Source organism: Crocuta crocuta, unplaced genomic scaffold (genome assembly GCF_008692635.1).
Source record: "Crocuta crocuta isolate KB4526 unplaced genomic scaffold, BGI_CrCroc_1.0 scaffold352, whole genome shotgun sequence".
NCBI classification, from domain to species: Eukaryota; Metazoa; Chordata; class Mammalia; order Carnivora; family Hyaenidae; genus Crocuta; species Crocuta crocuta.
The window spans coordinates 2,088,067-2,150,180 of NW_027532169.1; the positions used below are offsets into that span (position 1 = coordinate 2,088,067).

A 62,114-nucleotide genomic window follows, 5' to 3' on the forward strand; every position below is an offset into this window, starting at 1 on the left:
GCCGCTCCCTTGGCTCTTCGTGGTGTCTCGCATTTCCCCCTATCGCTTTCTCTACCCACCCCCTCACCCAGTGGCCCACTTGTCGATCCGCCCTGGCTTCCGTGGGCGTCCCAGACCGTCAGGCGGGCACTGTCCGCTGGGCTCAGCGGCGCGGGCAGCTTAAACACAGCCTCTGGCTTTTGCTGACCCCGTTCATTCCTTTTTTTCTTTGTGAAGAGAGGAAACTGGGGAGGGGGCATGGGGGACAGCCATCTCTCACAGGCCCTGCTGTCTGTGCGCTGGCCCCGTCTCTACCTCCCCTGTAGAGAGAGTCGATCTCCACGCCTTACCATCCACAGCACACCCAGATGAATTGGATGGGTTACCTGGGAGGCGGAGGGAGGCGTGTGGGGACAGGGCCACTTCTCTGCAGCGTGCAGGAGAGACACACGGTCGGTGTCCTACCTCTGTCCCTTTTTGCCAGTTCCCAGAACGCATGCATAACACGCAGCCCAGCCCTTCAGGGGAAATAGCATATCCAACCATCCGGCCATCCTGGCTTGTTTTTGCCTCATGTCTGCCCGACTCCAAGCTCTTGGCTCTACCTCCCCAGCCCTGGCCCTTTGGCCTAGGGGGCTCGATCCAGTCTTCCTGGCATTTGGCTCTGGGACTTCCCGGATGGGCATTGAGTGGCTCATATGGTGGGACGCCCCGTTTCTGCACAGCTGTGATAGGAGCTGGGCTCCGGTCCTGCCAGCCCCGGATGTCCACACCAGAGGCTCCTGGCCTCTGCCCTGGGGAAGCCAGCCTGGACAACCCAGGGGAAGGTCTTCGAGGGACCTGCAGAGGGACAGAAAGGGAACCGCTGTGGCTCCAGGGTGGGTCATGCCATGGAGCCTGCAGTCAAGACCTTCCTTCGGCCATCAGACTTCAACGACTTGAGTCCGTGGATGGCCCACCCACCCCTCTGTATTGTAGTCCGTCTTTTTACTCGTCAGCTCGCCCACCAGGCTGTGGGCTTTAGAGCGGGCTTATGTCTGATTGGCCACTGGGTCCTCACTACCTGGTGCCGATCCTGGCTCTGCGACCAAGTCTCTGTTGAACCAAGAGACGGATGAATGAAGGATCTCTTCCTCCTTTATTCCCAGTGGTGGTTGGTGCCAACCTATTTACATAAGGCCCAAGGGAGAGGCTTTAGGGCCATCAAGTCCAACTGATCTACTTCTTAAAATACACCTCCAACCAATGCCTTCTTTGGGGGCCTGAGCATTCCCTGGCCCATTAATTCCAACCAGGAATTGGCTCACTGGTTCCTGGCTTCCTTTTTTGACTCTCTCTGCTCCCCCATTGCTCATAGGTATAACACACATCGAATCACGCCACTCCTTTGTTTAAAATACCTCTCCATTCCTCACAAAATAAGGTACAATTCCTTTAGATCCCCTGTGATTGGGCCCAACCTACTATTCAGCCCATTTCTTGCTGTGTTCCCCTGGGACCCCGTAAGCCAGTCCCCGGGAATTTTCACTGTTTTTCAAGCAAGTCACTCTTCCTCCACTCCACGCTGAATCGCCTGTCCCTTCTGTAAATGCCATCTCCTCGGCCAACCCCACCCTCCCTGATCTACTGACCTCATGCTAGTCCTTCAAGAGCCAGGCTGAAGTGTCACCTTCTCCGTGACTCCTCTGACGTCATCAGTGAGCCATCAAGCATCCATTTCTGATGTGTCTTTTCATCTTGCACATGACCCTAGCACAGGGGAAGACCGGAGTATTGGAGCGTTTGCTCTGTGTTTCTACTGCATGAGCCCCTGAGATCCTTGGGGGCAGGACCTGTGTCATACTCCCCTCCATGGACTCAAAGCTGGCAGAGAGCCTTGTGCCTGGGAGAAGAGGCAGTATCTGATAGGCTGTGTGGCCTTGGGCAAATTACTTACCCTCTCTGTCTCTCAGTTTATTCATTTGTAAAACTGTCTTAATAGCTCCTGCCTGAGGGAACCCTCGACAATGAGGATTAACTGAATTACTACTTGTAAAGCATGTGACCAGTGCTTGTCACATATTAAGCCCTCAATGAATGTTAGCTACTGTTATTAACTGGGATTATTGGGCCCTCTGTACGTGTTTTTTGAATGAATGAGTGAATGGTAGCCTACAGAGTCCAGCAAGCCACTTAAGCCACTTTCTGGCAATTTGTTGCCAGAAACAACATTCAGAACATTCAGTATTAGAGTCCTTCTGTTAAGATCTTCAAGACAGGTCAAGGTACTAAGTATGTCACCCGGATTGGCAGTATCCATATCTTTTTTGTGAGGAACAATGTACCATTTCTTCAGGTTGAGCAGAAAATGTTTGGTGAAGGAAGGATGACTGGAGAAGGCTTGTACTATGAGATGGAGGACAGGAAAGAACAGGACCTTTGCAACTTGGTGACAGGAGTGAAAAGTCAGCAGGAGACCAGCACCAGGGCCATCCAGCCAGCCATCCACAATTTATTCACAAATTCTCTGATTACGTTTTTTTTAAGTCTTTTTTTTTTTTTTTTTGAGAGAAAGAGAGAGCATGTATGAGTAGGAGTGGGGCAGAGGGAGATGAAGAGAGAGAAACTTAAGCAGGCTCCATGCCCAGCGCAAAGCCCGACACGGGGCTCTATCCCATGACCCTGGGATCATGACCCTGAGCTGCAATCAAGTCGGATGCCTAACCAACTGAGCCACCCCGGTGCCCCTTCCCTGCTTACCTTTGAGAAAGGATGTGAACCCACGATTCCTCTGCTGCTAAACTACAGGCAGCCTGATGGGGAAGCAAATTTCTGCATCCAAAAAACCTTAAAGACAATCAAATCCCAATCATGTCTTCAGAGAATGGTCACCCTTTTGAGCTCGGTTCAAATTCTTATGGATTATTTACTACTTATGAAATGCTGATATGTCCCTGAATCTTGCAGACCTGCAACATGGAAATCATTCCTATCTCATGTGGTGGTTATGAGGTTGAAATGAAATCAAAGGAGAGAATTTACATAAAATAAAGCATGTGATCATAGGTGTGTATGAACTTAGTGTCGGAATCAAATCTGCAACATACGCTCTATCTCGGTCTGATCAAAATGCTCACCTCGTCAACAAGACTAACATTGGGCAGATACAGGTCTAGTTCTCATTCTTACATTCTAGACTGAAAAAAATTCTTTTGAACTGAGTATGAACTGTGCGCCAGACATTTTGTTAGTGGCTTAGAAAAACAGAGTTAAATCTACGGCCATCCCACCCTGAATGCGCCCCATCTCGTCTGATCTCGGAAGCTAAGCAGGGTCGGGCCTGGTTAGTACTTGGGTGGGAGAAAAACAGAGTTACAAAACCAAAACCAAAACCAAACCAAAACCAAAACCAAAAGCAAAACCAAGCAACCAGGGTCCTTGTCCGCCTGCAGCTCATAGTCTGGACAAGACAGCAAGTTTCTAGTCAAAAGACAAGTTCTACAGGTACCATGATGTACCCACAAAGAGGAGGCACTAAGCTGAGATGGGACAAGATTGGACACGAGGTAATTAAGGAAGGCTTAGTTGAAGGAAGAGTGTAAGTCACCCAGACAAAAGAAGCGGGGAAGGAAAGTCATTCCAGGAAGAGGGAACAGTATTTAAGAGGATCCTGGGGCACAGGGAGAAGCCCCATTCTAGGAAGAGCCCCTTGCCTGACAAGGATAGAGGAGGTATACGCTTCATACGGAAGCAAGTGAAGAGACAGGAAGGCCAGGCAGCCTCATGTCACGAAGAGCTGGTGGCGCCGGCCTGAGAAGTCTCGAGTCTATCCCGAAAGCAATGGACGGCCATTGAAGACTGCAAGCAGAGGAATGAACTGGTGGCATTAGTGTCCTGTGCTGCTCACTCTGGAGGTGGGGGAGGGGTTCCAGAAATGCAGGCAAGACATTGTCACCTGGAGCTACACTGAGGCCATGAGGGAGGCTGGCTTCACAATCTAGATCCAGAGAGAAGCTAACAAATATATCCCGTCTCATAGTAGATCCTCATTAAGAAATGGTATCTGTATACTTCCAATATACCAGGCTGGTGGGGGGAACCCATCGGTGGTGCCCCAGAAGGAAAGGAAGGGCATGGAGGTAAACTTTGGAATGTGGGGAGGCAGGTCCAAGAGGAAATACCCCCAAAATGTTTATAGAGACTATTTCTGGGCAGTAGGATCATGGGTGACTTGTATTCCTTTTCCTACAACAAACATGAGTTATTTTTATTTATTAATTTTTTATTTTATTTTATTTTTTTAAGTAAGGTCCAGGCCCAATGAGGGGCTCGAACTCATCACCCTGAGATCAAGCATCACCTGCTCTACTGACTGAGCCAACCAGGTGCCCAGACATGAGTTATTTATATATTTTTCTGAAGAATTAAACAAATAGGGGCACCTGGGTGGCTCAGTCAGTGGAGCGTCCAACCGCAGCTCAGGTCATGATCTCACAGTTAGTGAGTTGGAGCCCCACACTGGGTGCTCTGCTGTCAGCACAGAGCCTGCTTTGGATCCTTTGTCCCCTTCTCTTTCTGCCTCTGTCCTGCTCTCTGTCTCTCTCAAAAATAAATTAAAAAAAAAAATTAAACAAAGGAATTAAATAAAATTAACCCAAGAACTTAAAAAAAATATTTTTTGATGTTTATTACTGAGACAGAGAGAAACAGAGCATGAGTAGGGGAGGGGCAGAGAGAGAGGTAGACACAAGATCTGAAGCAGGCTTCAGGCTCCGAGCTGTCAGCACAAAGCCCAGAGCCCGATGCGGGGCTGGAACCCACAAACCGTGAGATCATGACCTAAGCCGCAGTCGGACGCTTAAGCGACTGAGCCACCCAGGAACCCCTAACTCAAGAACTTCGCATGAAAGAGAATTGGAAGATCAGGGTGCTCGTTAGGCACCGGAAGATGGCTAACTCAGAGGTCCAGATCCGGTTTGGAACAGTGATGATGGGAGGATTTAGGGGGAGACCAAAATCTGCCCACAGGAGACACTGACAGGAGAATAAGTGCCTCAGTTTTGGGGGGGAGGATTCTGGTGAGCAGAGTCAAGACTCCATCAAGGTCAAGCAGAGCGAATCCATCAAGGTCAGGGGACGACGCACCAGTTGGGCATTGGCGGAGGGATGGCGAGCAAGCAAGCGTTGAGACAGATTTTCAGTAGGTGGCCGAAAGACACTGGGGAAGATTGCGTAACTGGGTTGTGGGGAGGGAGGATAGGGGCCCATTGTTGGAGACCGATAAACACATTCAGAGCGTTCATCTTGGGGGCGTGGGCCTGAAATAAGGTCCAAGATCGCTTAATTATCCATTGCGGTCCGCTCCTAGGATGAGTCACTGGAAAACTGCATGAACCCAGTTCAGCCTTCCTTGCCCCAGCGGCCGCAAGAAAGCAACGGAGCTACCCAGCTGAGCGGCTCTCACCCGGAGGCCTCAGCCTGCACCAAAGGGGAGACAAAACCAGTCAGTCATCCCTGGGCAGGCCACTCCTCCCCTCTCCCTCTTCACTTCTCACGTTCAAGATTTGCATCATCAGGCCCCTGATGCAGGCGAGCTGCCGTGCTCTGCAGTGCTCTCAACACAGGGCGTAGGTGCACAGCGGCTCAGTGGGTCCCCGTCTGCTCTGAGACCCAGCGCGTCGTTAAGAGGAGCCTGAGTTTTGCAGGCGTGGATGGATGAAGCTGGAAACCTGGGAACCACAGCCCACGCAAGTCACATCAGGAATGGAAATAAGAAGCTACTGGAAGAAATGGAGGAGCGGGCAGGGGCTCCGGGCTTCCGTTCTGAGTCCACCTGTGATATTGAGCGTATCATTCAACCCCTCATAGGCTTCCTTTCCTTGACTGTTAAATGGTGGTAACATACACGTTCCCTTACCTCAGAGTCTAATAACAGCGTACCCTTATGAAGAGCTTATTGTGGGTGACAGGCTCTGTTCTAAGGTCTATGCATATATTATATTATATTATATTATATTATATTATATTATATTCTCTACAATCCGCAACAACTCTACATGAGGTAGGCATTACAATATGGTTATTATCACCCTTTTAAAGATGAGACAACAAAAACACAGGGAAATTAAGAAACTTGCCCAATGTCAGGGCGCCTGGGTGGCTCAGTCGATTAAGTATCTAATCTTGGTCTTGGCTCATGGTTTGTGAATAGAGCCTCACATGGGGCTTTGTGCTGACAATGCAGAGCCTGCATGGGATTCTCTCTCTCCTTCTCTCTCTCAAAATAAATAAATAAACTTAAAAAAAGAAAGAAAGCAACCTGCCCAAAGTCACGCACTATCACAGAGTCCGGATTGAAACCTGGGCAACTAGACTTCAGACTCCATGCTTCAAAAACCAGCATTCAAAAAAACAAAAACAAAACCCCCCAAAACCAGCATTCACCTCCTCTATCAGCTGCAGAATGCTTTCCAAATAGATGCAGGTTTGGAGCGCCTGGGTGGTTCAGTCTGTTAAGTGTCCTACTTTGGCTCAGTTCATGATCTCACGGTTCGTGGATTCGAACCCCGCATCGGGCTCTGTGCTGACAGCTCAGAGCCTGGAGCCTGCTTCAGATTCTGTGTCTCCCTCTCTCTCTGACCCTCCCCTGCTCACACTGTCTCTCTCTATATATCAGAAATAAATTTTAAAAAACATTAAAAAAATCAAAAACAACAAAAAAAATAGATGCAGGTTTGTTTTTCTCAGTTGAGACTGACATTCTCAGAGTGCTGAATTAAATACCGTGGGCCCTACTCACAGCATGGTGTGGTCACCAGGATTTCATCTCAGGAAAAGATGGGGTGAGGGGAGACCACCGTGTTTGCCGAGTGTTGGTCCTTATAAAACTGTGGAAGGCACGGGAATGGAGACTCAGAGAGCTGGCAACTTCCCATCGTCATAGGGCTCAGAAGCCGAGGAGGCTCCTATGATTCCAAGCTTTCCAGGGCAGGGCTTCTCAGACCTTTTGGGAAAGCCAAGCGATGTGGTAGCTCAGGGCTAGGCCTCTAGAACCTGGGTTCGAAGCCCATTTCTGCCACTCCCCTGCTGTGTGACCTTGAGCAAGTGACTTTACCTCTTCGGGCTTTGGTTTGCTTATCTGTAAAATGAAAAGCCAGTAAAACCTGTCCATGCTCCCAAGGGTTATCTGAGCAACAGCTCCAGGCCTGGGGCAAGAGCATGGTATTTTTTGTTTGTTTGTTTATTTATTAATTTTTGAGAGGGAGGAGGGGTCAGAGAGAGAGGGAGACAGAGGATCCAAAACAGGCTCGAAGCGGGGACAGCAGAAAGCCTGATGCAGGGCTCAAACTCATGTACCGTGAGATCATGACGTGAGCCAAAGTTAGACGCTTAACTGACTGAGCCACCGAGGCGCCCCAAGAGTATAGTGTTTGACTCAAGGTTTGCTTTGCTTAGAGGAGGCAGGATAAGGGCTGTTCCCAGAAACCAGAAGATTCACACAGTGGGGGGGGGGNCTGGGAGAGTAGAATGAGGGTCAGGGAGGGTCAAAGGTAGGTAAGTGAGGAAGGGGCTAGTTGGACTGGTGGTTATTTTGGGGACCCAGAGCTAGGAAGCTGGGTTCTCTCCTTCCAGAGCTTGTGCTCAGTATTCAGAGGGTCTGCCAGAGAGTCTAGGGGGACTCCCAGCCAGGCCGACTCCCAGTAGAAGAGTCCAGTGAGGATTTGGCTGCAAGGAGTGGAGACACAGCCACTGGATAGGAAGTTTGAGGTAGAAGTCTACTTTCTAAGTGATTGGGGGTTAGGGAGGTTTTAAGACACGTGTAGGAGGGAAGCCATCAGAGCTGGGGTTCACTTGACCCTGGGAAACACCAAATCCAGATATTAGGCAGATATGGGGGGACCAGGAGGTCACACCACGGGGAGAAGGTAATTAGCATATGCAAAATTTAGGGTAGTGCGTGGCTCAAAGTGTCTGCTGTGCATGCGTTGGTGACGATGACGATGATATTTTGGCAGCCAGGATCTGTGGTTGAGGGATTTCAGTTCCTTAGAGAAGTAACTGGACTGGAATTTGATGTCTTAGTATTTCCCTCCATCAATATGAGGACCCAATATTGCCAGCTTTTTAACTTAGCCAAGTGAGACCGTTTAAACAGCCAAAAAATGCATCACCGATCATCACCATGATTCCATAAAAGAGCCCTCTTATCACCAAAAGGAAGACAGACATAATCTCGGAACAGACATTTAAAGGATTTGTTTTTAATTTTTATTTTTTTAATGTTTATTCATGAGAGAGAGAGAGAGAGAGAGAGAGCTTGAATGGGAGACGGGCAGAGAGAGAGGGAGATGCAGAATCCGAAGCAGGCTCCAGGCTCTGAGCTGTCAGCACAGAGCCCAACCTGGGGCTTGAACTTACGAACTATGAGATCACGACTTGAGCCAAAGTCAGATGCTCAACTAACTGAGCCACCCAGACGCCCCTAAAGGATATTTTTTAAAAAACATTTACTTATTTTGAGAGGGAAGAGGCAGAAAGAGAGAGAATCCCAAGCAGGCTCCACACTGTCAGTGCAAAGCCAGACTGGGAGCTTCATCTCACAAAACCTGAGATCAGGACCTGAGCCAAAATCAAGAGTTGGACACTTAACCAACTGAGCCACCCAGGCGCCCCAGAATAGACAGTCATTTACATTGGAAATGGAAATTAACTTTACAAAAGGCTCACTTACATTGTCTTTTTGTCAGTGTGCAGCTGACTGAGGACCACTTTGTCCTGGAGCAGGGCTGATGGGCAGAGCAGAGCCTGGGACACATTCATGCCCAGGGTTCCCCTTCCTGGGGCCTGGGCTACCTTGTGGCCTTGGTTAGAACACAAGAAAGGCTCTGTGGCCACATACAAGGTGTCTGTCCTGCCCCTGAGCTTTCGCACTCACAGCCGGCCCCTCTACAGTCCTGTGCAGACACTCCAGGCCATCACTTCTGGCCTAGGCTGACCCCATTCCATCCCATGGCCACCTGGGTCCTCTTCCTCTTACAGCCCTCCACTGGCCCTTTGGACAGGACCTCTGAACTTGCTTTCTCCTGTTCAACCTTTGGCACTCTTTAAAGGCCCTGGCTGGAACCTGCCTTCTGCCCCTCCTGCTTCTCTGTCCCATCCCCACCCCTGGACCTCGGCCCTTGTCCCTGAATGCTGAGGACCTACACGAAATGTTAGAGCTTCGATCAGCCCTCACGGTCACCGCGATTCGGACCCTATGCTTCTGCCATCTGTGCACTCCTGTTCTGAGCCCTGAACCACAGAAGGACAAGACCGAGTCTCAAGTTTGGTCACAACCTATAGAAATCAAGAGGGCCCGGGGGCCAGAGCTAAGCGGGTAATTAACCCACATCTGCGTCAGAGTTTGTTTCTTGGATGTATCTGTGAGCTCATTGAGGTGGGGGATATATCCCGATCCCCTGTTATTTAATCTTTTATCTCCTACCCGTTCCCAATTCTCTGTGGCCGCCCCTCCCCCGAAACCAACTAGGAAAGTCCATCTGACCTATGTATTCATTTGTTGCCTTGAATCTGATTCCTTCACTCCATACACATTTACAGATCGCTTGCCAAGAATGCGCTACCAGCAAAGGGGCCCGGAGAGAAACTAAGACAAAGGAGGTAAGGACGCTGCCCTGGAGGAGCCTTCGGCCTCACAGGGGAAGACAAGGCCACCCAACTGGAAGTGAAATCGAAAATACAGGATATTTCCAAACAAGCCTGAAGGCTGGGCTGAACCGGTTTCGCCTCCAAGGGCTTGGGTGGTTTGGCCCGTATGGGTCAGCTCAGCCGAGAAAAGAGATCTCGCCACTGGGGCTCCAAACACGTCCCATTCAGCCTTGAACGCAGCTCTGAGCCAAGGGCGAGTCAGTATCACAATCATGCAACTACCTCACTTCGTGTTCAAAGAGGTTCTTCTTTTCTTTTGTTTCCTTTCTTCTCTTTTTCTTTTTCTTTTTCTTTTTTGTCTTTCTCTGCTGGGGCTCATTCTCCCTGAGCCCTCTCCTACCCTCATCCTAAACAAGACAAGCAAGACCTTTCCTTGAAAACAAATGTCTCCCCGTTGCAAGATAAGGGTACTTACTCTTTGTGTGCTGTTTTCATTAATTTCTTGACGCTTGTTTTCATACTGAATTTGGTTGGCCTTGGACTTGCTTTATTGAAGCAAGTTTTTTTTTTTTTGCTTTATTGAAGTCCTTTGTTTTAGCAAAAGGACCCAAGAATGGGGAAAACAACTCAAGGAACGCTAAACTCTTAAAACCAAAAAAACCCCAAAATACCACCACCAACAACAAAAATAATTTTCAATCAACCGATTTAGAACCGGTGAAGTTTCCCAAGAGGAGAGTCCAAAAGCAAATTGGGTGGGAAGACCCTTGAGGCCAACAGTAGTGGTGGCTCAGACTTCCTATGGGGGCCCAGGGGTGTGTCCCCAAGGGATTTGGCACGGCCTTCCCGTGGCCTTGAAGGGCCTGGAAGCGACTCCCAGCAGGCTGCCTTCCGGCCTTTGTCCAGTTTCCCAAGGTAAGGTTCTCCAAACTTCCATGAGCTTTTGGTGGCAGAAGGATCACTTTCTTCCCAATTTGTGGCTTATGGAGTAGGAGCAGCCTGAAGGTTGTGGGGGAGCATTCTGAATCAGAAGTCAGGAGACCTGGGTCCTTGTCTGGGCTGCGCCCCTGACGGGGCAAATTCCCTGTCTTATCTGCCTCAGACAGCCCATAATGTTTATTGAGTCTATATCTGCTTCTTTAGCCTTAATTATGTAATTATAAACTGCATGCATGTTCACTGTAAGAAACTGACAATGGTACTGAAATATATCAAGACAGGTCCCTCACCCCCACCCACCATCAGCTCCAGAAATAACCGCCACTATCTGTTAGGTGAGCACCCTTTCAGAGATGGTCTATGCCCACACAAAGATATCACTGGGTGTGTTTAGACCCTGCCTAGTTTCCAGGGTTGCCTTGGCCTGTCTAATGGCTGTGACTCCCCATCTTCCTGAATAAGACTCTGTCCCCTTAACTCATTTTATTCTTTCAGCACCAAGAAGGGCTTGGCTTTTTTCTTTTTCTTTTTAAATCTGTATTTGCTTTTTCTTTTTAAAAAATTTTTAAATGTTTTCTTTCTTTCTTTTTCTTTCTTTTTTAAAATATTTTATTTATTTCTGAGAGAGAGACACACACAGCATGAGCCGCAGAGGGTCAGAGAGAGAGGGAGACACAGAATCTGAAGCAGGCCCCAGGCTCTGAGCTAGCTGTCAGCACAGAGCCAGATGGGGGGCTCGAACCCACGAACCGTGAGATCATGACCTGAGCCAAAGTCGGATGTCCAACCGACTGAGCCACCCAGGCGCCCCATGTATTCACTTTTTCTAGAAAATTCGGAGATAAGGAAAAGAGGTGGCCCTGGCTTATAAAGGGCCAAAACTCAATTACGCATATCAATTCCAACCCCCTCATTCAGTGATGTCGCAGTCGGCAGTGGGAAGGGTATTCACCCCACAGAAACTGGCTAACGCTACAAATCAAGACCCTGCTCCCACCCCAGTCTAGTTTACCAGCACATCACTGGGCCTGGTGAGGAACAACTCAAGAGGGTCTGCCAAATGGTGCTCTGTAGTCTGACGCGGGCTCTGGAGCTGATAGCCTACTGGATCCGTAGGCTGTGCTATGCTGGCAAAAGATAACAGAACCCTTTTTCCCTTTTCGGGATCCCGGAAATAGATGCTGGCAAAGAAGAGGGACTAACACCTCTTCTATCCTGCTGTCCTGAGGCAAACACCTGATCCGTTCTATCTTTTAGACCTCCAGGGTAGATTGTTAGAGCAATGGCCCCAATGAATGGCACCTCCTTGTGTCTATACCCCTTTGCTATGTGATGCTGTCCCTCCCCCACAGTGAGCAGTACAGTGTATTTTACCACCTCCTTGAATGTGGACGGGCCTCATGCCCTTTTTGACCAGCAGAAGATGGCAGAAATAACATGCAAATTCCGGAGCTTAGGCCTAAGGCAGTCTTCCAGCTTCTACCATCACCCTCTCATAACCTTGAGAGCGCCATCCCCTGATGAAGTTCAGAGCCCGCTGGAGGATGAGGCCGCTCAGAGAACAGACGAGCTGCACCAAGGGCCTGACACGTGAATGAGGCCACGCTGGGCACCCCAGCCCAAGTCAGGCGACCGTAGCCACGTGGGTGACTGCAGATGAGACTAAAAGGACCACCACCCACAGCGTTGTGAGAAACAAACCACTGTGCTTTGTTACACGGCAATAGCTGACTGAAACAATCTCAAAATCTAGAGAGATCAGCAGGGCCTGGAAAGACGGCTGCCCCCTGCCCCCCCATTATAAATGAATCGCCACCATAGTTGATAAGTGGTCAGGATTTAGTGAAGCTCCATTCGTCCCATGGGCTCACGCAGCTTCGAAAGGAATAACCTTTTTTTTTTTTTTTTTTTTTTTAAGGAATAACCTTTTAACAGCAGGACTGCAGGCCCTTATCAAGGACACGTTTATGACCCAGGAACACATCTAACCTTCTGTAGCCAAAAACAAAACAAGGCAAGCCCACCCCCTTCCCCCAGAAAAGAATGCTGGAGGAAAAAAAATATACAAGGATTGCAAAGACGACAGAATATGGGGTCAAGCATAAAGGCCACGCCCTGTGCATGGTAGTTACATAAACCTAGTAAAAAGTCGGGTGGATTAAACTAGAGTTTCACATTGTTCTGAATGTGGTTTCCCTCACTAGACTGTAAGCCTCTTGGAAGCAAGGATCATGAATCACCCATCTTTATGACTAAGAGCCTAGCACGGGGCTTTGCACAGAACAGACACCCAGTGAATGCTGTTGAATCGAAGTGCAAGGGCAGGCCCAAACAGCAGGGTGGGGAGCACAGAAGCCAGAAGTTTCCATGGTTTTGAGATTTTGAGATGTGTGAAATGTCTGCAGAGGAGCCAGGGGAGCAGAGGTCTGAGCCCACGGACACGGCGGCAGGCCTGGCCTCGCAGGCTCCCCTGCCCCGACCCCACCCGCAGCAGGAGTCTGCACCCTCCCCTGGAACACCGGCAATGTCAAGGTGAGGCTGCAAATCCTCAGACCTCGGTGCCTCCCTGAGCCCCCTTACTCAGCAACCTTGTCCAGAGAGATGTGAGTGCACCTGGCTTGGGGCGAGGGGGGAGCTGTTTGTGCCCTAGAGCTGGAGCCACCCTTCAACTGTCCTGAGTCAAAGCCCCTGGAGCGGGGCAGACCCTCAGGGACGTCCCCACGCACTTGTCAGTGGCTTTGTCAAGTTGTCATTCTCACTGATGAGTCTCTGCCTGACCTAACTCCTCCCTCTAGCCTCTGCCCTTAGGGCTCAGGGCTCTGGGTGCTTTGGGGGCTCTCAGGAACCTCTCTGGGTGAAGGCGGTGGCCCTGGAGAGCATCTCTGCCTCTTTCTACTCTGCTAGCTCTGCTTCCTACGTTTGGGGTCGGGGCCAGGGAAAGGGGTCCATTGAGCGCCGGCCCTTCCAAATGCCTTGCTGCTTCCTTCCCGACCAAGAGCACGCTATCCGGCACTTAGAGACATTGTCCCCAGTCTGCGGAAGGAAGGGAAGCGAGGAAATGGGGATGGGAAAGGGAAGAGAGTGGGGAGGGACCCTCTACCAACCCTCCCGGGTTTCCCCCATTATCTACAGAAGAAAGTTTAAATCCTTTTTCGGTGTGCAGAACTCTCTCGCCAGGCTGGCCGGGCTGGGGAGTCTTGTCTCTGCCTCTCCTCGCGCTGACCTGACAGCCGCAGGGTCTACACCAGCCTGCGGCAGCTCCCGAGTCCCAAATGGCCTTTCCCCTCCCGCCTGTGATGAGTTGCCCACCCTTCAAGGCCTCCTTCTGTTCTGAGAGATGCCTCGCTCCTCTCCCAGCTTCTGCTGACTCAGCACATTCTGTCCGGAGCTACAGCACACCACTCCTGCCCTCCCTTCTTTCTTCCTCTCTCCCTCTTTCCCTTTCCTTCCTTCCTTCCTTCCTTCCTTCCTTCCTTCCTTCCTTCCTTCCTTCCTCCCTCCCTCCCTCCCTCCCTTCCCTCCAAAAGTGCTCACTGAGCACCTGTGTGAACCAGGCTGTGTTTGGCTCCGAGGATACCACGCGAAACAAAACAGACACCATTCCTACCATTATGGACCTTATAGACAGCCTTGCGGACAGCGACTGAGTTATGGGGGTAAAGAGCTCTAGCAGTAAGGGTTGGGAGTTATTTCAGGCCCACGCCCCCAAGATGAACGCTCTGAGCGTGTCTGTCGGTCTCCAACGGTGAAGAAGTGAAATAGCAGCTGAAAGCTAAGTAGCGGTTAATGAGGCCAGAGTGGGGTGCGGGGCCCCAAGGCGGGAGGGAAGCTGATATGCTTGAGGAAGTAAAAGAAAGCGGAGGAAGGTTGTGTCAACTCTGGGCTGTGGGCCTTGTAGACCGCAGTGAGGAGTCTGGTCCTGCTCCTGTGCGGGATGGGAGGCGCAGATGGGTTTAGCCTGGTGGGGGTGGAGGGATGGGGACATGTCTGCACGTGGGGTGCAGGTAATGGGGGGGCAGGAGTGAAGGCCCGAGAGGCCCCAGGAGGCTGCTGTCGTGGTCCAGGAAACACGTGCTTGTGTCGTGGACAGTGGTGGATGGACCGAATCAACAGGTAGGAAGTCAGACTGAGGGGCTCAGTGGCAGGTGAGCAAAAGGTGGTGTCCAAGATGGCTCCCTGGGCTCTGCCTTGGGGACTGTCCAAGCCCCCCACTAGCCTGGGACTTCCTCAATCTTATAGCCTCTGCACCCAGCATAGCATCTTACTAAGAGCCCGTGCAAGGGAAATCCAGACACCAGGGAACGAAAAGGGAACATCTCTCTCTTAGGGAATATCTCAGGTGTTAAGTTCAAGCCATTGTAGCCAGACTCTACAGAATTCTTGTAACAAGCAGGTACTCGAGAATGCACAAAAATCAGATCCCTTCCAAAGTGATAAATCAATGCTTTTGGAATGTGGGCAGCTAGGTGGGGCATAAGTGTTCTGTTCTCATTTTTGCAAGATAATAGTTCGAACTAGTAGTATTTCTCTGGGGAAAAACCACTGTATAAACAAAGAAGTAAGCTCCGATGCAAAGATATTTTGAATGTAAAAATTAGGGGTGCCTGGGTGGCTCAGTCCAACTTCGTCTCAGGTCACGATCTCACAGTAGGTGAGTTCGAGCCCAGTGTGTGGCTCTGAGCTGACAGCACAGAGCCTGGAGCCTGCTTCGGATTCTGTGTCTCCCTCTCTCTCTGCCCCTCTCCCACTTGTGCACGAGCACACACACACGCTCTCTCTCTCTCTCAAAAATAAAAAAATAAACATTTAAAAAAGAATATATAAACAATTCTTTTTACTTTTTATTTGTTTTTGAGAGACAGAGAGAGACAGAGTGTGAGCAAGTTGGGGAGAGGAGCACAGAGAGAGAGAGGGAGACACAGAATCCGAAGCAGGCTCCAGGCTCTGAGCTGGCCGTCAGCACAGAGCGTGACGCGGGGTTCGGACTCACGAACTGCGAGGTCATGACCTGAGCCGAAGCCAGACGCTTAACCGACTGAGCCACCCAGGCGCCCCACCTCATTTTTAATTCTTATAACCTTTGTTATATGTTTGATATATAACAGGACAGACTCCTCACATTATTCTTCTCTTTCAAAATATTCTTGGCTATTCTCGTATGTTTACTCTTATAGATTGAGTTCAGAATCAGCATATCCTAGAATGTCAATAGGAACTAAGTTGGAGGAGAATTAATATCTTTTCAATATTGAGTTTTAACAATCATTTTCAGAAGATAAGCTGTTTCTCCATATATTCAATATTCACATATCTTTAATAAAGGTTTATAGCTTTTTAATTTTTTAAGACAATTTTATTTTACTTTATTTTTTCTTTAACATTTATTCATTTTTGAGAGACAGAGACAGAGCATGAGCAGGGGAGGAGCAGAGGGAGAGGGAGACACAGAATCAGAAGCAGGTTCCAGGCTTTGGCTGTCGGCAGAGAGCCCAAGGCAGGGCTTGAACTCATGAACTGCAGGATGACCTGAGCTGAAGTCGGACGCCCAACCGACTGAGCCACTCAGGCACCCCTATAGCTTTTTTTCATAATAAGTCCTGTAGAGTTTTCAATAATTTGTTCTGAGTGCTTTATAGTTTTTCTTATTAATATGATTTATAACCTTTTCTGATCATACTTGCTAATTTATTACTGCTGATAAATAGGAAAGCTATTGGCTTTTCCTGTGTGTGTATGTTTTCTTTCTGATTTACCATCCTATGTTAGGTTCTTTCATAAGCCACAATCATTTTTTAAGGTGTTGGTCTTGGAGGTTCTGAATGAATAATCATACCATCTAGGAATAATGCCATTTTGTCTCTTTTCATGTTGATGTGTACCACTTTTTTTTCCATCTTACTACTATGACTAGGTACTCCAAGTTTGTTTACTAATAACAATAGTATCAACTTGGTTTATTTCAATCTTGACTTTAAAGAAAATGCTTCTAATACTTTGCTATTAAGTTTTAACATTTAACATTTGCTGTAGCTATAGATTTCTGATGGGACTTTATCAAGTAAGGATATTTTTTCTTTTCTTTTCTCTTTCCTTTCCTTTTCTTTTCTTTTTTCTTTTTTTTTTTGCTTTTTTCTTTTCTTTTTTCTTTTCTAGGGAGACACAGAATCTGAAGTAGGATCCAGATTCTGAGCTGTCAGCACAGAGCCCAGTGTAAGGCTCGAACTCACAGACCGTGAGATCATGACCTGAGACAAAGTCAGATGGTATGCTCTACCAACTAAGCCAGCCAAGTGCCCCAAAAAGATGTTTTCTTTTCTGCTTTATTAATAAGAAGGTTTGTTTTTGTTTTTGCTTTTTTTCAAATCATTAAAAGGTATTGGATTTTATTAATTTTTTTATATCAATTGAAATGATCAGAAGTTGTCTCTTTGGTGTATTAATGTAGTAAATTTCATTAACAATTATCTTAATGTTGAACCATCCTTGCATTACTTAAATACACTGATCTAATTTGCAATATTTAATTTAGCATTTAAAAAAAATTTTAATGTTATTTATTTTTGAGAGAGAGAGAAAGACAGAGCATGATCAGGGGAGGAGCAGAGAGAGAACGAGACACAGAATCCAAAGCAGGCTCCAGGCTCTGAGCTGTCAGCACAGAGTCCAATGCAGGGCTCGAACTCACAAACTGTGAGTTCATGACCTGAACTGAAGTTGGGTGCTCAATTGACTGAACCACCCAGGTGCCCCTTTCATTTAGGATTTTAAAAATCTTTGTCTATAAGCAAATTTAGCTTTTGGTTTCCTTCTTTGTTGTTCTATGCTTGTTCACTTTGGTAGCAGCATTATGCCAGCCTCGTGATATGAGCTTGTAGGATCTTACCATATAAAACCACACTGGCTTCATTTCTTTTCTGTGGGTAGATTTTACTTTTTTTTTTTTTTAAAGCAATCTCTATACCCAACATGGGGCTTGAACTTACAACCCCGAGATCTAGAGTCACATGTTCTACCAACTAAGCCAGCCAGGTGCTCCACTGTGGGTAGATTTTAAACTAGTTTTTTTCTGTTGTTGGTGGTCTATTTAGGTTTGATAGTACTTTTTAAGTCAATTAAGATCATTGAAATTTTTCCTGAGAATTTCATCCAGATTTAATCCAGTTGTACATAGTATTTTCTAAATTATTTAATAAACTCTGCTTCTTTTTTTTAAGTTTATTTCTTTATTTTGAGAGAGAGAGAGAGCACACATGAGTGGGAGAAGTGCAGAAGGAAATGGAGAGAGAGTATCCCAAGCAGTCTCCATGTTGTCGCAGAGTCTGATGAGGGGCTTGATCCCATGGACGTGAGCTGAAATCAAGAGTCAGACACTCAACCGACTGAGACACCCAGGTTTCCCAATAACCTCTGTTTTCGTAATATTCTTGTTTCTAAAATCATCCGTTTGAGGGATGCCTGGCGGGCTCGGGTGGTAAAATATACAACACTACATCTCAGGGTTGTGAGTCTAAGCACCATGTTGGGTGAGGAGCCCATTTGTAAAACCTAAACAATTAATTTAAAAAAATAAATAAGCAGTGCCTGGGTGGCTCAGTCAGTTAAGTGACTGACTTCAGCTCAGGTCGCTATCTCATGCTTTGTGTGAGTTCAAGTCCCACGTCAGGCTTTGTGCTGTGCTGACAGCTCAGAGCCTGGAGCCTGCTTCAGATTCTGTGTCTCCGTCTCTCTCTCTGCCCCTCCCCTGCTCATGCTCTGTCTCTCTCTCTCTCAAAAATAAATAAACATTTTAAAAATTAAAAAATAAAACACATAAATAAAATAAGTCCTTTTCCCTTAATCAGACTTGTAAAAATTGTATCTATTTTATCAATCATCAGCTTTTGATTTTAGATACCTCATGTTTGTTATTTTATTTTATTGTTATTTTTACTTTTTACTTGATTTAGATCTATTTTTGCCTCTCTTTTTCTTTCCTTTTTTAAAAGTTTATTTATTTATTTTGAGAGAGAGAGTGCAGGTGAATGGGAGAGAGGCAGAGAGAGAAGAAGAGAGAGAGTCCCAAGCAGGCTCTGGGCTGACAGTATAAAACTCGACTCAGGGGCTCGATCATGACCCGAGCCGAAATCAAGAGTTGAATGCTTAACTGACCAAGCCACCCAGGCACCTGCTTCTCTTTTTCTAGCATCCCAAACTGCATGCTTAGATAACTTAGTTTCACTTTTTCTCATTTTCTAATAAGTGTGCATAAGATATTACATTTCCTTCCAATTATCACTCTATCTGCATCATATAGAACTTGGCACGTGGTGTCTGTGTTTTCATTAGTCTAAAGCGATCCACATTTCAGTTTCAATTTCCTATTTAACTACAAATTTCAGACATTTAGGTTCTGATTTCCTCTGTAATGCCAAGAGCTATTGCAAAAAGCACTTTAAATTTGCAAACGAATAGATTTTTTTTGTGTGTGCTGGATTTATTGTTAATTTCTAGTGTGAATGTTCTGTAGACCATTTGGGTCAGAAGTTTTCTGCTTGGGAATATGAAGATTTTCTTCGTGATCTATGATGCAGGGAATTTTAAACTATTTCATGGATATTTGAAAAGGAACATCTGTCCTTGGAAAGCCCTACAAGGACACAGATATCTACTGAATCAAGATTATTATTAAAATCTTTACTTTTTATCTAATTAATATATCAATTTCTGCCTATGATTTCATTATTTCCTTCTGGTTCTTTTCTCTACTCTTAACTTCTGGAGTTCCTATTTTGGTCCATGTCAAATCTCCTAGAGCTATTCTACATGTCATTTACTATCTGTTCATATTAACTATAGTGAGAATAGAAGAACAGTGATTTAACTTTAGAACCCAAATGCCACTGGGCATGTGAAATCATGGGGTGATTCATTGTGTAAGTACCGACCAAACGACAAATTTTAACAGGTTAAAAAAACAACATATTTTGGGAAAAGCACATTGGGATGCAAGAGGTCCAATAGCAGAACACTGAGCTTTAAGGAAGCTAAAAAAGTCAGTTCAGCCAAATATTCGGTAAGCATTCTGTGAATGGGACAGGCACAGGGCAGTAGAAGCTATGCCCCGCCATTGTGGCCATGCCGATCTCTTGGAGAAATCTCTTGGAGAGATAGTACATGCACCAGTACAATATAGTTGAGTAACCAAAAGACAGCATACACTTTCATGCCAAATGAATGGCCCGGGCAGAGAGTGTTACAGAGTCTAGGGAGCAGGGAGGTGGGAGTTGTAAACACAAGATTGCTTATGTAGAAACCTAACCCAGCTGGCTTTAGCTGAAAAGGAATTTATTATCGACTCAGAGGTATCAGGTACCCCTTAGGCACCATTTAGGTTCTCTCGGACTCATCTTCTCTCCTTCCAGAAGCTGTGACCAGATCCACACAGGCTCTGACTAACTTCACAAGGGGAACAGTTTCCTCAGCTCACGCTGTGTCACTGGCCTCCTGCCTTGGGACTCCTCAGGTGACATAGAGGTGTGGGACCCTGCTTGTCATCCAATATCCCAAACCCAGCAATGTGGGAGTGTCAACAGCTCATGATACGCGCCCTTTGACCAGTGGAAAATGGTAATTAGTGAGTAAATTCCTGGCCCTTTCTTTTCTTAGATGGTTTGTCCTTGGGATGCAGTTTGTGCAGCTTCTTGGAGGACTGGCCTATGGAGGTCAAACAGTTGTACTCAACAGTGGCTGGCCCAATAATGCAACCTTGGGTTGGTTCCCTCTTCTTTGCTGCTTTATTTCCTTTGGCCTTCACTCCTGCTCCCTAGTATTTCACTTCCTGTTAAAATGGCAGCACAGAACCCTTTACTCAGGCTCTGCTCTTTGTGGGGAAATCCATGCTTAGACATCCTGTAACTGAAAATCCAGGTAGAGGTGATGTAGGCGCTCAAAGGCTGTTTTGGGTACTTGGTTTTCCTCCATGTTTTGCCTGTATTAGCTGAGTTCCCTAGCAGGTTCTCTCCTGATGGTACTAAGACAGCCCCAGGAGCCTCAACAATGGATGCTTCCAGGTTCACATTTCATGGGAAAGAGTCCTTATCCCCAGTACCTCAAATACAATTGAGAGTTGCTGATTCTGTTTGGCCTAATTAGGTCAGTGCCCATCCCTGAACCCATCACGGTGGCCAGGAGAATGCCATGTTCCAGTTGTCTTCAGCCTAGATCTTAGGACCCAAAGGAAGGAGATGGGGGGGCGGGGGGGCAGGGTAGATGCTTAAATAGAACCCGGGACTGTTGCTGGAGGAAACAGGAATGGATAGTGACTAAAACATCCAGCACAGACAGAAAAAGTAGAGATAGAAGGAATTAATTTTCCTGGAGCTCCAGTAGAATTTTCCATAGAAAATTTTGAGGTTTTCCAGAAACCAAAAGCTTTTGGCTTATACCCTGCCATAGAATTGTTCCCTTTTCTTTCATACCAAGATGGGTAGAAATACTGGTCTACAGCCAGGGTCTATTTCCTCCCCAAAAGATAAAGTATTTCATCTTCAAAATAATAGAACAACTGAAGAGTACTCTGTTGAATGATAAAAGCAATTAAACATAGACTGATAGGGCGATTCCTGTGTACCAAGCACTGTACGAGGCTCTGGGGTTCTAAATAAATATGTTCCAAATAAATAAATAAAATATGTTCCAAACAGAATTCCAACCATGTCATTTCCCTACTGAAAAATCACTTGATGTCTTCTAGTCTATTAAAGCCAAAATTCCCGATTTCCTAACTCAAGACCCTCAGTATCTGGCTTCTGCCTATCCAACCTCTTCTCTAGAGTCTCAGTACCTTTCCCCTTTCTCACATGGTCTATGTTCTTTCATTGGATGAGGCAACTACAGAGCAAAGCCGTCAGTCAGTCAATATTGATCGATGGCAAGGTCCTACAGAGCTCATGTGCAAAGACAATAAAAAACTTGGAATCAATCCAACATAGGAGACAAGACATAAACACGTGGAAAGTAAGATAACCTAAGAATTAAGTAACAATCGAAAACACCAAAGCATAAGGTTCTGAGAGATGTTTTGAAGATGGAAATGACAGAGTTGGTGACTCTGTAGATGAGAGAAGAGGGTGTCAATAATACCTGTTTATCGTTTATTAGCAATTTCACATATTTCTTACTTGAACTGAACCAAATTTCCACTGGATAGAAGAAGCAAAAAAGGAGGAAAAGGAGGAGATGAGGAGGGGAGAGGTTGGGAGAGGAGGGAGAGTGGGATGAGGAAGGAGGGAGGGAGGAAGGAAGAAAATGCTAACATCCATGTAAGGTTTCACAGTTCACCAAGCATTTTTTTCTTTTGTATTGTATTGTATTGTATTGTATTGTANGGAGGAAGGAAGAAAATGCTAACATACATGTTTTTTTCTTTTGTATTGTATTGTATTGTATTGTATTGTATTGTATTGTATTGTATTGTATTGTATTGTAGGAGAGAGTGAGCATGCGAACAGGGAGAGGTGCTGAGGGAGAGCGAGAAGGAGAGAATCCTAAGCAGACTCCATGCCCAGCAAGGAACTCCCATCTCATGACCTTGAGATCATGACTTGAGCTGAAATCAAGAGTCAGATGCTTAACCCACTGAGACACCCAAGTGTCCCAATTCACCAAGCATTGTCACAGGCATGATCTCATTAGATCCTCACACAGCTCAGAGGGAGTTAGTGCTTCTATTTGTTACGTGAAGGCTGAGACAGTGCAGCCATACCCAGCGAGCACCTGGCAATGCGGGATTTAAACAAATTCTCTCATTTCAAGTTCCTACTTTTTCTCCGCTGCTATAGCTGAGACGTTGAAGAAGTGGGAGCTGCCCTGGGTACATCCTATGTCAGAGCAAGAACATGCAAAGTCAAAAGCATGTTACCAGGAAACAGTGTGACATGTGTCAGAAGGATCGAGGAGAAATGAAATTGAGTAAAGATCTCTAGATCTGTTTTGTTTTGCCTTTTTTATTTTTAATTTAATTTCATTTGAGGGGTAGGGGAGAGGGGAAGAGGGAGGGGGAGAGAGGGGGAGAGAGAGAAAGAGAGAGAGAGAGAGAGAGAATCTCAAGCAAGCTCCATGCTCAGCACTGAGCCCCTTGCGGGGCTGGATCCCGTGACCCTGGGATCATGACCTGAGCTGAAATCAAGAGTCGGACTCTAGGGGCGCCTGGGTGGCTCAGTCAGTTGGGCACCGGACTTCGGCTCAGGTCATGCATTATCTTGCAGTCTGTGAGTTTAAGCCCCACATCAGGCTCTGTGTTGTCAGCTCAGAGCCTGGAGCCTGCTTTGGATTCTGTGTCTCCTCTCTCTCTGCCCCTTCCCCACACACTCTCTGTCTCTCTCTGTCTCAAAAATGAATTAACATCAAAAAAATTTAAGGAAAAAAAAGAGTTGGACACTCAACCGACTGCCCCACTCAGGTGTCCCTGTTGTGCCTTTTTTTCATTTTAGTGTTTATTTATCATTTTTGAGACGGAGACAGAGCATGAGCTGGGGAGGGACAGAGAGAGAGGGAGACACAGAATCTAAAGCAGGCTCCAGGCTCTAAGCTGTCAGCACAGAGCCCGACATGGGGCTCTAACTCACTAACCGCGAGATCATGACCCAAGCCGAAGTCCAGTGCTTAACCAACTGAGCCACCCAGGGCCCCTTGCCATTTTTTTTTTAAAGCATTGATAACCTTTCAATCAGGCCAAACACTACAAAGTCTAAAATAGATAAGAAATCAAGGTTCTAGAGGAGCCTGGGTGACTCAGTCAAGCATCCAACTCTTGTTTTCTGCTCAGGTCATGATCTTGCGGTTCACAGGTTTGAGCTCCACATCAGGCTCTACTCTGACAGTGTGGAGCTTGCTTGAGATTCTCTCTTTCTCCCTCTCTTTCTGTCCCTTCCCTGCCTCTCTCTTAAATGAATACACTGAAAGAAAGAAAGAAAGAAAGAAAGAAAGAAAGAAAGAAAGAAAGAGAGAGAGAGAGAGAGAGAGAGAGAGAGAAAGAAAGAAAGAAAGAAAGAAAGAAAAAAAGAAAGAAAGAAAGAAAGAAAGAAAGAAAGAAATCAAGGTTCTACAAAGAGGTGAAAGACCCATACTCTGAAAACTATAGAAGACTGATGAAAAAAATTGAACATGACCCAGAGACATGGGAAGATATTCCATGCTCATGGACTAGAAGAACAAATGTTGTTAAAATGTCTATACTACCCAAAGTAATCTACACACTTAATGCAATCCCTATAAAAATACCCACAGCATTTTTCACAGAGGTAGAACAAACAATCCTAAAGTTTGTATGGATTCACCAAAGACCCCAAATAGCCAAAGCAATCTTGAAAGAGAAAAACAAAGCTGGAGGAATCACAGTTCTGGACTTCAAGGTATATTATAAAGCTGTAGTGATCAAAACAGTATGGTACTGGCACATTCTATTTCAATGAAATAGAATAGAAAACCCAGAAATAAACCTACAACTATACCTTCAACAAAGGAAGGAAAAATATCTCGTGGGAAAAAGACAGTCTCTTCAACAAATGGTGTTGGGAGAACTGGACAGCAACATGCAAAAGAATGAAACTGGACCATTTTCATATACTACACAAAATAAATTCAAAATGGATTAGAGACCTAAGTGTGAGACCTGAAACCATAGAAGAGAGTACAGACAGTAATTTCTTTGACATTGGCTGTAGCAACTTTTTTCTAGATAGGTCCCCCGAGGCAAGGGAAACAGAAGCAAAAATAGACTATTAGGACTACATCAAAATAAAAGCTTCTGCACAGTGAAGGAAACATTCAATGAAACTAAAAGGCAACCTAAGCAAGATATATGCAAATGACATACCTGATAAAGGGTATCCAAAATATATAAACGAACTTAGAAAATGCAACACCCAAAAACCAAGTAATCCAATTAAAAAATGAGCAGAAGAGGGGTGCCCGGGTGGCTCAGTCAGTTAAGCCTCCAACTTCGGCTCAGGTCATGATCTCCTGGTTCGTAAGTTCAAGCCCCACATGGGGCTTTGTGCGGAAAGCTCAGAGCCTGGAGCCTGCTTTGGATTCTGTGTCTCCCTCTCTCTCTGTCCCTCCCCTACTCGCACTCTGTCTCTCTCTCAAAAATAAATAAATATTTTAAAAAAATTTTTAACGAGCAGATGACATGAAGAGACATTTCTCCAAAGAAGACATCCAGATGGCCAACACACAGGTGAAAAGATGCTCAACGTCACTCATCATCAGGGAAATGCAAATCAAAGCTACAATGAGATATCGCCTCATACCTGTCAGATCGCTAAAATCAACAACACAAGAAACAACAGGTGTTGGTGAGGATGTGGAGAAAAAGGAACTCTCCTGCACTGTTGGTGGGAATGCAAACTGGTGCAGCCACTCTAGGAAATAGTGTGGAGGTTCCTCAGAAAGCTAAAAATAGAACTACTCTATGATCCACTAACTGCACTACTGGATATTTACCTAAGCAACACAAAAACACTAATTCAAAGGGATACACGCACCCTGATTTTCATATTAGCATTATTTACAATAGCCAAGATATGGAAGCAGCCCAAGGGTCCATAGACAGATGAATGAATAAAGGTGTGTGTGGTGTATATTTACGATGGAATATTATTCAGCCATTTTTTTATGAAATTTTGCCATTTGTAACGACATGGATGGAGCTAGAGAGTATAAAGCTAAGGGAAATAAATCAGTCAGAGAAAGACAAAGACGATATGATTTCACTCATATGTNCATTAAAAAATAGGAAAAAAAAAGAAACAAAATAAATGAGCACAAGGAGAAAAAGAGAGAGAGGCAAACCAAGAAACAGACTCTTTACTACAGAGAACAAACTTAAGGTTACCGGAGGANTTATCAGAGGGGAAGGAGGTTGGAGGATGGTTGAAATAGGTGATGAGAATTAAGGAGTATAATTGCTGTAATGAGCACCGGCTGATTAAAATAAAAACTTTTAAAAAATTAATAGAAATAAAAAGTAAAAAGTAAAAACCATCTAGAACATTTGGGCAAGTTCTCAAATGAAATTTAAGATCAGAATCACGTTCAGCAACATATTTGGCACACAGTATGCAAGATGCTCACATGAATTAAAGAGGAAAAATGCAAAGACTTCTCATAGAAATGTGGAGAAAAGGCACGGCTAGAAAATTGTGATAAATATATGAAAACATGTGCATCTTACATACCATCAAAGAAATGTAAATTAAAACATCAAAGAGATATCATTTTATTTATCAAATAGCCAAGAATAGGAAAAACATCTTAATGGTCAATGCTGGCTAAGATGTAGTGAGATAGACATGATTATACACTGGCAGTGTAAAATAGTACAATCTTTCTGGAAAGTGGGTTGTCATTATGTATTAAGAGCCTTAAAAATATCCTTTCTGCGGTGCTCATTTGGTTAAGTGTCCGACTCTTGATTTCAGTTCAGATCATGGTTTCACAGTCTTGACACTGAATCCCATGTCAGGCTCTGCACTGGGTATGAAAAGATTCTCTCTCCCTCTCTCTCTGCCCCTCTCCCCTGCTCACACTCTCTTTGTCTCTCTAAAAAAATGTTTAAGGGGCGCCTGGGTGGCTCAGTCGGTTAAGCGTCCGACTTTGGCTCAGGTCATGATCTCGCAGTTTGTGGGTTCGAGCCCTGCATCGGGTTCTGTGCAGGCAGCTCAGAGCCTGGAGCCTGTTTCAGATTCTGTGTCTCCCTCTCTCTCTCTCTGCCCCTCCCCCGCTCATGCTCTGTCTCTCTCTGTTTCAAAAATAAATAAAAACTATAAAAATTTTTTTTTAATGTTTACAAACTATCCCTTCTCTTTGATATCCAGTAAACACACAGGACAATCCCAAAGAAATAATCAGATATGTAGTTAAAGATTTATATATAAAATGCATGCATTGATAGATGAATGAAAAATACGTGGTACACACACACACACACACACACACACACACAGGCACACACAGACAGAGAATGATACTTGGCCATAAAATGACAGAAATCTTGCCATCTGTGATAACACGGATGGACCTAGAGGGTGTTATGCTAAGTGAAATAAATCAGAGAAAGACACATGCCACATGATTTCACTTATATATGGAATCTAAAAAACAAATGAAAAAACAAACTAAGCAGACTTTTTTTTTTTTTAAACAGACTCTTAAATACAGAGAACAAACTGGTGGTTGCCAGAGAGGGTTAAGGGGAGGGAGTGAAATAGTAAAGGGGATTAAGAGCTACAAACATCCAGTTATAAAATAAATCATGAAAAGTACAGCAAGGGGAATATAGTCAATAATATAATGACATTGTATGGTGACAGATGGTGACTATACGTATGATGAGCAATGAGTGGTGTATATAACTATGTATGTAACATACCACTATGTTGTACACCTGAAAATAATCTAACATTGTAAGTCAACTATACTTTGGGAATAAATTACTGACCTACAAATTCATTGACATTCCTCCTTTCAGAGGTGGCAGGAGAGGGGTGGGGGACTCTGCACTTTCCTCTGCAATCTAGACAGGCTTCCGATTACTTCCGCCAATGGCATGTGGCAGAAGTCGTGCTTTGTGACTTCCAAGGCTGGGTTGTAAAAGGCCACGCAACTTCCACCGTGGCCCTCTTAGAATGTTCGCCCTTCAGAAACTCCCTCTTGAAGTGCTTCCTCTGAGAACCAGCTGCCATGCTGGGAGAGACCCAAGCCACAGGGAAAGTTCAGGGGCCATGTGTAGATGCTGCAATTGACAGTGCCGACTGAGCCCAGCCTTTGGATCATCCCAAGCCAGGAACTAGACAGGTAAGTGAAGAAGCCTCCAGATAGATTCAGGCTGTTCAATTCAGGAGCCCCTGGCCACCTGTGCTTATTTAAATTTACACTTAATTAAAATTCAATGAAATCTTTAGCTTCTCAGTCACTCTGGCCACATTTCAAGTGCCCAACAGTCACATGGGGCTAGTGGCTTCCTAGTGGACAACACAGATAGAGCATGTTTCCATCATTGGAGAAAACTTCTATTAGACAAATCTGCTCCAGATGATTCTTGGGATGTTTGAGTCTTCCTGGCTGAAGTTCCAGATGTTGTAGAGCATAGAAAAGCCATCTGTCCCCTTTACCCTGTCGGAATTCCTGGCCTACAGGATCCCAGAACATAACAGAGTGGGTGTTTTATGCTACTAAGTTTTGGATGGTTATGTAACGTTAGTAACTGGAATAAGTCCCTTTGATAAGAAAAGCAAAGCTTTCTCGGAAACCCTCCCAGCCAACTTCTGTTTACACCATTTTGGCAGAACAGTGTCACGATGCTACCTCCACTGCGATGAAGCCTGGGGAAATGTGTAGTTAGCTCTTATAGCTTTGTGTGTGTGTGTGTGTGTGTGTGTGTGTGTGTGTATGTTCTCTCTTTCAAATACAATATATATTGTAGGGCCATGTATCTCTTTCCTAAACTAGAATTTTGTGTATGCAATTCTACTTGAATGTGTAGAGCTGCGTAGTAACCGATGCAATCAATGCTTTAAATTTACATATCATTTTAATAGAGCATTTTCCATTTTTCTTAGCATAGGGTACAATAGGTGAAATCTATAACTCATATTTAAAGTATTCTAATACTATTAGTTCACAGAGGCTTTGAATAAATTCTTTGCAGGTAGAATGTTATAAACACTGTATCATTCCCAGAATCTGCAATGTAATCTCTGCCTGAGATCAAAATCCTCATCCTTGGCTAATGGGAAGAAATTCAAAGGTTTGGTCTGGACCGTTGTTCACTAAGATACTAGGGAGCAAGCAAGTTATAAGGGCACATTCTCCTCTTGGACCAAGTTGCTTCAGTGGAATTGCCTGTTCCAAAGATAAATGGGTTTGTTCTGGGTTATCTAGTTATCTTTCAATTACAAATGTCCATGTTCCCATCTCTTTAAGCAAGTGTATGGCCCTCCTCCGTTAACCCATATGAGAAGCCACAGGAAACCACACTGAGGTTTCCTCAGTCATAAGGGTGTCACTTCCTTTGAAAAATGTTTAGGAAAGGGATGCCTGGGTGGCTCAGTCGGTTAGCTGTCAGACTCTTAGTTTCGGCTCAGGTCATGATCTATGGTTCGTGAGTTCACGCCCTGTGTCGGATTCTCTCTTCCTCTCTCTCTCAAAGTAAATAAAATAAAATACACTTTAAGGGGGGGGGGGAATGTTTAGGAAAGAATTGGTTTCCTTGGTTTTTAATAACACAATGACTATTTTATAATTGCTCCTTATCAGCACTATTAACATGTGCATGACAGTCTACAAGAAATGAATGACAATGATGATAAAAACGTCATGTTTGTATGTTAACTTTCAAATAAAGATAAAAATTTGATTCTCTAGAAGTGAAATAAGCCTCAATAAGTACACATCAGGAGATGGTGACTCTCCTGTAATCTTCAGTTTACAAAGAAACAGAATGAGAATTACAAAGCTTAGGACACATCTGTCAGAAATCAAGGCGGGTGTGCGTGTGTTTGTGTGTTGGAAAGGTATGAATCGGTTTCCCTTTTATTTTATTTTAAAATAACTATATTATTTACCTTAAAGGCATTGAGTTTTAAATGTGGACTTTTTTAATTGAAAGAGATGTTGGAGATTATGTAATCCAACCCTTCTTATAGATGAGAGAAATGAAGGTTGATAGAAATGGGTAGAAGTCAGATACCTGCCCTTCAGTACTTTGCCCAGTATCCCGAGGAACCTCCACAGGTGTGTGTGTTTATATTTGCTTTGAACCATCATCATATCCTTGGGCTGAGCTGCAATAACTCCGACAGTTCTGACATCTAAACTTTTTGTTTAAAAACTGCTACTGATAATTAATCAGAACCTATCAGATGACCCCTCTAGATTTTTAAGCCTGGGATTATAGATTGGGGATATTCAGAAAAGAGATTTGTGCCTTCCCTTTGAGAATTCTTGAAAAGTGTAGATAAGGTGGACAAAATTGCACTTCATCTGTCTTTGGTTAGACATTTTAATCTCAGCCAAGCCTCATATACTCCTCTAATTATAGTGATATATTTTCCAAATTACAAATCAAGACGCATGGCCTCACACTCGGTCCTGCAATTCTGGATGTTCCGTACAGTAATATTATTTGCCTAATGGTAAGAGAAATTACGTTCTGGAGCACATGAAAAATGAAGTGCTTCTCTTGATAAACCAGTCCCCCGATTTCCCATCTTGTTTCTTGTCATTTCTGTGCTCAACTAATTGTAAAATTAAAGAATAACTCATTTTTTATAACAGATGGAAGGAAGGCTCATTAGAGTAAACAAAAAGTTACAATTGAGCAAAAAGTAAAAAAACACGGGAATCATATATCTTGATGCAGAGAAAAAGGCGTTTTAATTTAAAATGCTTCCAAAAAATAAAATAAAATAAAATAAAATAAAATAAAATAAAATAAAATAGTTCCATACTTTCACAGTCAAATCCCACGTTTCCTTGTTACAAAAATCCAAAGACTAAAAAAATGAGTCATGGAGTAAAACTTCTATGTTCTTAGACTGCCTGAGTTTTAGGAATCTGTACAATACACATTAAATCGACCATCTGACCACTCCCACCCTCCAACCGTTTTACGAATCAATCTTCCTTCCACCCTCCCGCCACAATGGCGACTTCAGAAATATCCGAAATATCCTTTATCAATTCGGTTCCTTCTAAAGGGGACCGGGTTGGAGGCCCGAGGGCACGGGAGTCAGAGCGGAGAAAAAGGCTACACCCGGATTTTGCAGGCGTGAAGCGTAAAGCCTCTAGGCCTAACACCTAAAGCGGGAGTGTGCCGGGGGAGCACAACTGGTCTACACAGCCGGCTCCGCGGACACCCCAATCTTTGGGGAGTTGCGCTTTAACTTCCTTATAGCAGGTTGAGAGTTCAGGCCCCACAGTTTTAAGAGGAAGGCGGAGCCCCAACTGGTGTTTTTCCAGGAAGCACTTCTTGAGCGCAGAGGAAAAGGGGAGAGAAGGCCAAGCGCCGGGCGTTTCATTCATTGCTCCTCTTTCTCCCCCTCCCGACCATCCCTCCCCCTAGACTTTCTCTCCTCTTTTCCCAGAGCGAGTTTGACGTCTGTCTCCTGGATACCAGACAGCCAATCGCCTAGTTGCTAAGGCAGAAGCGCGGCCAATCAGGCGTCGTTGCTACCTGTGAGTAATATTTTTAGCCGAGAGGGACGCTCGGTTCCACTCCCACTGTAACTCCGTGTATTTCTCTGCTGCAGGTTGTGAAAAAGGGCGCTTACCCGCCTCCCTGGAGTCCCCCTCTTTCCCCGCTCCCCGTTTACCCGCTCATATTTCAACCGAAGATTATCTTCAACGTGCATTACAGGAAGGCGCCGTGTTTATTGTGTGTATTTATGTTAAAGTACACTTGAATACACGCATGCACATATATATAATATATATATATATACTTAGATACGTACGCAATTTGGCACGGAGGCCTGGGTTGGGACCTTTGGAATAAAATGTGATTCTTCTTACAGTCTCAAGGCACCCCCACGTCCGTGTTGCCGCTGGATCGGACGTGGAGGTCTGAGGTGGGACGCAGAGGCAGTTAAACCGTCACCTGGGCGGGAGGTGTGGCCAGGTGGGCTCTCTTCCCCGCCCCCAGCCTGGCACGGCCGCTTTGGGTTCTGCTGTTGCCACTCTCTGGGTGGCAGTTGGCCTAGGCCTCTGCGGCGATTAGTATTCAATTAATCGGGTGCACGAGTCCCTGTCACAGTTCGCCCTTTCGCTAGGCTCTCCTGGGTGCACTGGAGGCCGAATTGGTAGCTCGTCCACAAGTGGGATTTTCCTGGGCCACAGCCCCACTCGGGTAGTGCATTTTTTTGTAAACTGTCCCCTCCCTCTCGAGGCCTCGGGCTCTCCTCCCGTTCTTCCCCGCCGCCCCGCCACCTGCCTCGCTCCCCTCCCCCTTCTCTCCGGTGCTCTCCGCCCAGATTTAGCGTCAGCCGCCCCACCCGCCACCGTCGCCCTCACTGGCACGTCTGTCCCCCAATCCCGTTCCCAGCTTTCTCTTAATCCCGCCCACAGTGACTACAGGACGTTAGTTCATTGGCCATCGTGGAGCCCGAGGGGTGTGGCCTTGCCCACCGGGTCCTCCGCCGCCCGTCAGGACATGGGCAGGCGGGACTTGACCAATGGCGTCGGGGGGCAGGGCAGGGGCGGAGCCGCTGCTGAGGGTCTGGGGTGCGGGGCCGGAGGGCGGGGAATGGTTACGCGGCCCGGAGCTGTGTGACGCGAGACGGGAGCGCGCGCACCCCTACGGGAGGGGATGGGGGCAGGGAGGAGAATATAAAACGAGAGGCGGGGCGCGCGCCGCAGCAGAAGGAGCGAAGCTCTGGCCCGGGGAGGAGTNTGCTGCTGCTGCTGCTGCTGCTGCTGCTGCTCCAGCGCTTGGGCTCCGAGGGCTGTGAGCAGAAATCTAATGAGACCCAACTGGCTGTTTATGTAATTCTTCACACTCCTGTCTTAAGGCGTTGCTTAAAACTACCTTCCGCGGAGCCTGAATTTCGCTCGGCTGCACCTTCAAGCAATTTGGCTTAATCAGCTGCCTTTGCCGGCACCCAGGCTTTGGGCTCGCAGAGTGTAGTTTGGGGGCCGCCGGGGATCCTTTCCCTTTGTCACCACGAATATGGAAGATGGAGCAGATGGATTAATACCAGCTTGAGTTTTAAATGTCCTTTTAAATCAGCCTCAGTGTACAAATAGATCCCTTTTGCAAATATCTTCTGTTTGCCCTTGATCTTTTCTTATCCCCACCCAGTGCTGATCCAGCAAACGTTTTAAAGGTCGACCTTATCGTACGAGCCTCACCGGCTGTTCTCTTATCGTTAAGGAGGGGGCTGGTTTTGAAAATCCGAATAAAACTCAGAAACCCTCCCCTTTAAAGAGCATAATCAACAGAGTTTTGAAATTAATTGTGGCTTTTGTTACACTAGCTGCCAAAGAGAGATTTTCAGACTTAGAAAAATACACACTGAAAAGAAAAAGCACAGAGAACCTCGATTATTACATTGTGTGCCCTTAGTATATTCAAGACGGCAGCGATATGGGATAATTTGGTTCATAGTTCTGGTGCACAAGGATGACAGTTTAGCATTTAGTATTTTTAATTTTAGCATCATGTACTTTGGAAATCAAAATAATTTCCCTAACTTCTCAAATGTCTAAATGTTTAACAATACAGCAGATTGAAGCAGCGTAAACCCAGAATGAGTTGAAATTTAGAATTCACTTCTAAACTGGTGCCCAGGAATATGATCACTTTCTAAAACTGGTATATATGTGTGTGGAGGTGGGTGGACGGGTGTGTAGAGTAGAGTTCCCAATAAACAATCTTGTGAGAATTGAAGAAAGAAATGCACTACACGCGCTAGAGAGATACTGTTTTTTAGAACTGTATTGTGTGGGAAGGGGGAGTAAATAATAGGGTCAAAAATATTGTTTTAACTGTAAGTCCTAAGGTTTCCCAGGAGATGTTGAACTTTAATAAACAATTTTCTGTCGTATGCTCCTTTATTTTGATTCTATTTTTCTGACTTTCTACCCTGTTAGACTTTTTCGAAAGTGAACTCTGGGGGTAAAAAGAGGTTGTGGAACTGAGATTTATCTTATTTGGACACGTTTGTTTTTGTTTTGTGTTTTTTTTTTTTTTTTTAAGGAGCAAGACCACTCAAGGTGAAGGATCATCTACAGAATACCAGCACTCTGAATGACAGTTTGTTTCTCTGCCACAAACTGAACACTTTAGCGCGCACGCGTGTGTGTAAGGGGGAGTTGAAACACAGAGCTCACTTTGTGGCATAGCAGCTATGCAGCTTGAAATCCAAGTAGCACTAAATTTTATTATCTCATATTTGTACAATAAGCTTCCCAGGAGACGTGTCAACATTTTTGGCGAAGAGCTCGAAAGACTTCTGAAGAAGAAATATGAAGGGCACTGGTATCCTGAAAAGCCATACAAAGGATCAGGGTTTAGATGTATACACATAGGGGAGAAAGTGGACCCGGTGATTGAACAAGCCTCCAAAGAGAGTGGTTTGGACATTGATGATGTTCGTGGCAATCTGCCACAGGATCTTAGTGTTTGGATCGACCCATTTGAGGTTTCCTACCAAATTGGTGAAAAGGGACCAGTGAAGGTGCTTTATGTGGATGATAATAATGAAAATGGATGTGAGTTGGATAAGGAGATCAAAAACAGCTTTAACCCAGAGGCCCAGGTGTTTATGCCCATAAGCNTCCGTCGCCTCCCTTTGGTCACTCTGCTGCCGTAAGCCCTACCTTCATGCCCCGGTCCACTCAGCCTTTAACCTTTACCACTGCCACTTTCGCGGCCACCAAGTTCGGCTCGACCAAAATGAAGAATAGCGGCCGCAGCAACAAGGTTGCACGTACTTCTCCGATCAACCTTGGCCTGAATGTGAATGACCTCTTGAAGCAGAAAGCCATCTCTTCCTCAATGAAATCTCNACAGCCGCAGAAGGCCTCTGCGCTCTCTCCCAATGCCAAGGAGTTTATTTTTCCTAACATGCAGGGTCAAGGTAGTAGTACCAATGGAATGTTCCCAGGTGACAGCCCCCTCAACCTCAGTCCTCTCCAGTACAGTAATGCCTTTGATGTGTTTGCGGCCTATGGAGGCCTCAACGAGAAGTCTTTTGTAGATGGCTTGAATTTTAGCTTAAATAACATGCAGTATTCTAACCAGCAATTCCAGCCTGTCATGGCTAACTAAAAAAAAAAAAAAGGAAAGAAAAAAAATGTATCTTACGAGTTCAAACGCACGGGCCCAAGGGGGATTTTTTTTTTCACCTCCTTGAGATTTTTTTTTTTTTAAACTTATAGTAAGGATACATTCAAGGCTTGGTGACAAAATAAAACCTGCATCATTTTTCATTTGCCAGCCAAGCACAAAGTTATTTTATACTGACTGTATATTTTAAAGTATACTCTCAGATACGGCCTCTTACAGTATTTAAGATATAGCAAGGACATGGCTGATTTTTTTTTTATAAAAAATTGGCACTAATAAGTGGGTTTATTGGTCTTTTCTAATTGTATAATTTAATTTAGTACAAAGTTTGTAAAATATCAGAGGATATATATATTGTTTCTACGACATGGTATTGCATTTATATCTTTTTACTACAGTGATCTGTGACGGCAGCAGCTTCATGTTGTATTTTTTTTACGGAAATTGTAAAATATCCATCTTAAAGACATCACCTATTCTAAAAATTGTGTACAGGATATTCCTTTAGTGGTGGAATTAAAATGTACGAATATTTGCTTTTTCAAAAAAAATGTATTTTCTGTTAAAGGTTTAAAGATTTTTGCTATATATTATGGAAGAAATGTAATCGTAAATATTAATTTTGTACCTATATTGTGCAATACTTGAAAAAAAACGGTATAAAAGTATTTTGAGTCAGTGTCTTACATGTTAAGAGGGACTGAAATAGTTTATATTAAGTTTGTATTAAAATTCTTTAAAATTAAAAAGGACTTCTTGTGGTCTTTATTTTGAAGCCCTTGCCTGGCCAGTGCTTGGGTCGGCTTTATTTATTTATGGGCAGCTTTCTTCAGCTCCCATCTGTCTCCCCGCAGTACGGCTGGTTATGCTAAAGCTAGTCAATCCTATTTTACTGCAAGTTTTAAAGTGTGTGATGCTGACCTGTGGGAGAGTCACATGATAAAATGAAATTCACCAGTAACTGGAGAGGATTTATTTGAAATGTATAGGGGGAGGCCATTGGATCGGTTTTCTGTTTCTGCATGGGAGATGAATCGCCTAGAAACCTCACTTGGACAAAACAGCTGACCTAAGTATTTAAGAAGAAGATTAGGTGTATTTCCTAATCCTCACACTGAAAAGTTCAGTCATATTTAGCTGGAGAATTTATGATCAAAATCTACTCAAGATTGGATAGGTGACTCAAATGTTGGTATTCCGTGTGCATTTTCCCAGAAAGTTGACTGTAAAAAAAAAAAAAAATACAATTGGATAGCCACCCTGCCGCTTTGGAAGTAGACGGGATGGGGCGGGGGGGCTCAACAATTACCCGTATCCGTCAAATTGTAGTGGCTTGGTAAGGGAGTTTTTAAAAAGTGAGGAGTTGGAAGAGAGAGACCCTATTTTTAAAGTAGAATAAGTCATTTCACTGTTTAAATGTCCCTTGAGAGAGTGTTGACTTAGCATTGGTGAGAAATTTGCCTTGAATTGGAAGAAACCTTTGTCCATGTAGTAAGGGACCAGCACTGTCTGGGTCACTGGTGAAATAAATTTGGTCTTAAATGCGTTTTCTTGGACACCGGTGTACAAAAAGCCTTTTGTCTGTCACCCATGCAGTTTAGAGCAATAAAACGTTGTAAGAAAACAAGCACTAGGAATAACCGAGCTGAGCTGTTCTGTCTGCTCCATGGTGAGGCCTTTGTCCTTGAGTGGACAGAATGAGGCTATGAAGCAGGGCTGGGGTAGTGAGTGGAACTGGCAGATCTGGTCTGCCAGCACTATCCATTATGTGCTTTTGTGATTCCCAAGTGTGAATAGTATAAGAACAACCACTAATGGTTTTAAGTTCTAGTTTCTGCTAGAGACTGGTGGGTGAAGCTCTAGGCTTAACAGAAAAAAAAAATTTTTTTTTTTACTTTTTATTAAAATCTCAAGTTTTAACATACTTTGAAAATCAGAATTAAGGCAGCTGGACAGTAGGTACACAATAGAATTTGTAACAACGTGGAACACTTAATACATGCAATCCGATTTTAAGTAATTGAGCTTAACGTAGATAGGAATATCTCCCACACCTTCCAGATGTGTATATTGCCCACAGATCTTAGAGACATGTTGTATCGGTTCATCTGTTGGTCTTGATTGGTTTCAAAAATATCAGTTCAGTTTGAGCTTGGTGTCCTTGAAGACTTTTTTTTTTCTTTTTTAAAGAATGAACAGAGGCTCTGTTTTCATGCCCTTTTTGCTCATTAGGAATAGAAATCTGTTTAAAATTTTTATTTTAGGGGCGCCTGGGTGGCTTAGTCGGTTAAGCGTCCGACTTTCGCTTAGGTCATGATCTCGCGGTTTGTGGGTTCGAGCCCCGTGTCGGGCTCTGTGCTGACTGCCGGCTCGGAGCCTGGAGCCTGTTTCAGTCTGTGACTCCCTCTCTCTCTGGCCCTCCCCTGCTCACGCTGTCTCTCTCTCTCTCTCTCTCTCTCTCTCCTAGAAATAAATAAAACATTAAAAAAATAAAATAAAATTTTTATTTTAATTCCAGTTAACATACAGTATAATATTACTTTCAGGTATACAATATAGTGATTCAACACTTCCATTGTGAGTGCCCTTCACAAGTGTACTCATTAAGCCCCATCACCTATTTAACCCCTCCTCCCACCCACCTGCCCTCTGGTAACCATCAGCTTGCTCTCTATATTTGAGTCTGGTTCTTAGTTTGTCTCTCTCCCCTGCCTGCCCCCGCCTTATTTGTTTTGCTTCTTAAATTCTACATATGAGCAGAATCTTTGTCTTTCTCTGACTTCTTTACCCTAGCATTATACTCTATTTCCATCCATGTCATTGGAAATGCCAAGATTTCATTTTTATGGCTGAATAGTATTTCATCTTTATCCATTTATCAATCAATGAACACTTGAGCTATTTCCATAATTTGGCTGTTATAAATAATGCTATAAACATCAGGGTGCATGTGTCTATCCTTTGACTTAGTATTTTTGTACTCTTTGGATAAATACCTAGTAATGCAATAGCTGGATCATAGGGTAGTTCTATTTTTAACTTTTTAAAGGACCTCCATATTGTTTTCCAGAGCGGCTGCACCAGTTTGCATTCCCAACGGTGTGTGAGGGTTCCTCTTTCACCACATCCTCACCAACACTGGTTTCTTGTGGTTTTGATTTCTAGCCATGGAAGGGACATTTTTTGTTTTAAGGTTTTATTGTTAAGTAATTTCTATAGCCAACATGGGGCTCAGACTCAACCCCAAGATCAGGACTCGCCTGCTCCACAAACTGAGCCAGCCAGGCATCCCCAGGAATGGAAATGTTTCAAAAGATACTTTTGTCAGGGGCACCTGGGTGGCTCAGTTGGTTGAGTGTCTGACTTTGGCTCAGGTCACGATCTCACAGTTGGTGAGTTCAAGCCTCGCTCTCAGTTAACAGCATGGAGCCCACTTCGAATTCTCTGTCCACCTCTCTCTCTGCACCTCCCCTGCTTGCATTCTCTCTCTCTCTCTCAAAAATAAATATATTTTTTTAAAAAGGTACTTTTGTCTAGCATACCTTATAAAGCCTTAGAAAAGCTTGCTTACATCTTGGCCCCAAATCTTTTTCTCCCCATTCTGCTGTCACACTCTTGACCCTTTGTGGGAATGTTTTAGTTGATGGTTTGATGAGTTAATTTTGTTTTAAGATTTTATTTTTAAGTAATCTCTATACCCTGCATGGGACTTGAACTTACAAACCCTGAGATCAAGAGTGGCATGATCTACCACTAAGCCAGCCAGGCACCCCTTATGAGTTAATTACCTTAATAGGTCTTTCCCATTATTTATTTATTGTTTACTTCTATAACTCTGGATACTGTCTGTATAGCAGCCTCTGAATGACCCATTCCTGGTGTCCAAAATACTATCTTACGGATTACATAACTCATTGATGATTAAGATGATACCAAAAAGTAGCTCTTTGGGTTCAGAATATTCTTTACTGTCCATCTTTTCTAAAACCAGGTGTATTGTTGGGGCTCCTGGATGGCTCAGTCGGTTAAGCGTCCAACTTCGGCTCAGGTCATGATCTCACGGTTCGGGGGCTCGAGCCCCACGTTGGGCTCTGTGCTGACAGCTTAGAGCCTGGAGCCTGCTTCAGATTCTGTATCTCCCTCTTTCTCTGACCCTCCCCTGCTCACATCGTGTGTGTGTCTCTCTCTCAGGAATAAATAAAAACATTAAAAAAAAAATTTTTTAAACCAGGTGTATTGTTAAATCTCCTTTGAATAGCTTTAAACCTTTATTAGATGGCAAATGTAGACCTTTAGTCAAAACACCTCCTTAAGGAAAAACAACACCTCCTTAAAGATAATGACAGTCTTTACTGTGGTTAACTTATTAGCTTTTGAAGGTGAAACTAAAGGTGCCCTGAGTTTAAAATGTTCTAATGTGTGTTGGTGTTAATTTCATTCTTGTATAGCTGTCTTATGTACTGGCATTTTAATTGAGAGGCGCTCACAAATCTTTAGGAAGTAGGTTTTCTTAAAAACAAGTCCCTGTAGGGGTGCCTGGGTGGCTCATTCAGTTGAGTGCCTGACTCTTGATCTCCACTCAGGTCAGGTCTCACTGTTTATGAGATTGAGGCCCATGTTGGGCTCACCCTGACAGCACAGAGCCTGCTTGGAATTGGGTTTTTTTTCTCTCTCTCTCTCTGTATCCCTCCCTCCCCCATCTCAAAATAAATAATATTAAAAAAAAATAGAGGTGGCTCAGCCGGTTAAGTATCCAACTCTTGGTCTTGGCTCAGGTCATGATCTCTCAGTTCTTGAGTTCGAGCCCAGTGTCCTTAGGCTCTGTGCTGACAGTGCAGAGCCTGCCTTGGATTCTCTCTCATGCTGTCTCTCTAAATAAACTTTAAAACTTGAAAAAAAAGTAACTATAACATATAGTAAATATATAGAGAAAAGTATATTATACATAGAGAAATAGAATATGTATTCTATTATATATAGAATAGATAATATATAAATTTATTATATATTTATATATAAATAGATAATTTAGAAACAGATAATATGTAAACATATTTATAGATATATAAATAAATAGCATATATAACATAGAATATATTGAGAAAAATATTATAGAGAAAAGTATCTCCAGTTGGATATACTCAAGCTAATGAGATAAAATGCTGGTTGGAGATTTTCCGTACACAGACTGAAAATAGCATAAGCACAGCACAGTACAAATGTATCTTTGCTTGACTACAATGCATGCTGTTATCAGAAGGATAATAACTCTAGTGCAAGATCAGGTAAGAGGAAAACAGCCTTATAAGAAGACACGTATGTAAAATTGGCATTGGGCGAGCTTCATAGTGTTCACTGTGCCAGTCAGTTGATGCTTAATTGATTTGGCCCAGCAGGCCACTTGAGATCCAAGGTCTTCAGTTTTTTTTGTCTGTGTTCTATTAGGAAGATACTTTCTTCACGTTTAATGAACCTTGGATCAACATCTATGCATATAACTGGAAAATTAGTACAACACTTCTGTTAAAGTCATTTTAAAAAATGTTTTAAATCATTTGGTTAACAAATGCTCATAGAGCACTTACTCTATGCTATGCACAGTTCTAACGCAGTTTACAGAAGCGGGGCTGAGATCATTCAACTCGCCCACGATTGTAGGGCCGATACGTGGCAGACTTGGAATTCAAACTCAGTGAAGTTCCAGAATTTATGCTCTTAAACTTGATGCTTTGTTCCCTGGGATTAGTCGTTCTTCTGATTTGAAGTCAGGGGAATAAGACTCTTTTTGATGTATCAGCCACATGGCTGGTAGAATCCCTCCAAGGGCGTTAATGAGAAGAGTCTAATGGAAGGCTCTTGACCATGCTCAGAAGTCTTGATGATGTATTAGGGGAGATACACTTGATATTTCCGGTGGCCATAAACTATAATTACAGGCTATCGGGAAATGTTTTTAGGAATCATTAAGTCAGCGCTTTAATTTGGTTGATTTTCTTAATTCAATTGAGTAAATTGCTTCTCTCAGTTTAGAGCCACTGGATGATACCCTCAGACTAAGACTTAGTGGCCCCATTACTTTTTTTTTTTAATGTTTTGTTTTTATTTTTGAGAGAGAGACAGCTTGAGCAGGGGAGGGTCAGAGAGAGGGAGACACAGAATCTGAAACAGGCTCCAGGCTCTCAGCTGTCAGCACAGAGCCCAACGCGGGGCTCGAACCCACGAACCATGAGATCATGACCTGAGCCGAAGTCGGACACTTAACTGACTGAGCCACCCAGGCACCCCATGGCCCCATTACTTCTAAGTAGAATTGTAATTGTTCACCTCCTGCAGCCCTTCTCTCATACCTCCCTCACCTGTGCTATTGATAAACATCATAAAGAAAGGTCAAGTCACCAAAATAGTCTTCAACAATGTGTTTCTAGGACCTATGATTTGTTTCTACTTTACTTGGAAATCCATGCTTTCTGCATGTATAGATGTTGTGATGAATGGTCCTTTTGCCCTTAATTGTAAAACACTAAGGAAACCAAATGACCTCTTATTCCACATAGGTTCTGAAAGAAGCCTCCCTTGAAAAAAACCTCAAAATATATTTAGGTTTAAAACGTTGCATTTTAGGAAAGGGGACCACTCCCCCACCCCTTACACAATGCACTCAGTTCATGGGGAACCTAGCACTAAGCCATTGATAGGTGACCAGCTTCTGAGTCAGGATTTCAGACATAGCGGAACAGCTCCCTCACTGCGATGTATCAAAAGTCAGCCCTGGAAACAAGCCTTTTAAAAAAGTTACATTTTAGAAATATAAGCAGTTACAGATGAACTTCTATTCCCATTAGTGTTGCTATGAGTTTTGAACATGTTTAAACTATACAATAAACAGAAAAACCCATGAAAAAATTTTTTAACGTTTCTTTCTTTCTGAGAGACAGAAAGACAGAGCATGAGTTGGGGAGGGGCAGAGAGAGAGGCAGACCCGGAATCTGAAACAGGCTCCAGGCTCTGGGCTGTCAGCACAGAGTCCGACAGGGGGCTCAAACCCACAAACTATGAGATCATGACCTGAGCTGAAGCTGAACGCTCAACCGACTAAGCTACCCAGGCTCCCCAGGAAAACCCATTTTCAAAATGGCTCAAAAGAATTTCAGTAGTTTCTCTACAGACTAAATCTTGTTAGGCTGAGTGCCAATTTTTAAGATTTGGGGTTAGTTAGAATTTGATGGACAAAGGATTGTCGAACCCTTGGCTGGGCTTTTTGGAAGTTTCGCTTGGGCTAAAAGTCATGTTATTCATGGAATGTGAAGTAGTAAACCTCCTCTAAGTATTTCTCAATATTTGAGGTCAAGATTTATATTTTAGAAGACTTGCTTTATACATAGTCCATAAATTGAACTTTGAGATCATCTCACAATTAGGCAAACCCTGGAAGAAAACATTCAATCAGGCGGCAGCTCATATCTGGAGGCTATGGAGTCTAATTCCTTCCGTAAGCATATTAAGTCATTCAGATCAGATGGGTCAGTTTCTTCATCTGCAAAATGGGTGCGGTGATATCAATATACTTCCTCAGGCAGTTCATGAGGTGCTAATCCCCTCGCTATGAAAAGTTGTCAGTGAGATAATGGAACATGTGTTCTTAGAGATTTAGAGAATTTAGAAGGCACCAAGTCCTGACTTTCACCCTCGCTTTGGTGACCTCTGAAATCAGAAATGTAAATGCAGACCATAACCATTTTTGTTATATCAACACTTTGTTGTCCAGTCTGTCATTTGCATCCACAGAGAATTCAATAAAAAATCCTACAGTAATATCCTAAAAGTGAATTGATTCGTGTTTTGGCGATAAATGCCCCTAAGCGTGTATCTCTAGTTTCGAGGCACTGATAGGGAAACGCATGTTTCAGCATTGTTTTTCATTCAATCAGCAAGTTGATTTAAACCCAGAATACAAGTTGACGTTTCTTTTGGGAGCAGCCAAACAGTCCATGCTGTTGTGAAAAGTACTGAAATGGTTGTTCCTATTTAAACAACTCTGGCTTTGGAATAGGAGTAGTTAAATGTAGCTCTGGCGGCAGATCCATCCTACGGATAGCAGTGCTAGCTTTATTTTAGTGCAGGTAGAAACGAAGAGGAGGTTTGCTTTCCAGAAGGGAAAAACATGGAGGATTTGGAAGGAAAAACACATTCCGCCTGGCATTACGAGCACTTTACTTCACTGATAAAATATGACCAGTGTGCAGAACAGAGAACAGGTGTAAAATATTTTTAGACAAACCTTGGCATATAGTGTGGGTCGCATCCCTTCTGTCTGTATACTCAAGTCTTTCAAAAATAATTGTGGAAAAAGCACATTTACAAAATAAGCTAGGCATTGCTTTTATGGCTTTTAGGTACCGGATGTTAAAGTCAAACATAAACTTCCTTGCCAGCCATCAGACTGCGGCTATTTTTAAACCTGGGTCTCTGCATGCCTTCCTACAGCTCTTGAATCTCCTTCTCCTTCCTGAGCGCTGTTGAGAGGGCTGGGAGAATCTGGAGCCCTCGCCTCTTTGGGAGCATGGAGAAAGAAACGTGGCAAGCATGGACGTGGCCTCAGTCTAGCTTGGTTTGTAACAAATGGGTATAAATGGCTGACTCCTGGACACTGATGGAAGGGACCACTGTATAGTCCTGTCAGTATAGGTCACAAAATGGAATCACATTGTCCGTTGTAGCCCCGATGCCCTGAAATACAGGCTCACGCCTCTTTTTCTACCTGCAGGTACCCCTTTCAGATGGCTTTTCCTTGCCACCCCTCCACCACCCATCAATTCACCACTAAGGATGAAGGTTGGATTTCGATCTGCTTTGTAATGAGCGTGCCTATTTTTTTTTTTAATGTTTATTTATTTTTGAGAGAGAGCGAGCGAGCGAGCATGTGAGCAGGGGAGGGTCAGAGAGAGAGAAGGAGACACAGAATCTGAAATAGGCTCCAGGCTCTGAGCTGTCAGCACAGAGCCCTATGTGGGGCTTGAACTCACAAACCGTGAGATCATGACTTGAGCCAAAAGTCAAATGCTTAACCGACTAAGCCACCCAAGCACCCTATCTTTTTCCACTCTGATTATCCATGTCTGCCTACTGACCCCAAAGCTCTTCTTCCGAAAAGAACACCCTTTGTTTTGTGAACTGTCATCGTAAAGTTCTGTAGAATCCTGATGATTGACTGACTTTCTGCTAACTCCTATTTCCAGGAAACATGATGGATTCTCCAAACCACCTCAATCCAATGCTTAAGATAGCTGCGGTCCCTGGACGGTTTTTCTAGAAACTAAGGTGTCACCAGAGGCCCTTTAAATAAGGACTTTGAGAACCCCCAGTTTTCAAGGGCTATAAAGAAGCTCACCTAGGGAAATGTCATCTTTCTGAATCCTACAATAGATTGGAAGTTTCAAAGGAAACTTTTTATTTTTTTGTAATTTAGGAAGAAATTTTGGGGGGTGAAGGAGACTTACTATCTGAGCCACAACAGTTCAAAGGACTTTTCAGGTTCTGTGTAAAAGAAATAGACAGATGGAGGTAAAACCTTACCTCCCCAGAAGCCTCTGCCAGAGAAGGGTCTGGTGGCCGTTAGGAAGGTAGCCAGGGTGTGTCTCCTCTATCTGCCCTTCCTGCAGGATTTGGGAAGGTGAGAGAACAGTGAAAGAGGGAGCCTCTGGACACCTGCTCTGGGACTTGTCCCGGAGATCAGTTCCCCTTAGGGGAGGCTTTGCAGAAGTTGGGAGACCCAAGGCAATAACAACTAGTGTGAGCACATCACACTTTCCTGATGGCTATTGTTTTCTTCCAGACGTTGAGGGAGAGTAATAGCTGTGCCCGTACCTTGCATGCTGCCTATATGATGACAATGATTTGGGCATTATTTGGACCCTTAGGGAATCCAGAGGGAATAACCAAAGTAAGAATCTCAATAATAATAGATAATAGTTTATAGTATTTACTGCATGCTAGATATTGTTCTAAGCTCTTGTATGGCTTCTCTTTAATTTTATTCATTTTGAGAGAGACAACGTAAGTAGGGAGGGGCAGAGAGAGAGAGAGAGAGAATTCCAAGCAGGCTTGACACTGTTACAGCGCAGCAACCGCCGAGGGGCTTGAACTCACCAACCATGAGATCATGACCTGAGTTGAAATCAAGAGTCAGAGGCTCAACCGACTGAGCCACCCAGGGGCCCCTAAGCACTTGTACATTTTAACTCACTTAAATTTCCTAAGGGCCCTCTGAAGGCTGTGCCGTTTCCCTCGTAATAGATAAAGAAACGGAAGCAGGAAGCTTGCGACAGTTACGGCCTGTAGAGCTAGGCTTGGATTTGAACTGTGGGATTCTGTTTCCGAAGTCGGTGATCCTTCGCCATGACACGATCCTGCTCCTTTCGTTGGCCTCAGTAGGAGGGCTTTATAAAAGAACCACACTTGGTTATTTAGGGGACATTATCTAAAATGCACTTTGTGCCAAGTACCCTGCCCCTCCTTGGACCCACACACACGGCGTACCCAGCACGGTCCTGGAAAAGGTAGTTTCCTGAGCAACCCTCACCTCATTTGAGTACCAGCCTTTGCCAGGCACCGTGAGGAAAGGGAAATCACAAAAACAGAGTGGTGTAGGCTGCGAGAGTTGAAGGTCATGTGCCAGTTGTATTTATCCACATCACTGCTACCGTCTGGGTGCTCAGATTCTTTGAGAGGCAACGCGAGCCGCTACACTTACCCAAAGTCTCCAGCCTTGGGCTTTTCTAGCACTTACGATAGCAAAAGAGTGAGACTGACTCAGGAGCCACCCTCAGGTCAGATTCCACTCGGGTCCCTAAACTGCCTCAGGCAAAGGGAGATGCCATTTCAAACAACACCTGTTTCATCCACTCAACACAATTATTGAGCATCTGTTGGCGTCGGAACTGGTGATGGTACATATAAACCTTCAGGAACTTTCGAGAAGCTTACATTCTAACAAAAGATAACACATGTGTGCCCAAATGATCATACACAGTAGAATGTGGAAGTTGGAACAGAAAAGGGAGAGGCATGCCCATCTGAGGGGGAGTGATGAAGAAGGGGTTCTCTGGGGAAGCATGGGTTCCCTCAAAGTCCCAGCCTCGGTGGAGGAAAAACCCGATTCTGGTTCTTTTCCTCCATCTGATGTGTCCATAGTGCGAAGAGTGTGTGCTAAGCCTTGGGGTTCCGAAAGGCAGAGGACATCAGAACTGGAAGCCTGGCTGCCAGCCCATCCCTCCCAGGGGAAGCTGCCTTTGACTTTGGGTATTTTAATTGTTTCCATTGTTCCAAGGTTGTATGTATATATGTATGTATGTATGTATGTATGTATGTATTTAGAGTGCTCACAAATGGGGGAGGGACAGAGATAGAAGGAGAGAGGGAGGATTCCAAACAGGCTCTGCACTGTCAGTACAAAGCCCGATGCGGGACTCGAACCCCAGAACCGTGAGATGATGACCTGAGCTGAAATCAAGAGCCAGACGCTCAACCAACTGAGCCACCCAGGGGTCCCTCATTGTTACAAGCTTTGAACAGAAAGACACCATGGAAGAGAGCAGGTTTAGAACTGTATTCATCAAGCCCAGGTGTGGGATGGGGAGGTCAGGTGAGGAGTCCAAGGGCGGAAGTAAGTTGCACAGGGGGATGGTTCTAATTCTTGTCCTTTCAAGATGCTTACCCTGGAAACCTCCTCAGGCTAGAAGCTCCCTCTAGGGGTCATCTCATTTGTTTTCTTACCTTTAGAGACAAAACTCTGTTTTTGTAAATATCAGGGCTCACAGCAGGCAGCACCGCCCGGAGTGGTGTGGGTGGAATGTGTGTGTTCACTGCACACACTCCCAGGGCACCCTCACCTGCCATCCTCCATCGCCACATTCTACTAATCAAGGGAACAAGTCTCTTCAGAGCTCAACTGTTGCATTTTCCAGTTGGGCTTTTTGGATGCTTACCGGATCTTCCACGTTGAGCATGAATCAAAGAATGAGGCTTTGGAGGAAAAGCTTAATATAAATCTAAGCCAGAAATTAACAGCCCCAAATAACTTTTCTCCTGGGTCACTTTCCCTAGGCAATGCCCTTCCCTAGGCTCCCCGAAGTTTCCTTTGTAGCTGAGCTACTCTGTCATCCTCTGAAAATACTGCCACAAGCCGGCCAAGCCCCTTCGTGTGACCGGTGACTGTTCAGAGAGCATCACTGCTCTGAAAGAAGCACGTGTCTTGCTTCAGAACAGGAAACACCAACGTCTCATCCATGCCTCACCCCACCTTGCCCAGCAGGGATGGAGATCAAAGGCCCTACATTTTCTCCTATGGGATCCTTGGTAGCTGCTATAAGAACTAAGTAAGAATGTTCTAGGGGCCTCATTAAGCCTCCAAATAAAATTATTCCCAGAAACCCTGTACCAGGAAGAATATGGGCTTTGGAGTAGGACTTTGAACTGAATCCCGAACTCACCCTTGAATAGCTGCACCCTGTTAAAGCTACTCAGCCCCAGATTTCCTATCTGAAAAGTCCCACTTAGTAGGGTTAGTGTGAGGATTATGTGAGATCTATAGAGCATTAAGCATAATCCTCTTCCCCCTAGGTAACAACCTCAGGTGGGGCTTGAACCCCCTCTCTCCCCCCCCAACTCTCTTCCTGTGGCTTAGCCTCAAGGGCTTGTGCTCAGTCTTCTTAGGGGCGGTCAGCTGGCCTCAAAGCATGCATTTTCATGAGAATCCCAGGCAGTGAAACTTAATTGTGGATTCGTGGGGAGGAGAGAGGAAGCAAAAGTGAGAGGAAACCATACTTCACTCTTCTGTGGCTGAAGATACTATACATGCGGTCAAATGCATGGGTTTCAGAGTCTCATAGACCAACCTAGGCTTGGTTCCTTGCTTGGCCAGGGGGCCGTGGGCAAACTGTTCAACCTCTGAGCCTCAATGTCATCATCTCTGGACTAGTGGTAAGTAATATCCACCAAACAGTGTTGTGAAGATTCAAGGAGGTAACGTATGAGCACATATTAGGCACTGTTAGCTGTTAGTAATGGTAAAGGGGCATCTGACTGGTAAAGGGCACCCACCTGCTGGGGTGGGGATGGGTCACCATCTGTGCAAGTCTCATGAAAGCTGCACTGTGCTCATCTGTGAACATCAACTTCTCTTCTTATTAGGGTCATAAGGTGAAATTGTTCATTATGAGGATTGTAAGGACTGCTCTGAATCTGTTATATGTTCACATCAAGACTCCAAGGCTGTTATCCCATTTTATTCTGTTGCCCCTGGTGATGATTGAGATGTGGAGTGGTGCTTGAAATAGGAAGCTAGTTAGAGCTCAGCTCCCTGTTCTGAGGTATTGAGGTCAAGGATGAAGGCTGGAGAAATACTCTTAGAGCCTCCATGAATGTCCCAGAGGTTTCCACCTTGACCCCATTACTACATTTTGTTCCTGCTTGAGGGTCCCCAACCGCCCAACCTAAAGTCTCTCTCTCTCTCTCTCTCCCCTTCTTTCTCTGTTCTCTCCCCTCCTCTCCAGCTGCCCTCATCCTTTGTCAGCATAAGAGATTGCATCCATTCTTACATCCCTGTCCAAGGGCAGCTTTGGGGAAAGGAGCCTGTTCTCATGTCCTGGCTCTTGCTCCAGCCACAGGCTGGCACATGTAACAGCAAGTATCCCCCAACCAGTTGTAACAACCAGGCCCGGGACTGACTACTATTGGAGAGGCACTACGGGTACTATTATTATTCCATTTTGCAGATGAAGATGCTGAGGTGCAGAGAGGCTACCTTAATCCAAAGTCCCATAGCCAGTGTATGAGCCCAGGCAGTCTGACTCAAGAGCCACTGCCCTTCCATTACTCTGACCTCTCCTCACCACCATGCACCCTGGATACCAAGGAGATCTGGAGACCCTACAACCCAAAATATCTGGTGCCCCTTTTATGCGATTGAATTATAGTAGCAATGAGCCTAACAAAATGGTTCTTCGGCCTCAGTCAGCACTTCCACATAAGAAACAAGATGGAAGCTATAGCATAGGTGTCTCTGAAGAGCTGTTGAGTAGCTGCCCCACTGGTAGGCAGACTATGATCCTTGGGAAGCGCACTACAGCATCTGTCTTGGGCACTGTGCCGTGCCATGAGAGGACTTAGCTTCTAGTACCTACCATCTTCTTCCTCTGAGCAGCCCCTCTTCATCAGGTTTAGCTTAGAGCACAAACCTGTCTTCCCTTGAGTGCCTTGGCCGGTGGGGCCAGGTATGTGGGTGCTAATCTGCATACCTCTTTAGGAACTCAGGGATATTGAGAAAGGCCGTCAAGAACTTTATTTGCATGAAGGCCTGTAAGTCTTCCGGGAGGAGAGGTAAGGAGATTTTGAGGCTGAGATCAGAGACCAGAGACAGTGGGGTAATTATTCTTGATGCAGTAGGGGCCAGCAAGTGCCTACAAAAATGGAACCCCCTGGAGTCCTTGTCAGGGCAGGAGCTTGGAGTTGGGGGCCACTACAGATAGACCTCGAGCCTACACAGGAAGAGAAAATGAGAACTACATGCTAATCGTTCATAACAGAGGTATCCAACAGAATTTTCTGTGATGATGGAAATATTCTATGTCTGTGTAGTCCAATATGGCGGCCATCAACTATATGAAACGCAGCACTTGAAGTATAGCTAGTGGGCCTGAATTAAAAATTTTATTTTACGAGGCACCTGGGTGGCTCCATCAGTTAAGTGGCTGACTCTTGATTTGGGCTCAGGTCATGATCTCATGTTTTGTGAGTTCAAGCCCCATGTCTCATGGTTTGTGAGTTCAAGCCCCATGTCGGGCTCTGCACTGATGATGTGGAGTCTGCCTGGGATTCTCTCTCTCCCTCTCTCTCTGCCCCCTCACTCTCAAAATAAATAAATAAACATTAAAATAAAATTTTATATTCACATTTATGTGAATTTACTACTAACTCTCTCAGAGAGTGCAGGTTTATAACCTTTCTGTAAAGCCTTGGTACCCGTGGAGATCAGGGACCAGTTAGGAGTGGTAGTTACAGGGGCGCCTGGGTGGCTCAGTCAGGTCAGTGTCTGACTTTGGCTCAGGTTATGATCTCACGGTTCATGAGTTCAAGCCCTGCATCAGGCTCTCTGTTGACAGCTCAGAGCCTGGAGCCTGCTTCAGATTCTGTCTCCCTCTCTCTCTGCCCTTCCTCCACTTGCACACACATTCTCTCTCTCTCTCTCAAAAATAAAGAAACAAACAAACAAAAAGAAGTGGTCTTTATGGATTTTCAGGAGAACTGCCATTTGGGGTCCTTAGCCTTTAGCTGCATTGCTCAAAATATATGTCACCATGGAAAGAATATAGGCACTAAAGTCAGATAGGCCTGCGTCTGAATCTTGGCTCCTCCATTTATTAACACTATGACCTTGGGAAAGTTCCCTGTAAGCATCTAGAGCCTCAGATTCAGCATCTGTAAAAAAGTGAAAATAATACCTATGAGGTGTCTCTTCTTCCGTAAGATCTATAGGACTTTCTTAGTTCATCCATCCATCCATCCATCCACCCACCCACCCATCCACCCACCCATCCATCCACCCATCCATCCATCCATCCCACAAACATTTATTGAATACTTTCTATGGTCAAGCCTTGCACTGGTCGTACAGCGGAGAAGAAAGCACATAGTGTTTTGCCCTCCTGACTATTGTAGGCTAGGGTGGGAAGTAGTAAAATGGCTCAGAGAGGGTTGTGAGGAATAAATTAGGCAACATATTTAAAGTGCCTGATCAGGGAAACATCTGGGTGCCTCAGTCAGTTAAGCATCCTACTTCGGCTCAGGTCTTGATCTTGTGGTTCTTGAGTTCAAGCCCCACATCAGGCTCACTACTGTCAGCGTGGAGCCTGTCTCCATCACTCTGCCCCTCCCACACTCTCTCTCAAAAATAAATAAACATTAAAAAATAATAAAGTGCCAGATCAGGGATGCCTGGGTGGCTCAGTCAGATGGATGTCCGATTTTGGCTCAAGTCACCACCTCAGTTTGTGAGTTCGAGCCCCATGTTGGGCTCCGTACTGATGGCGCCAGAATGCCTCCTTGGGATTTTCTCTCTCTGCCCCTCCCCTACTCATGCCCTCCCTCTCTCTCTCTCTCTCTCAAAATAAATAAACTTAAAGGAAGTAATAAAAGGACTGATCAGAGCTATTAGCAGTTACGTATCCCTTCCCTCTTTGGGGTGCCGTGCTCTTTCCTCCTGAGGGTCCCTGCTGGTGCCCCAGCCTCCTCTCTGTTTCCCAGATGCCCACACAGAAAGGAGACAGAGCAGTCCCATCCTCAGAAAGAACTGGGTGCACCCCTCACACCAAGACAGCAAACAAATGATCAGGATGGGCACATCCTCATCTGGTCAGGTCTCTGGTAATACCAAGGCTGGAGAAGGGCAGAAAGCACCCAAGAACCCCCGCCCCCCCCGCAACAGACGTGCTGGGGAGAGTCCCCCACCTCCGGGAGATGTAGGGGCTGAGCCTTGTCTCCCCTTCACCTGAGTGGGGTTGAGGGTGGCCGGGCTGGCCGGATGCCAATAGTCCCATCCTGGGGTAGTCTGGGATGTAGACACAGAGATTCCTCCCCAACCCTGAAATAGAAATGCTGAAGAGCTCAGGAGTCAGAGGGGCGGGAAGGAGACCGGCACCAGCCCTGCCCACCTGCCCACCCAGCCCTGCCCCCTCCCTGAGGCGAATGCCAGCTGGAGGGTTATTCTTCCTTCCTCAGCCTGAGAGATGAGTGTCACTTGACCTCAGGGCACATTCCAGAATGAGGCCAACAGCCAAGAATAGGACCCAGGAACCCTGACACCCATCCTGCCTATATTAATCACACATTCCCAGAGCAGGAGAGAGACTTCAGACTCCTTGAGGCGGTGGTGGGGGGTGGGGAGGGTATGAGGAAGAGGTGGGGGAGGGGAAGGAGGTTGAGGAGGAAGGAACAGGGGAGGAGGCAATGGTATCAGGAAGTGGAGTTGGGAAAAAGCAGGAAAGACCCCAGAGAGGCCCCTCTCCCAGCCCCTTGGTCCCAGGGCCCTTTGTTCATCCAGCAAGTTCCTTGTGAGCCCTGGGTGCTGGGCCCCGTGGGCCTCCGGAAGCCCCCAAGCATCACTTCTGGCCTGGGTAGTGAAAGCGCAGGAGATGGAGACTGAGGGGGACAGCGGAGGCCTCCCCGAGGGGCCAAGTCCTCCCCAAGGGGCCGAGTCCTCCCTGAGGGGCTGAGTCCTCCCCAGGGGCCGAGTCCTGGAGGATGAGTAGGCATAAGGCTGATGTCTCGCTGAGGAATGTAGGCCATGACTGCCTATGTGTGTGACAGAAATACCAGGTCACGTGGTGAGGTCGCGAGACAGCCTCGGGGTGGCTGGGGGGGGCGGGGGGCAGGCCCTCTGGAGGTACCCGGAGTCCCAACGGGACTCCACCCTGCCCAGCGCAGAGCAAGCCATGTGTGTGTGTGCACGCACGCGGTCTGTGCACATGTACGTGCTTGCGTGCGTGCATGTGTGTGTGTGTGTGTGTGTGTGTGTGTGTGTATCCGTCCTACCCCGAGAGAAGCAAATTACCTACATTCAAGTCTTGGCTCTGCCACGTGGCAGCTGGGTGATCGCAGGCAAGTTTTGTGGCCCCTCCAGCCTCAGTTTTCTCACCCACAGAGGAGTGCTCCGTCCTGCACGGCTTTGATGAAGGCGACAAGAGACGGGGTCCGGTGCCTGGCCCGTAGTGCGCGGGCGCTGGGCGTTGATGTTGTAGCAGGACAGTGGGACACCGGGCGTTGTCCCCTCCTCCCCAAGGAAACCGCCATGTGGCTCTGTGTTTGTTCTCCCCTTTCTCCGTCAGGGTCCGCCCCTCGTCCCTGCTCTCTGGCCCCACTGTCCGGGGGGTGACATCAGACTATGGAGCAGCTGGCCAGACAATGGAGCAGAGTGTCCTAGGAGCCTGGAGGTGCTGGGGGAGGCAGAGGGTGGAAAAAGCCAAGCCATCCAGCCCCAGAGGCCGCAGGCTGGTCCAGAGACAGCCGGAGCCAGATCAGGCCCCTGACAAGGCAAACAGAGAGATGGACTAGAGCAGGGAGGATGGGGAGGGGAGCCGACAGATGCAGGGAGGGAGGAAGCGAGTGTCCGGTGTAGACAGGGAGGCAGGTGAGTCTGGCCTCAGACCTGGAGGAGAGCTCAATCCCCCGAGCTGGGGGGTCTGGGGGGGAGGGAGCCTCCCCAGTTTACCCGGCAACCAGGCCCTGGGAATGGAGCTCAGCCTCCACCGAGCACCTATTAGAGGTCAGTTTCTGTGTAACACTTGAGCAACGGAGGTCAGAGACTCAGGCTTGGCTTCAAGGACAAAAACCTAAATGCCATGTAGTAGGTCCAACATGACAATAGATGCCCATTCCCTAAGTGCCTATGTTTTCCGAGCCTCGCATCGGCCCGTGTGCGATGATAGTTTGAATGTGCTCTGTGAGCAACAGAATAAAATATTTGAAGTTGTATGTTCACTGGATCCCTGGAACCCAAGTCTCAGCAGGATGAGGCGAGGGTTCCGGGGCCTGGGGGCCTGCTCTTGGCCAGAGGGTGCTGAGGGTGAGGAGGGGGCCCGGGGACAGCCAGCTGTGCCAGGCTCCGTCTCCCAGGCTTTTCAGCTTGGCAAGGTTAACAGGGTCAAGCTCCCAAGTCTCCAGGAAGTACTTACCGTCTTCTGTTTTGCAGGTGAGGAAACTGAGGTTCCAAGAGGCACCGGGAAAGTGTCAGAGCCCACATTCAGACATAGGGGGATCTGGAACTGGTGTCCCCTGAATGTCACCCCTCCACCAGGCAGCCACTAGGGCTCAGGCCCCATGTCCGTGCAAGTGGGGGGGAGGGGAGAAGGGAGGTGACAGGTGCTAACATGTGGACCCGTGACCCCTCAGGCCCGAAAGCAATGTGCTATACATTGGGGCACCTCAGCCTCGAAGCAGGTGCAGCAGAATGTCCCCAAGCCTCTGAGGGCAGGTGAGGAGCTGCGTCCTCCCCTACCTCCCTGGTTCCCTGACTCAAGCAGGGAGGGGCCCGGGGTTAGTGCTCACACCTCTTTGGTGGCCAAGTGTTGTGCTCAGCATTTTCCCCCATGCCACCTGAGAAGCCCCCCCCGCCGCCCCTCTGGCCTCTCTTCTCTGTCAGGGAGCAGCTTGCCTCCCCATCCCGGCCCCCTCCTTCCGGCAGGAATTCTCTCTAAGGACGGATTGGCCAGACCTGGCCGGGCAGGCCAGGGCTGGGTATGGATTCCTCCTGGAAGACCCCAGGAGGTGGGCAGGGGGCAGGTGTCCCTGGTGCATGGCCGGCTCACAACCTGAGCGACAGATGAGATGTGGGGCGTGCCACGGCCACAAGACGGAATAGCCACAGGCACCTGAGACCAAAGGTGCTGCTGTCCTCACCCTGGGAACAGAGCCACGTGCTCTGAGCACACCTAGGGCTTCGGGACCTGGCCTCACTTAGAGGCTTCCCCCGNTTCCTGCCCCACTCGTGCCTCCAAACACGACACCATCAGTGGAGTCTGCCCCTGGGCCACCGTGCTGCCGTGACGGGTGGGGAGCCTGAGGCATAAGTCAGAATTTGGGGGCCTAAGCCCGCCATCTTCCTGGGTAAGTCACCTGGCCTTTCTGGCCTCAGCTTTCCTGAGCTGCAGTGAGCACCACAGTTAAGGAGCCTCAGAGCTCCGAAGTGGGGCAAATGTGAGTGTCCCTCTGTCACCCAAACACGGTCCTGTTGGCCAGACTTCTCTCCTGCAAGGTCGCCGGAGCAAATGACATTACCCCCACCCACCCCCACCACCCCAAACAAATCACACGAGAAGGGCTCTCGATACTATGAGCTTTTAATTGGAACCTTCCTCCCTACATTTGAGGAAAGCCCCCACAGGGACCTTCTTCAGCTTTGGAGGGGCCTGGACAGAATGAAGGGCTGGGGAGGGATGGGGGGCAGATGTAGAGCTGACAGTGGCTTTCTCAAGTCCTTTATCGTGTGTGTGTGTGTGTGTGTGTGTGTGTGTGTGTGTGTGTGTGNCCCAGAGCCTTCCTCAGGTCCCTGCAGCTCCCAAGGCCACCACCAGATGGAAGCATCGAGCAGCATTCCTTTTCCTTCCCAAGCCTGTCTCCCCTCCTCCTTCCCTTCTTAGTCTTTCACTTACCCACGCCCCCCAACCCAGACTTTTCCTCTTCCTACACTTTCCTTCCCACCAGAACAGATCCTGGGCCTTCTATGTGCTTTCTGTCTGAGGAAGCCAGGGGCAGATGAACATGGGACCATTTGATAGTTGGGAGGGCCAGCCATGGGTCCGCTTCCGGTGGGGTGGGGGTAGGGGTGGGAGCCCTGGGATCTGGAATTCGCGTTCAGTCCCTAGGAGCCGGGCAGTGTCTGATATCTGTCTGTGCCCTAGCACCTGGCACCCAGTAATGTTCACAAAACGTCCACTGACTTGGACTGAACAGAGCTGAATTCGTTAAGTCGACCATCAAGGAACCAATCAATAAAGCCAAGGAGAAACATGGAAACTGTGTATTCTTCTGCAGCCACGGTGGCCTCAGTGACCACAGGGCCAATTTGGCCAAAGCACCGGCTGACCGCCACCTCAGGGCCAGCTGTGTGCTGGGTCAGACCATGCCTTCCACGTCCCACTTCCCGCAAGCCCATGCAGGAAGCAGTTTCTGCCCGGAGTGGCTGTGAGCGATCAGTCCAGTGAGTCCCAGGGCCCTCCTTTCTCTCCCCACCTACCCCTTTTGCAAACAAATAGATTCCATGATTCCCGTGACCACCGTGCANGGACGTCACAGGTCTTCTTGTGCATGACCTCGCGAAGCTTCCTGACCCGCCGGCTGCTGGACGCCCCCACGAAGCTGTCGGGCCGCAGCATGGCCATGCCGCCGTCCACCTCGCCCATGATGATGAGCGGCGACTCACCCACCGTCACGTTGGGGCAGGGGCAGGCCCAGTCCACGTGCAGCAGGGTGACTTCCAGCGGCTCCCGGCCCAGGAACTTGAGGCCCATCTTCTCATCCTTCAGAACCTCGTCCACGGTCACCAGGGCGCGACCCGAGTCGGGCTCCTCGGTCAGCTCGGACACCCGGCCCAGGATGACGAAGTCGCTCCGACAGAAGCTGGTGACGAGCTTCTGCCTCGGCTTGCAGGCCCGGCAGCGCTGGTCCCCCCGCGGGAAGGGGCAGGACTCCTCGCAGGCCTCGCGGCTCTCGAAGTTGTTGCTGTTGCCCTCGCAGCCGCCGTACACGAAGGACTGGCACTGGCCCGTCTGGCTGTTGTAGGCCCAGCGGGGCGCGTAGGCCTTGCAGGGTCCCTGCAGGGCGGGCAGGCTGCAGGCGGCCAGCGGCCCGCTCATGCAGGCCAGCACGCAGGCCTCGTACGTCTCAAAGTGGTTGCGGTTGTGGTGGCAGTGGCCGAAGGTGAAGGTGACGCAGTTGTTGACCTGCGCGTCGAAGTGCCAGCGGGTCTGCTCCTCGCCACAGTCCTCGCTGTCGGGCGGCTGCAGGCACTCGGCCGCGGGGAAGGCCGTGCCGTTGGGGCTGCTCTCCGAGGTGGCCGCAGCCTGGCCCGCCCTGACCACCGACAGCGGGAAGTCGGCCCGCAGGACCCCGGCGGCGTTCTGGGCCGTGCAGGTGTAGACGCCGGCGTCCTGTGGCTGCGCGTTGTAGATGACCAGCTGGGCGATGTTGGTGACCACCACGTTGCCCCGCACGTGGTTAGGCCGCATGACCACGTTCTCCCGGTCTTCCAGCTGCTTCTCCCAGGTGATCTCAGGCCGGGGCCGGCCCGCCACGTCACAGAGGAAGCTCACTGTCTCGCCCACGGTGACCGACTGGTGCACAGGGTGGTTGAGCAGAGCTGGGGCCACTGTATCCGGCCCAGGGGTCTCCGGGGAGGCCGTGGTGGGGCGCACAGTGGTCTCCGGTGGCGGGGGGCTGGTGTTGGGCCAGGTGAAGTGGTAGCGGCAGGTGACGACGGCCAGCGTGATGCCCTTCGAACAGGCCTCAGCATCCATGTAGCAGCGGTTATAGTAGGTGAGGCCGTCGGAGGCACACGTGAAGCTGGGCTCCTTCTCGCAGCGATCTTTGCACTTACACACGGGCTGGCCATCCCAGATGTCACACTCGGAGCCCTGCTGCAGGCACATGAAGTGGTCGCACGTGGCCTCCTTGGGCATGCCCACCGGTCCCTTCTTCCCTCTCATGTCCATGTACCGGGCAGCCACACAGCTCTTGGTCCCACACACATTCGGGCAGCATTTCTCGTGGGTCTCACACTCCTGCAGAGGGAGCCAAATGGAGAGGCCTGAGGGAGGAGGAGCAGGAAGAAGGGACAGGCTCCACCCACCCCTACCCCACGGTTTCTGTGGAAGGGAACCGATATGTGCTCACAGCCGACCAAGAGCCAAACGCGCCGATAGAGTAGCGAGCGTATACACAGCACCTGCTATCTGCCAGGTCTGCTTCTAAGAACGTTTCTATCTGCCACCTTATGCTCATCATGAACCCGGGAGGTGGGCACACCCATCATCCTCAGCCCACAGGTAGTGAGAACCGAGGCACAGAGAGATCAGTAACTTCCCCAAGGTCACACAGCCAGTAGTATGAGAAGAGGCAGGCCACGTCTGTCCACAAGGGGAAGTTTTCTCACTACCATTTTACGGATGAAAAGGCAGAGACTCAGAGAAATAACGCCCAGGTCCATAGAGCCGGCAGGCAGCAGAGAAGGGCTTCAAGCTCCAGGTGGATGGGATTCTGAAAGCAGAGTGCCTCTCCCACATCACAGGGTTACCACAAATGAGGTCTAGTTGGGAACAAATGAGCCTGCCTTTCTGTCTTTTTCTCACTGGGGCGAGGATGCACTGGCCGAATTGAAGGGGTCGCACCAAACCCTAGGAAGGACAAAAATCGGACACCTCTGGGACAGATGTTCGAGGCCGGCTATACACACACATCAGGGACGACGGTTCTGTGGAGGGCCCACGTTTGCTCAAAGCCAAGGGCAGGGGCGGGCGGGCCAGGTCCAGGATGCCAGGTCTCACCCCGGAGGCCTGTGCCAGACCCGTGCTCAGTTCTGACGTGCGGGACTTTTCGTGGGGGAAATCAACACGGAAAACAGTCCCCTTGGGTGGCAAAGGTCAGCAAAGCCGTCAGCAAGGACTCACTAGGCTGTAATCCCCCTGCTTCTCTGCGGAGCCACCTAAGGCATTAGTTTAATTCCTCGAAATTAGCAACACGCTCTGGGAGAGACACAAACGAGGATTTCACGTGGTGTTTTCGACAATAACACATCATACCCACTGGGCAGGCGGGCAACGGTCCTAATCCTTCGCCCTGCTAGTGGCTCTGTAAATTACTCCCCACCAGGGCTGGCCTCTTGTGGTTCCGACTTTTATTTCAGCCTCTTTGACATTCCACATCAGCTAAGAGGGGGGAACAAATCCCCACCGGAGCTGTGTGGAGCCTGCTTGCCTGACTTGTTTACTGTTTTCCCCCTCTCGGCGCAGAATGGGGACTTTGTTTTGCAGCCCTTGCTTGGCATAGGCCTCTGGGCCACACCAGGGGAGGCTTTGGGACAGGGATGGGCAAATCTCGGAGCTGGGGTCTGAGGCTGAGAGACTGGCAGAGGCTGGAGGGCAGGAGGAACTGTGAGCAGACAGGAGACCCTGCTCCTTGGCCCGTGGGTCATCAAATTCCTTAAGAGACTGGCCCAGGAAGCTCCTTTAGGCCCCCGATGTCCATGAAAGGTTGGGTTCTCAGAGGTCGGGGGAAGGTGTCTCTGGGCACAGGAAACCTAGAAGGAATTCTTAGAACAGTTTTTGCTTAAGGGCCCAGAATACACCCAGAGGCTCACGAATCCCTAGCCCTGTACGGGTGCCTTTTCCCCAAGATATGCAAAATCAGCCAGGGTGTCCCTGTCCCACGCCCCACCTGACTTGTTAGGCCAGCCTGTGCCAGGGAAACAGACTTCCCTGCAAACGTAGCCGGTGAACCGCACGACTTCAGCTGAGCGGGATCGCTCTGCCTCTGACCTCCTTATCTCCCCTTCCTTCGGCACCACCTTTGCTCACTGGCAGCGTCTGGCCTGAGAGGTCTGACACTTGTCCCCTGGACACCATGGGGGCAGAGACCACTCGCTTCAGGGCTATCTCAGGCTCTTCTGGAGACTCTGTGCATTTGGCAAACGCAGTGCCGGCGTCTCTCATATGCCCTGGAGATGCCCGGCCCGGCCCCGAGCCCTAGGAACCGGCCAGGCCGGCAGGAAGCGCCTCTGTCCAGGCAGTTGCTAGGTACCTGCAGGCTCTCCATCCCCGGCGGGAAGTGGCAGGAATGGTCCTTGGACTCGGGAGCCAGGAGAGGGATGCTCTATCCCCAGCCCCGCCCTGCTTGGCCCGGGCGGCTCTGATGAGAGCAGAAGGGAGGACGGAGGAATCTGGCAGGTTGGAACTCAGTCCGCTTCCCTCCCAGGGCCAACCAGAGTCTATTCAGAGCTGTTCCTGCCTACTCTCCCCATCAGCTTGGTCTGACCTCCGGGTTAGGGTGCAAACCCCCAGGCAGGTGGCCCGGAGGCCTCTGCTCCGTTGTCAGATGCAGGTTTCAAGCCCATCCTCCCATCCCCGGCTACTGGCCCCTGCACTGTCCTGAGCGCCTGCCCTCACCTGCTGATGCGGGGCCGAAGGGCTGGGCCAGTCCCCATGCCGTGCCTGGCCTGGGGCGGGCTCAGAATCCAGGATTCCCCGTCCCTGATGAACTCGGACATCACACCTACCTCCTCATCGGGGCCTTGGACTTGGACACACATCACGCCCTATGTAGCTCCATGTGGCCTGGGGCCCAACTGTCTTCCTGTTCGGGGGCCCTGCCAGGCGCTCCTGAGTCCCCCCACCCCACGACTCCCCCTAGCCCTCACTAACGCACTCACGTGGCCCGTGTCTGGCTTCTGCGTTCCCACTCACCTGGTCTGTCTCACACTCCCGCTTGCAGGTGCTCTGGGCATCCACCCAGAGGTTGGGGTTCATGTCGTTGGGGCAGATGCCAGCATGAGAATAGCGGATGGGCGGCAGTGCCAGGCCCCTCGGGGGCACCCCCAGCAGCAGCAGCAGCAGCAACACCGTCACCTGCGCCCAGCGGGACCAGAGCCGGCGGCACCCTGGGGCCCACATGATGCCGTCTGCAGTGGCTAGAGACCTCCCCCTGGTCGAGGCCGGGGGCCGGGGCCCACCAGGGCCTTCTGCTTCTCCGGGCCGCAGGCACCTGCCCTCACCCCCACCCCAGCAGGCTCCCTCGGTGGTGCCGCCGCCGCCAGCCGCCTCTACTAAGTCAGTGCAGCCCGCTGGGCTGCGCGGCTTCAGATAAAGGAAAGGTCTTTGCAAGGAAACTCCCTCTCCTGAGTGTGCAGGGAGAGGAGCCGCGGCAGGGGCCCGAGCCTGGATTTATATCCTGGGCGCACCACCCAGAGTGGGAGCGAGCTAACCTGATGCCTGTCACAGGCAGGCTGCTGGCTCCTCTGTCCCGTGGCCGATCACAGACTTGTTGCAGAAGGGGAAAAAAAAAAAGCTGGAAGCGGTTTAGGCGGCGTATCTGGCACGGTGGGACACCTGCTTGTTTTTGACTCCAGGAGGCCTTTTAACCCCTTCAAGGGCCAGAAATGGCATGTGCTTTGGTGGTGGGGGGGGGGGGGGGNCTGCCTTCCTCACCGTCCCGTGGTAAAAGCAGTGGTCCTAGCAAGGAGAAAAGGGGGAGCTGGCTCCAGGACACGCAAGCTCACTGTAAAGGAGCGGTTTGTTTCTCTTTCCCCCACCTCCTCGGGCCGGGCCCCCTCCTCCCCGTGACCACCTCCGAAGAACACACAATCGCTTGTTACGAGGAGGGACCTGCAGACGCAGGGTTACCATCGCCCGGCCCGATAGTACATTTGAGAGCAAATGACGTGGAAAAACAACAAGTTCACGGCCATTCCAGGGCGGGCCTGAGCAGCAGCGCTGTGCCGTGGAAGCCGCCTCCCACCCCCGCACCAGGTCCCCCCTGCGGGGGGCAGGGGGGGTGCGCGCTCCGACAGCTCCCTATCTCTCTGTCCCGGGGAAGTTCACGGCTCAAGTTCCAACTTCGGTGAATTTTCCCCAAATCATTCCAGAGACACATACCAGATATGCTCCAGCTCCCCCAGCTGCTGGGACCTATCACATTCCTCGCTCCTCGATTGACACACTCGTCCGCCCCAAGGAAACCTCTGTGGTCAGAGTCTCAGAACAGCACGGGGCAGTGGGGCCGCCCCGCCCAACGGCCACACGGGTTCCACACGGGTTCCCCCGAGCCCTCTAGGAGTGCAGGGTACTCAGGCGCCCCTGTCGGATCCCCCCGCCACCCCCACTTTACCAAGGAGAAGGTTCCCAGCCTGAGAAGGCCAGCAACTCACCCGAGGTCAGCCCCTGGGGGCAACAAAAGTGATACAAATTGCTAATATTTACCAGCCTCTCTGCATGAATCGTGTCACTTCGTCTTCACAACAGACTACCTTTCGTTGCAGATTTGAGGAAAAGACACCCTGAGAGGCTAAGCAACTCACCGCCTGTCGCACAGCTACAGGATGCCACCTTCAACATGGGAAACGGGGTCCCAGCTTGCGGGGGTGCCAGCAGCGGCCTTTGGGAACCACCCGTCCCCTACCTGGCCGTCAGGACCTATGGTCCAGGTACAGCTTCAGCTCTGGCTTTGACAGAGGGGAGGAGAAGTTTGGGAACCGTCAGACGCTGTCTTGGGGGAGGCGGGCAGGGAGAGAATCAAAAGCTGCCCGGAGATAGGGGCCATCTCTCTCCCCGTTTGGCAGGAGATGGCAGGCATGCCAGATGCCACCGAAAAGCGTGCTGGCTACATGTTTTTGCATTTGGTCACTTGACCCCCAGAAGGTGTGAGGTGGCAGGAAGACAGATCCCCAGGAAACAGAGGGACCTTTTAAAGGCCAAAGAGATGCTGTGTACCAGGGAGACTAGCTGGGGTGGACCCAGCACTTGTCAGAGCCAGAATGGGGGCCCTGCAAGGTCCCCAGAAGTGCTCTCATTTCACAGATGGAGAAACTGAGTACGGAGCCCAGGCCCCTCCTTTTCCAGGCCCACTCTCCCCTTCAGGGCTAGCTGGGCCATCTAATTGGACTGTAAAAAGGCACAACCCTTTTCTCCACCCTGCGGACTTTCTTCTTCCTCCAGGGGTGGTGTGTCTGTCGCCTTCTCCCTGCCTGCACCGATTCTTCCCCCAGAGCGTGGGTCATTCTGCAGGCTCTGTCTTTTCTGCTTATGTCAAAGGGCTAATGAAGGGTGTCAGATCCTAATCCCCTAAATTATTGGAATGAGCTTCCCCCTCCAAGGCTGGTCCCAGTCCTGAAGCTAGACAGTGAGCCACGCCGGCTGCTTCGAATTGCCTGTAATTTCATAAACCCGGGTTCCAGCTGCTCGGAGCCAGGCCTCAGCCCTGCACTTGACAAACGCAGTTTGTACAGCCGCCTTTGAAATCACAAAGGGAAATGGATGGTGACACATTTCTAAGTAGGGCTTCGGAGAATTGTCACGACCCTGTACGTGAGGACAAGTATCCAGGGAGAGGAGGCTGGCTTCTGGGGAGTCACCTGAGACCACTAGATGTAATGGCAGGGACGGTGGGGGGGGGGCAGAGGGGGAGTGGGGACAGAGCAAAGGTGGCC

At 47.6% G+C, this 62,114-nt stretch overlaps 2 protein-coding genes across 2 annotated transcripts; one reads left to right on the plus strand and one right to left on the minus strand.

Annotated features, from left to right (window-relative positions):
* Positions 1-30,697: 30,697 nt before the first annotated feature.
* On the plus strand, positions 30,698-35,115 carry TOB1 (transducer of ERBB2, 1). The gene is given in 3 exon segments (XM_077776841.1): positions 30,698-30,762; positions 33,281-33,858; positions 33,861-35,115. Coding segments are annotated over 2 exon segments (921 nt in total). The 5' UTR covers positions 30,698-30,762; positions 33,281-33,431; the 3' UTR covers positions 34,355-35,115.
* A 17,468-nt stretch (positions 35,116-52,583) lies between these two features.
* Positions 52,584-59,583, minus strand: WFIKKN2 (WAP, follistatin/kazal, immunoglobulin, kunitz and netrin domain containing 2). The gene is made up of 3 exons (XM_077776855.1): positions 59,377-59,583; positions 55,199-56,700; positions 52,584-52,605 (listed from the first exon to the last, which is right to left on the minus strand). Exons 1-3 carry the CDS (start codon positions 59,581-59,583, stop codon positions 52,584-52,586), a joined length of 1,731 nt encoding a protein of 576 aa, XP_077632981.1.
* Between the last annotated feature and the right edge of the window lie 2,531 nt (positions 59,584-62,114).